We start from the raw sequence: 70,657 nt of genomic DNA on the forward strand, positions 1-70,657 counted from the left end.
AATCCTTCTAGCATCACCATTCTCTTCCATTGACCCCCGATTTTGCAGTGTTGGTCAGACACGGTTCCAAAAACAACAACACAGTCCCATTTGTTCATGCAGCCATCTATAAGAGACAATGCCGTTGTCTTTTTGTCCAAACACTGCTCACCAAAACCCTTGTAATCCAGCACCTAAGACAACAATGAGATAATCAATGAATATCAAGACATAAATAACGTTTAAAATACGCAAACAAAATCCTACTTACCACAAAACCAGAACTCGCGTCAAAAGATGTTAAATGCTTCTCATAAAATATTTCAAAATTATCAGGATTGTGACAGTAAGATAGATCGTAAGCAGAAGCTGGAAAACCATGATGGGTAAACTGAGGAAAGCCACTTTTCTCGACAACAAATCTCATGGGAGGGACAAAAATAGGAATGTTTATCTTTCTCTTGACTCTGGATCTTAGTTTTTTGATCTGAAACCTACCTAGGCCCATGAAAACTAAAGTAAACCATGCACCCAAGATGATGTCATAAAAATCTCGTAAAGCAGCCAATCCTTTGGTCAGAAATATACTCCCATTTATCCTCTCCACTCTGATTTCGAACTCGTTGTTATTCTTATCGGTCAACATAGCATATCGATCGATTTCATCGCCAAAATCAGACCCAAAACAATTGGGTATGATCACCGCGCCCTGCATCCATACAAAACAATATTATTATTCAAAAGACTAAGATAATACAAAATAATAAGACAACATATTATGGATAAACGATAAACTAACACAATTGACTTCAAATTCCACTATGTATGTCCCTATAATTCAACCGCAGGGAATTGATAATCTTGTCAACCTCCGTGACTGGGTTCCGGATCAATGGTGCTACGCGCAAACATTACAAATAATATGTTAGAAACCGTAAAAAAAAAAAAAAAGAATCAGGCTTAGATGCTATCTTGAATGATATATATGCCGGTTAGGCAGTGATAGTAGAGCAAGGCTTCTGCTGCACGATCATCCATGGGTGAATCAAATTTCAAGTATGCGACTACTGTGTGAAGGGGAAAAGCAAGCAAACAGAGACGTGCATTTATGTGAGTTTTAATTTGTATGGAGTCATAAAGAGTCACACTGGGAAATGGAACTGAGTGGGAGGCCAACATTAAACGGTTTAATGTTGATTTAAGAGGCACTATTGCTCTTAAATGAGAAGTTCACACGATTTCCTTTAAATGAGGAGGGAATTTTTGAATTTGAAATGATTGGCAAAGGAACATTTAATGTGTGACAAATGAGCATTTAAGAGATTGATCTTAAATGAGAAGGTCAAACAATTGCATTTAAATGAGGAGAGAATTTTAGAATTTGAAATGAATGACAAATGAGCATTTAATATGTACAGGGGTTGGGGTTCGAACCCCAAACACCCTAATTATTCATCTTAAAGGTGAATTTCTCTAGCCAGTAGGCTACTTACAAAAAAAACTTAAAAAAAAGAGAACTTAGTCTCAAATAATAACAAAAACTTAAATAAAAGAGAACTTGGCCTCAAATAATAACTTAAAGTCTTAACTTGAGTTTTCATAAATAAAAGAAAAATGGGTTAATATGATGAGTACATTTGAGTATTTATTGGTATGATAATGACAATTAAGGATGGTGCGGTGTGTCACTTTGTGGGTCGATATGAGGTATTGATATTTTATTTTATGGAAAATGCTAACCTATTATCTTGTAAAATTGTGTATTTAAAATTTTAAAAGTACTCTCTTCGTTTTAAGATGAGTGTTGTTTAAGATTTTTACATACAGATTAAGAAATATAATACGATGTCAAAAGATATGACAATTTTACTAAATTACCCTTATTTACTATTGATGTAATGTTTTGAAAGTAGTGCACACTCAATTAATTAGAGGGTATAATTAAAAGTAAAATAATTAATAATTCTACCTTAAAAAATGCAATTGACATTCATTTTAAAACAATTTTCTTTAACGACACCACTTGTTTTAAAATGGACGGAGTATAAAAATTGTTCTTTTAAATATAAAATATATACTTTTGAAGCTAGCGTATAAAAAAAATTGCTCTTTCTACTTTCGTGTCCATCCATCCCTCCAAACTCCGAAACCCTAGATTTATAAAAACACATCAAATTATAAAGAATGTTTTACTATAAACGTTAATGGAACACTACTACAATTTTCAATTTTGATAGCGTTACTTTGATATCGTTTCGTTTTAGACTAAATCGCTGTTAAAAAGGCAACACATAGACTAAAACACTAGAACAAAAGCCAGGGACTTTTATCAAAACAGTGAATCGAAATAAACTCTACTTCACAAAAGCATATGTCACTTTATTTGCTTCATGAGAAATCATGAAATCTTCCATAAGCGACAACCATATGAAAATATCTGATATGGTAGTAAAGACGAGCATGAGATTGAAGCTCCACGTTGAACATACTCAACGATCACCTTTGAATCGGATTCAATTTGTATCGCGTCCATTAACTAGTATTTTTGTTAATTTTTATTACTATGTTACAAAGATGAAGTTTTCACCATTGTCTTATATAAAAAAAAAAAAATCACCGTTGTTTAGTCACTAGTGGTGACTAATCTCCGTCGAGTAATATGTGGAACACACAATGTTGATTCTTCTCCAATTGAATTTTTCTTCCACATGCACAAGGTTGGAGATCAAACTCTTAACCACTTATTTATGGGCTCAAATTCCTTATCACTTAAACCAATTCAATTCATTTTGAATTTTGAAAAATTAAACAAGAAATTATATAAGACAAAATCAAGAGCATGGGACAATGGGGTCAGCTGCCCCTATTTGTTCATTATTTTTTTTGACCAAACTTAGTTTTTTTTTTAAGAACCAAACTTAGTTATTTATACATTATGAATCCACTTATATTGTATAATTGTCCTTACATAATTCATTCAGAATTCTCCTTACATAACTTAGACTAACATTTTACTCCATATTGTTGAAATGAACTATTTTTTCTCTCTCCAAGTTTTGTTACATTTTAACCCTTGTGCTCGTATTAGAGCAATTATAAACTACATTTATATAAATTTTTATCGCTTATTTATACATATTTTAACGTGAATTTTTATGGTATAACTTTGATCCCACTTAATAAAATTTCTTGATTCGCCCCTCTAATCTCAAATCTAATTATCCATGGAAAGCTCTAAGCGTGCATGCACATTGCAGACGATGGGAATTGAGACTCATCAGTTCTCAACAATAAAGGTATCTCATAATTGGCTTAATTTAAAGCTAACACCATTTCCAAAATATTAAAAAGAAAACCATTGATCTTCCTGTAATGAAGCTAGATACCTTTTGCAGTACTACTAACTTTTGAACTGCAAAGATTAACACAAAATCAAATTGGAGAATGAATCCCAAAATGGAAGAAAAATGGATAAAGCACTGCAGTAATCACCATAAGATACTACTTGTGGGAGAGGGTGATTTTTCTTTTGCACTATCTTTAGCAAATGCATTTGGTTCTGCTTCCAACATAGTAGCAACTTCTCGTGATTCCAAAGGTACACTGAGTTTGATTCTACAATGCAATAATACTATCTCTGATTTTCTTTAGGGCAATGTCATTATTATTTTTCTTTTATTTTTTCTTTGATTTTTTCTTAATGTTTATTAGGGTCATTGATAATGAAATATTCAAGAGCTTCAACAAATTTGGAAGAACTAGAGAAATTTGGTTGCAGCATTATACATGAAGTTGATGCCCATAGTGCCCACAAGCACCCAATGTTACAAAATAAAATTTTCGATCGTGTAGTCTATAATTTCCCTCACGCTGGATTTGATATGGCGGAGAATAACTTGAACCAAATCAGGTAAATTTAACTCTTTTAAGAATGAGCAATGCTATATATCAAGAAAGATTCAAGAATGACGTGACAAAATAATCACCCTTAGATTTTATCAAGAAATTGTTCCGAAATTAATGTTAGCTACTAAAATCTCAGCCTGGCCGGAAATTATGGGGTGGTGGGTGTTATGTATTTTTTTTTTATGAAAGGTTAATAAATAAGACTGAAATGGGTGATTATTCTGCCATGTCATTTTTGAATCTTTCTTGATAAAATCATTCTTGATATCTAGCGTTTTCCTTTAAAAATTATGTCTTAATTTGGTCTTAAAATTAGATAACACTGTTAGATTTGTACTTAAATACTATAAGAAATTAAAAAATGAAGTCTCTCAAAAATACTAGTAAATTGCTTATCATTTTAGTTTTTTTCAGGCTGAACATTTTAGTTTATACATTATTCAAAATTCACGATATCCATTTTTGCTTTTAAATAATTACTTTTACCTACTAATTTTACTACAAAATTTGTTATTAAGAAATAAAATTGGGTTTAAGCTGTCCATTTACGATTTTGATATACATATTTTTTAATATGACTTTTATTTGGGATTAATATGACATTCACTTACAATGTCAGAGACTATTTTAAGGATTTGTAAATGAAATTATTTAAATAAAATTTAAAATATCTTAGACTATATGTACATAATATATTAAGATGGTTGGCGTTTATGTTTTTATTTTCTGGTTTCATCAAGAAGTGGTGTGGGGGTTTCTGAAGCGTGCAAAGAAGATGCTAACAATTGAAGGTGAAATTCACATTACACACAAAAATAACAACCCTTTTAGTAAATGGGAAATAGTGAAGCTAGGAGAGAAAATTGGTTTGGTATTTGTTGAGAAGGTTCCATTTAATATAAGTGATTATCCAGGTTATGTAAATAAGAGAGGATCAGGAGACAATTGTGATGGAACTTTTATTGTAGGTGATTCAAGTACCTTCAAATTTTCAAAGCCAAAATATGTGAAATCACTTTCTTTGGGGCTATCAGTTTTGTTAGAAGACTCGGATTCAGTACAGTTGAAAAATTATGTGAGTAAAGTTATGCTGGCATCTCAAAACCAAAAGAGTCATAGGATTGATTCCAAAATGAAAGAAAGATGGATAAAACATTATAGTAGCTGCCATAATATTTTGTTGGTAGGAGAAGGAGATTTCTCTTTTGCACTATGTTTGGCTAGGGCATTCTGCTCTGCTTCCAACATGGTTGCAACTTCTCTAGATTCCAAAGGTACACAACTTCAAAAATTTGTTTTTGCTTTTATTATCAAAGCTGTTTATATCAATATTGTTAAATAGTGGCACTATAGCACTACACCTTAGCAAAATTTGATCAAATTGTTATTGAACAAAATATTGTCAAATTGTGGTTATAGTTGCTCCATAGCACCGTTGTGTAACGAAATTTGAACAAACTGTTATTTGTCGCAGTATACAAATTTTCAACATTGGTTTGGATGAGTCAGGTAGCCTCAATGTTAAAAAAATACTAATAGATATGAGATATATATGTACTTACATATCACTCATATCAACAATAAAGTTTCAACTCACGAACGTTATGAAACCATGAGAGATATGATGAGCTGAATATTTATCAATTGGACCAACTTGTTGTATATTACACGTGTATTTAACATATTTTGTCACATTATTTAATGAGTATGATATTTCATATTTATGTTTCATTTTATATGTATAGTGATTAAGTAAGTTGATTAATTTGATTAAAACTCTTTGCACATGCACGTGCAATGTTTATTACTTGATTTTGAACATTTTTGCAAATTTATTTTCACCATTTTTGTAATATGAACGTGGCGAATGTTTTTGAATCAGAGTCATGGAGGATGAACTACTCAAAGCAACAATAAATTTGATGGAACTAAAGAGGTTTGGTTGCAACATTTTGCATGGAGTGGATGCTCTTAGCATGTACCAGTACCAACACCCGTTGTTGCTTGACAAATTATTTGATCGCATAGTCTTTAATTTTCCTCAGGATAAGTACACACCGTACAAAATTCAGTAAGTTATTCTCTTCTTCTAATTCATTGTAATTTAGGTTTTGATCATAATTAATTAGGTGCTCTTGGATATCCTATCACTAATTCTAGGCTCTATGGAACAAGTTAATTATGGAACTAATGCTGCTTTGTGAGTTTGCATAATTAGAAATTTATTTACCGAATTTTAATGTGCAGGCATCACCCGAAGTTGGTGTTGGGTTTTCTACAGAGTGCAAGGAAGATGTTAAGTTGTAATGGTGAAGTTCATGTTCAGGGCCGTCTTAAACAATTTAGAGACCCCGTTATAATTTAAGATATTGGCCCCAAAAAAAAAACAAAAAAAATGATGGTCTAAAAAAAATTGGGGTACAAAAACAAAGGGTTTGGAATGGGTTAAATGTTGAAAATAAATAAATTTTTTAGCACAAACGACGACAGGCCTATATGGGAAAATATATAAAAACAAAAGACTAAATTTATTATAAAAAAGGTGCCTGCCAGGACTTGAACTCATGTCAAGAAGCTACAAATAAAAATTAATACCACTGGACCACCACGCATCCTATGATTTCACTCCGACACTGAACATATATAACTCATTTTTTATGGCCTTGTATATTGAAAAAAAAAAAAATTGGGCCCCAAAAAAATTGAGGCCCGGTGTTATAGCCCAGCCTCGACAGGCTATGGGCCGGCCCTGTTCATGTTACACTAAAGAGTGTCTACCCTTTTAATAAATGGGAAGTAGTGAAATTGGCAGAGAAAGCTGGTTTGATATTGGTTGAGAAGGTTCCATTTAAAATGCGAGAATATCCACGTTACGCAAAAAAAAGAGGATTCGGATCTAATTGGAACCAAAAATTTGAGAGTATTACTTTTTCCACCCTATGTCTTTCCTCGCGCGCCCTATTTTTTCCCAAAATACCCCTAATCCGGATTATGTAATCCGAACTGATTCCGGAAAATTTAATCCGGATTCTTTCGTGTATTTTGACACTCCATTCACCCTGATGGATGATGATACCAGTTATAAAAATATTGGTCCGGATTATATAATCCGAAAACGTAGAGATATTCCAAAATATATAATTCGAAATATGTAAATCACCCCGTTGAAAGTCAACAAAAGGGGGTGGTGAACGACAGTTTCGGATATAATCCGGAATGCGCTAAACATGTACGGATTATATAATCCGGAATGCATCAGTACAGAGGCAGAAGCCATCTGTTTTGGCTCATTTTGCTTGCTTCCAAACAGACATATCATGCCGGTCACATGCTCTAACAGTAAATCGAACTCATAACATTAAAATCATCAACACAACATAATTTTCAAACAAAACATTAATCAAATAACATTAAAAATTATCCAAGATTACATAACATTAAAAATTATCCAAGTGTTACATAATTCAAAATGTAACAAACATAAACATACAAAACAATACTATCAGCCCCTAATAACTACACCCGTACCACCGCCACCTCTGCCACCACCTCTGCCACCACCTCTGCCACCCTCAGTAGCTCTCCGACGACGGTAATCTTTTGCATCATGCACCTCTCTCAACGCATCCTCCAAATGTTGTCATTCCTCAGTCCCTTTCGGTACCATACCGCTTCTCATCACAGCATAGACGTGGTCTCTGATGCAGGTCATCCTTCCGCTAAGCTGTAAGTACGCAAGGTCTCCATCATCTTGAGCAGCTCGGGCTTCAAGGACCTCATGCTCTGGTGGCTGTGGCACCGGTACCGGCATGTCTGGAAGAATCATGCGTGGATGAGACACCTGGTAAAACCACTCGATGTATCCATGTGCTGCCTCCACACCATGAACTGCAATCTCTCCCAACTCCTGAGGTGTCAGCGTATAATCAAGTGCACGCTGAAAGCGGTTCGTGATCTCCGCCAAGTTAACATCAACAGGTGCACTCTGAACGGGATGTCTCGTTATGGTCTGAACCCACCCAAACTGGCGAAGCACCCTCTCCGGCAGATATCTCACCATGCGGTCTCCGCATCTCAGCCATCCAGAGTAAAGGCTGACCCGCTCAAACGGACGTGCTTGACGGTGTGCAGCATATGGGGCCAAGACAACCCTCGTCAAATCCAGCGCATCTAGATAGTTCCTGTAGTGGTCCACTGTGCCTAAACCATGCAGTGGCACAAAAAACACCGCGGGTGGATACTGATTCTCCACATATCCATCCCAGACATCCTTGCTTCCCATACCTATGAAGTGATGAAACACTCAAGCCTGCACCAAAGACAACCACATATAAATATACAAACCATATACACTTAAATTAAAAAAAATAAAACATAGTTCTTAATTTATACCTGCAACAAACTCAGGTATCCTGCCACCTGACTGGTGTTCCAACGTGCAGCATTGTTGAGCTCCTTATACAACTGAGTTAGTGCCGCAGCTCCCCATGAAAAACTAGCACAAATATCAAGGTCTCTGAAGTACTTCAGGTAGACAACATCCACAGCCCACTGGCTTTTGTCACTGAAGATCGTGATCCCCACCAAGTACAACAAATATATGCAGACAGCCTGGTCCCGCAACCTCTCCACCTCCTCAGTCACACCATACTCGTCTGCCAAATCCCTCTATTCCTTCAAACGCTCCTTGAATATCCTCTCCAAGTAGTTAAATCTGCAATGTGCATCTTTGGTCTTCTCGACCTCTTTGAGTGCATCACCCAAATTAGACCCCAAGTACTCCTACATCCATTCCACCGCCTCGTCCCGTGTTATGGACCCGTGGGACAGGAGCATGCCGTCAATGGGGATATGCAGCAAAGAGGCCACATCATCAAGTGTGACTGTCATCTCCCCAAACAGAAGGTGGAAGCTGGAAGTCTCCTCGTGCCACCTCTCCACGAACGCACAAATCAGCCCATGATCAATAATCGTGTAGCTCGTATCCTGGAGCCAACCAAGGCCTGTGCGACGCAATCTGCTCTCCCACCACCGTGCAGCCATGATAGATCTGGTGTCATCGTCATGCATCGCCTCTATCTTCTTTCCGTTGTTGATGCATTTTAATTTTCCACGCCACTGCAAATATTTAAAATTAATAAAGTGAGTTTAAACTCATGGCTTTACAAACATATTTAACAATAAATAAACCAGTCAGATATAAACAGTACATAACCAAGCAGTTTCAGATATAAAGTGAGCTTCAGATATAAAGTGAGTTTAACAGTACATACCACGCCATCAGCCGCCTTCCTGGCCACGTGCACATGGTACCTCCACAGCAGGTCAGTCTGGTGTGGGCCACCGGGATAGTCATCTAGTGGCTCAAGGTCCACCACCTTATCCTTCTTTTTTCGCCTTTGCTGTGGCTCGGCATCTTCCATGTCCTCGTACATACCCTGCAGCTCCTCCTCAAAGTCTTGCTCCTCCGTTTGCTGCAAATCCACATCAGTCTGCTCCTCCTCCATAGGCATATACTGTTGCTGCTCTGGCTGATCCTCGACATCAGGCTCAACATCAGCACGGCGTCCTCTAGCACCCCGACACCTCGGAGGAACAACACCTTCAGCCTCCATCTGTTGCCTACGCGCTCTCCTGCGGGAAGCATGCCCTGCCTTCCTTACGCGCTGAGTATTAGACGTTGAACCTTATGTAACATTCAAATTAAGGTAATCAAACATCACAATCAAACAGCACAATCAAACAGCACAAAACAGAAGCAAAACAACATTCTGGGTTTGTCCGGATTTCGAAATCCGGATGAGCAACAACCTAGTCCGGAAAACAAATTCCGGATTGCATTCGAACATAATTAAAAAAAAAACGAACTAATTGAACTTGCATGAGTACAGAAATCGAACTTACCTTCCATGATGTTTGACAAGGGTTGAAATGCCATGCTTTTGAGCAAGAAAACTCCAAATTTGGACAAGATTTGTGGTGTTCGGAATTTGGGATAATGTAGAGAGAGAGAGTGAATGGGGAAAGTGAAACTGTGAAACTGTAAAAATGGGGGGTGAAGTTCCTTTTATACTTCGCATTTGTCCGGATTCCATATTCCGAAAAATTTATAGATATTCCTGATTATATAATCCGGAGGGCATGTTGGTAATTTACATAGGGCGCACGAGAAGGCCATAGGGTGGGAAAAGTAATACTCAAAATTTGATGTTGGTTCTTGTAACACATTCAAATTCTCAAAAGGAAGAGATATTGTGGAATCTTTTGTGGGTCTATCAGATATATTAGTCGACCCAAACTCACTTCGGTTAAAAGATGCAAGTGATTGTGAATTGAAATCATTGAATGAAGATCTTATGGTTGACGTTTCGACTTCAACATATTTAGTTCAAAATACGATCCAAGACTCGGTTCATTCTTTGTTCAATTTGAACACTCCCAAAAATTCTATCGCAATGTGCACAATTTTATAAACTAAAGAATGCATATTTATCATTATGAGATCATGTGATGTTGATTATATGGAAATGTTTAAGCTTGTGAAAGAAGAAATTTTATATGGCTTAATTATTGGATGAGCCTTTTAAATATTTTCGTATTTCATAGCACAAAAGTAATGTGCCTTGCAATTGAGAAAACAAACTAGCTAAACGACTATTTCATTTCACATATAATTATCCAACCATTACTTTATGTATAGTATGATATATTTTGTCTCCAAAAAAAAAAGTGTAGTAATAGTGTGGCAATACTATTTTTTATTTTATGTATTTAAAGATTTCATATGCATAAGTACGACTTTAAGAACACAATTTATCGCAATAACAATTCAATGACCAGTGGAATAAAAAATACAAAAGAGGATTATTGTTTCTTTTTTCACCCAACTGGTTTCTCACGCATCGTATAGATTCCAAATTATATAATTTGAATAATGTAAAAATACGTTTAAAAAAGTCTCCAAAATCATCCATATTTTCAGAATCCAAAGTAGAGTGCGTGGGATGACTGGAGGGTGGGGAAAAGAAACACTCAAAGAAGATCAGGTGGAGTGGGAGAATAAGATAGGCCAAAGAAGGAGCAAACATGTTTATGGGTCAAATCGCAACAGCCCTGTACCAATAATAAATTACTATTATCGCTATACAGACCCCCTAAATTGCTCAATCTATCAAAACATAAGTTTTGATAAGTGTTTTCATCAAATTTTAAGCAATGCAGGGAGTCTCTTCATCAATTTCAACAAATTTAATGGGATCGTGCCTGCCATTCGTTATAGTAGTCCGAATGAGAAAAATAAGATTTTCGAAGAAAAGCAGACCAAGCTTGTACCATTGACAAAGGAAATATAAATTTTACTGTGAAAAAAAAAATGATGACCGTGGTGAGTAGCATCATATAGGCAGAAAGCTCGAGCTTTATTTGTGGTTTTAACCTTTTACATTGGTTATACCGCTTTTATTGAAATCTCATCTCTTTCGACCAAAAAAAAAGACATTGAAATATTGTTGTTTCTTGTTTTTTTAAGAAAAAATATTGTTTTTTTTTTAAGGAAGAAATTCATTGCATTTCATTAGCTAAAATATGCCAAATACATGTAGGTACATCATCAATAACATGGGGGCTAGGATTAGACAGGGCTGCCTGAGCTAACTCGTGAGCTACCCTATTTGTTTGCCTCATGCTGAACTCGACATGAGAGTTCTGAAATCTATCTACTAGCAGCTGTTTACAAGCAGTGATAATACATCCAAACTCGCTACTATCATCTAAACTAGAATTGACACACTCAACAACCCTTTTACAATCAAGAATAAAATCTACATTATCAAATTGTTGATTAGAGAGTCAATCCAAAGCTGTGTGTAGTCCAACAACCTCCCCCACATCTATATCACAAAGAGGGGCAAACCATTATGTTCTTGCAAGAACAAAAGCACCATCATCATCCCTAAGACACATGCCCAAACCAACCCTGTTCAGAGAAGTGGAAAAGGATGCATCAATGTTGCATTTATACCGGCCAGGTAACGGTTTCTTCCAAACATCTTCCTTTTGTCTCAAAGGTTGAACATGCGGAGTTATGGATTGAGTACTGCTGCTGGATCTAATTCTTTGGGTTGTTCGCCACTCTTCAAGTACATGAGTTGCACGTTGAAACATCTGCGAGTCGGTCTCGAGTTGTTGCTGCCAAAGTTTTATGTTTCTACATTTCCAAATGCTCCACATAATTGTTGCCATCAGCTCACATTGCCCTGAAGATAAATTTTGTAAAAGAGTGAAAATGAAAGCACTAATATTATAATCTTGATGGATCACCTTGTCAATTATGTCCCATAAATTCGCATTCCGCCATACTTGAACAGCTTTAGGACACTCAATAAGGATATGGATGCTATCTTCATAATTATGATTACAATGAACACAATCAAGTGGACAAGAGACTCCTTTACTATTTAACCGAGCACGTGTTGGAAAACAACCACGATACACACGCCAAAGAAAATTCTTGATTTTAGGAGGCACTTTTAGCTTCCAAATGAGGTTCCATCGGCCATTAACATGCATATGAGAGTTGTCTGCAATTTCAGTAACACAAAGTCTATATGCACTCTTGACAGAATACTCACCACTCCTTTCCCCTTTCCAAATCATTTTGTCCTCCAATACAAGTGGCTGCAACGGTGTGTTGAGGATGAGCTGCGCAGTTTGCGCATCAAACAAGCTATGAATGAGAGACGCCTTCAACATTTTTAAATCTTGATCAATGAAATCACATAATTTTACCTGCATCAAAGGCTCAAAAATATTGTTGTTTCTTAAACATCGCACTATTTAAAATTCATAATAGATCTTTATGCTTTTCGAACAATGACAGTCACATTAACATCAGTATCATCAAAACACATTTCTTATTTATAGCGCACCATATTATATTTCATAACACAGTTAAAACATGGACTATGATATTCTTATCAGCATCAATAATATTTCTCCGCAACCACTCCAAAAAAGATAAATACACTTATTACCATATAAAAATGCAAAATATCTTTTACTATAATTTTAATCAATAACAAAATAATTTCAATCAAAATTTCTTAAAAATCAATATTCATAATTCGTACGCATTAACTCAATAAATAATAAAAAAATAGACAACAAACATGTTAAAAGCTAGTTATAAAATACTAAAATATTAAATGCAAGGGCAATTTGGTCAATAAACAAATTAATAGTTTCTTCTCTGTTTGCATTTCCCTTCTCTCTGTTTTGTTTTCCCAGAAACACAAACACAGTTTTCTCATAAACCCTTCATTGAATCTTCATTCATCATTCTCATCAATTTTATCTTCAAAAATCATTATCAATGTTCTTCCATAAGCTTTTCTCCCGTTTTCCAGTTACCATTTCCCGAACCTCGCTTCTTTCTACTCAACGAATCCCTCAACAACACTTCCACAACTTCTCCAATCAATTACATTCCCTCATCATTCCTCATTCTACCAACAAGGTTCATTTCTACACTTGCTAATCAATTTCCATTTTTTTTCGCATTTTTTATGCTGTAAGATTTATATATGGCTATAGGTTTTTTTTACAAGTTTAGAAATTTATGATTAGAAATGACAAGAGTGTTGGGGTGGCACATATTGTAGAAAAGACGGTGGAAATTGCACTTATGTTGTTCAGGCATGTAGATAGAAGACCCACAGATTCTGTAGCAAGTAGTTGAGACCAAGGATAGTCAAATCGTCAGAGGCAGAGGAAGACCTAGAAAAAAATATTAAGAGAAATTATTAAGAAATATCTAAAATTAACGAGTTGGATAATACGGCTTCGTTTGATCAATGTATTTGACCCCACTTAGTGCGATAAGTCTTGGTTTGTTTGTTATTGTTGTAAGTTTTAAAATTTAGGGTTATGGTTGCTTCTGTTTTGGATATTCAATTATTCATATTGTTCAATGTTGCATTCTAGATTAGCTAACCTAATTATTGCCTTTATCACCTTTTTTCTGGGTTTTAAACTGTTTTAGAATTCCGTTTGAATTCTGATGTTTAGAAGGAATGAAAAATACTATCTGAATGTCATTTTAGGGTTTAGAAAAGCAGCTGTATAATCTCTCATTAATCCTTTTGCTGCTGTTGGTTTTGATTGTCCATTAAGCAAGTTTTTTTTTTCCGACAAGTAAAAGAATTTTATTAATAATAATAATGGCGTCCGGTGCAGTATGAATGTAGACACACTCCACCCACCTTCTAAGAAGGGTTGTAAAGGGCCTACATTATCATGTGCTAGACACCCAGACAATCAAAAGTTACTAAGGCGAAGCCACAAGACTCTATTCAATACAATATTCTTTTGACGCAACTCCTATAATACGCCCTGAAGTACACCTGTAATACACCACTTAGATGAGATAAATTGCTTCAGGTGATATGAATTAGACTGCCTGCACCTTACTGTAATTGTTGCACCAAGCCCTTTACACAATAACCACAACTACATAATATCTTTTCTTATTAATGACTGCACCAGTATATATGATTTAAATTACGTGGATTCTATACCTTTGCCTATCTATTATGTTCCTACCCTTGCTAAAAGATCAATCAAGATGTATTTCATTTGCTCCTTCTTTTGCTCAACTTAGCATCTTCTGGTCTGTAGCAGAACCCAGCATTTAAAGCTCCATTCCAGTAGTAACAGAACTCCAAACAATAAGCATTTCCTGCACAAGCCACTTGAGTCTGAATTCTGAAACCAACCAGTAAGCATGTTATTTGAGTAATTATGCAGGCTGGAAAATAGTCCTCAGCAGCTTATCCATTGTTGCCATTTCAATTACAAAGTACAACCTCCCTGGAAAAAAGACAGCTTGTTTTATCCTAATTTCGCCAAGTCACCCGCAACACTACTCGCCTCACGGTTACCATGTAATAAGGCAACCTTCAATACTATTTGCCAAGTCCTTCCATGTTTGGTCCTACTTTTGCCAAGTGACTCAATCAATATTATTCCAATCTGGCCGAAACACAGATTGCACAGACTGCATAATTTGCAGCAGTAGCACCCACATACATCAAGCAATAGACTAAAGCTAATATAGCCTCATCCTTGCTATAAAACCACACCTGACTGAACACACCAATCTTGGATACACTAAGGAATTCTCATATAGGCCAAATAAAAGCATAGTAACACATCAAACACAGGACATCCACTCCCACTTCATCATCAATACTTTGACTTCAGGGGCACTTCCAAAACTCCACAGTTCCATTTTCTGGCTAACACACTAACTCAGAATAATGAGCACATCAAGCTCCACCTACACCTCTTTAGCGAACTCCAGACATGTTTGCAACACAAATGCCCCTGAAGTCACATGCTCTTTCATAGCCACACACCATAATCAATCCTTCCCAGCAAATAACAGCATATATGATCGTCCTCTCTAAACCTTGAATTTACTTCATTTCACTAATCCTTTTATTTTCTTTAATACTTCCCATTTGCAAGTTGCAACAGACCGTAATTTCCAATGCCCCCCATTGAGTACTCCTAAATGTGCCATTGCTATTGCATCTACTACCGAAAGGCGAAAATAAATCGAATTTCCATCGAAAGTTGGTCCTTCTTTTGTTATCTCATCTGCTATGGAATTTCTTTCCACCAGTATGCTCGCGGCTGAGGCAGAAGAATCATACCGGTCTGGACATAACAGTACCCCTGTACTCCGACTTAGCCCAACAGGACATATAGATACACCAGATCCGATTTGCTCCCAAAAGATATTTCAATACAGAAAATGGGTAATTGCAGGGCCAGGGGCCAGCAAGAACCAAATAGCAGACATCCAAATTCACATCAATCCATAAATCACAGTTAAAAAACTATAAGCATCACCTCCATGTTAAGCTATAGCTGCTACTGCACAAGTCATTGTAGCCATCACAAACCATCCTCATCATCATCTGCAGACCTTCATCAATATCACACCTACCTCCATTAAGCAAAGGTTTTACAAGGGTGTCATGTGTTTTGGATGCGTTGATGAAGATTTTATTTTGTTTCCTAATATGTTTCAGATTGAGCTTGCTAATGTTAATGATGGCTTTATTCAAAAGGAAAAAGTTGTAAAATGTATATTCAATTTTTTTCTTCTGTAATTAAGTATCTATTGTTGGGGAAAAAATTCAAGGAGTTTTTTTGTTGACCTAAAAAGAAAAAAATGATTAACGAAGAATTTGTAGTCTGACACATATAACTTCTTTATTTCTTGATGAAGTGACAAACACTGTAGTTGAGCTTTCATCTTACGATGACCGATTTCCTCCCTCCCCCCATTTTCATGTATTATTTTAGGGTTTTGTGTTTAATGTTTATTACTTTTTGAGGGATAAACAGCTTCTAGGGCCTTTATATATATGAAGCCGTGATACTATGGAGATTATTTATAGGACTGTTACTACTGTTCTATACTTTTAGACCAATTATCTTAAAACTCTCTATTCAGTAAATTGCTGATGATATATTCTAAAATTCTCATTTAGTTCCATATATGCTTTTTAATATTCCAGCTAATTCCAGTTCAAGTCAATTTCTTATGTCCATCTATAAATTCATCAACTTCAAAATTTGGATTTTCTTCATCAGCCTCAGTTGAAACAGAAGGGAAAGAAGGGAATAATGTGCATAATGGCAATTCCACAAGTGCTGACCCTGCAAAAACAAATGAAGAAGCAGAGGAAATTGATCAGCCTGGACAAGCCAAGTCTGCAGATCAAACAGAAGAATCAGGTTCTATTTCAGCAGATTCACATTCTCAAACTGTCAAAAGGAGGAGGAGGAGTATTAAACAAACTGCTTTTTCTGATTCAGATTCAGACAGTGAATCGGATCTATCCAGGGATGATTTGATTAAGCTTGTAGCTGAGAAGGAAGAACTTTTGAAACTAAAGAAAAAAGAGATTGAGAAAATGCAGGATAAAGTTCTCCGTACTTACGCTGAAATGGAGAATGTCATGGACAGGACTAGACGTGAAGCAGAGAATTCAAGGAAATTCGCTATACAGGTCAAAGTTTGAACATTTTTGTCCCAAATAACTTACTCATAAATTTTTTACTGATTTATTTAAATGTGCTGTAGAATTTCGCAAAGAGTTTACTTGATGTTGCGGATAATTTGGGAAGAGCTTCATCAGTTGTAAAAGAAAGTTTTTCCAAAATTGATACATCAAGTGACTCCGCTGAAGCGGTGAAACTCCTGAAGACACTTCTGGAAGGTGTTGAAATGACTGAGAAACAACTTTCAGAGGTAGAGTGTTCTATATGTATAAATATAATCATCGTAGCCATTCTATCATATAGTCTTTATTTTACTCGTTATGCAGTTAAGGTTTTCGTTCACATTCTGCTTTCAGCTATTGCTACGATGTTTCTCATTTATGCTTTTGTTTGGTCACCGAAAGGGATCGAAGATTCATTGTGTGATTGTGGGGATAAGGGTTGTCGGGAACAGTGTTTTGATTTTGAAGCTCAGTTCATGGTTGGTTGGGTGCTATGGGATTAGGGGATTATACTCTTTTTTTTTCAAGAGCCAATTTCATTTTAAAACTTACAAACATATTAGAGATCTCTGTTGTTAATGTGGAAATGCGGCGCGGCCAACCCAAAAATTGGCACGGCGCGGAAGCGGGGCGCTATTTCGGTGGTGTGGCCGCTAATACCAATTATATACAACTAGTACAAGTTGTATACAACCTTAAACATTACTCAAAATTTCATGAAGTATTTATAATATGAAATAAAAGGGATAGCAAAATCGAAAATCGCTAATACCAATTATATACAACTAGTACAAGTTATTGTTTTACTATTTATGGGTCCGCTTTGACCGCTTTCCACTTATGACACACGCCGATGCAGTGGTCCTGATTTTTCCACTACGCTCCTCTATAGCGGCCGGCGCGGCCGCTTTTGACAACAGAGTTGGAGATGATCTTCTTATTCTGATATTTTTAACTATCTCCTATTGATGTTTTGAAAAAACTGGATGTTTTGTTGTTCTGAATTGCAGTGGAAAGGTTGTAAATATGATGATATGCTTACATTTGAATTTTGATTGGTTAGATGGGTTCTGTGTGAAATTTGCGTAAGGACCTTCGCATCTTCCTGTGCTGTCATATCAACAATATGTTTCAAAATTATAATCGTATCATGAAATTATTTATCCTGTATTTCAAAATATATCATCATCACATCATGTGCTTAAAAATGAAACTCTGGGGACAATATATTGCTTCAGGCTATTGTTTTGAAGGTAATGCTTATATTTACAGGTACTTAAAAAGTTTGGTGTAGAAAAATTTGACCCTACAAATGAACCCTTTGATCCACATAGGCATGACGCAGTCTTCGAAGTTCCTGATGGTTCCAAGCCCCCAGGCACTGTTGCAGCTGTGCTGAAGGTAATTTAGATCATTGCTTGTGGAAGGACATGTTCTTTTTCCTTCCAATTTGAAAACTTGTTTCAATCAATAAAATCTTGATGTGCTATTTTTGTCTATGTTGCATGAACATTCCAAAACTTACGGGCATCTGTCATGTTCATATTCAATACAACATTTTTATTCATACTTCTACCTTTTTCTCATTGTAGCTATACTTTTATCGCTTAGGAAATTCCTAGGTACAAATTCATCATCCATCACCTCCCTTTAAATCAGTCTTGCAATATTGACACCCTAAAAAACCACTGCAAAGGATATCATACTTTCATCCTCTTCAAATGAAATGAGTTAGTGCAGTCTAATTTGTTAATGGCTTGATGCCCTTTTAATTTGCAATGTGACGAGTTAAACAAGCTCTTAGTTTTATTATCTCAACCAATCATGCTGATGCTTCCCACTTATTGTTGTCTATAAAAGATCCTTTGGATCAGAAGGTTTTGCTTCATTGAATGTTAGGAGATTGAAAACATGAATAAAATGCTATCCAACTGTTATGTGTGCAGGTAGGATATTTGCTTCATGATCGTGTTATTCGGCCAGCGGAAGTTGGTGTAACCCAAGCAAAAGAAAATAACAATCCAGCTGAATGATGGAAAAGATAGTATAGCTGATAAGGATTCGTAGGATTAAGAAATTCCTGAGTGGCATTTGTTGGATATCATGCAACGTTTCCTTCAAGGTGTATCAGAAGCATTACGATCTTCCCTCCTTGGCATTAGTTCCATTTTCCATGCCTTTTACCAGCATGCAACATACTATTCTTTTTTACTAATCTCATGTCTATAGCAACATGATGACAGAAGATGGATTTAATTCCATCAGATTTTCATTGTTACCTTAATTGCATGTGAAATCCAATTCATTGTTGACTGTAATGGTATCAGAATTTTGATTCATCATTTGATTGTAAATTTGCATTTCTATCATAAAAGGTCTGTTTGGCAAGACAAATAAGTTAGCTTATGACTTATAGTTTATAAACTCATGACTAAAAAATACATGTTTGGTAACGGGCATTTCATAATTTTTCACTAGTTTATAGAGTTTTTTTGATAAGATACTTAAAGTAGTGTTTGAGTTTATAGCTTATCACGTCTTCAGTTGATTTTATCCTTGTTATTTTAACTAAAATCCTTGTTTACCCTTTACAACTTATTATAATTTAAAAAGAAATAGGTTTGTTTGTACCAAAAAAGGAAAGAAATAGGTATTTATAATTGTAAATAATTTTTGGACAAAATAATTGTGAATAATTGTACCACTTTAGATGGTTATGGAAAATAGTACTAGTGGTTAACGGAAATAGTACTAGTGGTTAACAAATGCCTATTTATCACAATATTTCACACTATTTTACCTGCACGTTTAAAATTTAAGTGACGGGTTTGGGGATAATAAACACTAGTTATATGTTTCTAGGACTTGTTTAAAAAAAAAAAGAGCAAAGTTGTGTTTCTGTAGTGTTTTGGTTGTGTTTTTCTTGTAGCTTCTACTCAATCGTTTACATTGTTCTGACGCAGAAACAAACATGTACTTAAAAGAAGGGTTAATTATGTTTCTAGTCCCTATAAAATAGCGACCTTGTAAGTTTAGTCCTTACTTAATTTTAATAGCATTTTTAGTCCCTAATTTTGTTTTTTTGCCCTGAGTATTAGTCCCTACTCAATTCAAATTTGTTTAATTTATGCTTAAACTCTTAAATTTTTGAACAATTTTTTGCAGACATGTTTAGAACATTACTAAAAGTTTCTCCGCAAAAAATTATCGCAAAATTTGATTTCTACATCCAGATTTTATTACTTTTTATCTTTAACTTTTATCGTTTTAAAAAATTCATATTTAATTCATTTCATGTCTGAAAATTCTAAATTTTAGTAAACGAACCTTTCATAGTGTTCTAATCTTGTCTCAAAAAAATCGTTCAAAAATTTAAGAGTTTAAGGATAATTAATCAAACTTTGTTTTAGCAGGGACTAAAATTATAAGTAATTTTTTTTTTATAGGGACTAAAAATGCTATTAAAATTAAGTAAGGACTAAACTTACAAGGTCGCTATTTTATAGGGACTAGAAACATAATTAACCCTTAAAAGAATATGTAAAAACTTATTTTGAAATATTGTCTTTTTACATATTCTTTTAAGTACATGTTTGTTTCTGCGTCAGAACAATGGATGTTTATTACTGAAATGCAAGCATGATATACATATTCAATTAGGAAAGACATTATTTTTTTTTGAAGAAATTAGGAAAGACATTATTATGAAGCAAACATTTAAACTACAGTTAAAACTCTATAAATTAATAATGTCAGGGCCGGAGAAATTTATTAATTTAGAGAGTAATTAATTTATCGATAAATTAATAATTATTAATTTAAAGAGTTTTTAAGTAATTATACTGTACATACCAAACAAAAAGGCAAATTAGTCTATGCCTCTTAGAATTACGTTGCAGCGAACCTTGGGACTCAACGTAAATTAGTAACTACTGTGTTTATATGCATTGGAAATCAATGATGACTTTTGAAGTACAGTAAATGTAAACAAGAGGAACAAATGTGTTCAATGTATTCTTAATATATTTTTTTTAGTTTCTATGAATTATTAATTTATGATTTTTTTGGGACCGAAAATTATAAAGGGATCTCGCGAAAAATTATTATCTTATTATTTTATCGAGTTTTTCAAATTTTTACATTGGCCCAAGTCGGGACCGGACAAATTTATTATTTTAAAGAGTTTATTAATTTACCGAGTATTAAATTAAAGAGTTTCTACTGTATTTTTATAAAGTTTAGCAAATACCATGACTTACTACTAACGTTTGATTAAACATTGAAAATGACATATAATTAAGAATAAAATTTGTCTACAAATGCGACAATTGAACAGGAATTGAGAGAGAATATTGATTATATTAAAATATGTTTCTAAGACACATTTGAATGGATGAATGAAGAAAATATGTTTCATGAAAATAGATCCAAAATAGTTAAACATTGAGAATCCAAAATGCAAGGGAAAACAACTCATTCTCACTATGTAGAAAAAGATAGAAGAAATAATACTAAAAATATTGAATAAATATTGAAATAAGAGAAAGTTTTGTATTGTCACAAGAAAATAATAATTAAAAAAATATGTTTTTTTTAACAATAATTAAATGATGCATACTTTTATAAGTGTGTGACCAAATACTCTTTAGTCACTACTCCTTCCGGTCACTATTATAAGCAAATTTTTACTTTTTAGGTTCATTCAATAAATGATGTATGTGGTCTACAATATAGACCATATACATCATTTATTGAATGAATCGAAAAAGTAGAAATTTGCTTATAATAGTGATCGGAGGGAGTACTCTCTTAAACTAGGAAAACAAATAAAACTGACACTTGGGTTGATATCAACAAATAAAAAAAGGGTCTTGTTATCTTGTGCCCTTAGGGCACAAGTTAAGGAATCCAAAATTAGAAATTTTTCATAGAAAAGAACAAAAGTTTGACTTTGAAAAGTTGAATGCGCAACTTTTAAGATAATTATTTCTATTTTAAATTTCCTAACATACTGTATGCCCTTAGGGCACATGTTAACATTGACCATAAAAAAAAAAAAATACCAAAATCAAAGACAATTTATTTTGCATAAGTTGTCAAATGTGTAAGTTTATTTATGGAGAATGCATAAAATAATGTGGCATTGGGAATATGAATAGTTACTAAATATCAAATCTCTTTCAAAAAAAAAAATCAAATCTCTTTCAAAAAGACAAAGTTGTATCGGGAATATGTTTTGCATTGGGAGCATGCACTGAGAGTACTATTCTTTTAATTGTTGTTTTATAGCTAATAAATTTGTTACTGTATTTTTTTATATATTTATTTGTCTTTTACCTATAACACTTATTTCAACCTGTTTGAAAGAACCCAAATTTAACTTGTGTGGAACAAATTATGGTCGGAGTATACTAACCGCATGATCGAAGTCTAGATTATCAGGGTTCTCTTCCCATTAAAAACCGAAGGGCTAACAAAAAATTATTATTCAAAAACACCGACATTTCAAAAAGGAAAGGAGGAGTGTTCAAAGAAAAACATAAATGAGGGAATATTGAAGAAGAAAAATAATACAAAAACTTAGACTTAGCTGAGGTGATAAATTTCATTTTTTTTCTATTTTTTTATTATTGATAAAAGGTTATAAATTATCTTTATATTGGTCAAAAAGTAAACAAACTTTCATGAAAAGTTAAACACTTCTCACGTCATGGTTATTCTATATAAACTGTTCTCTAGTGATGCAGTTGACATAAGTTAACAATCCTTCATCCTATTACTACATATTAAGAATTGATTGTTAATTTGAGAAAATACTAAGGTTTGTGATCATGACAACTAGATACTTAGGCTTTGCAGCAGTAGTGCTTACTGCAAGCATTTTAGTGATAGGAATTTATGCTCAAGTTGAATGTGGTGGTAATCTTCCTAGCATTATATCTCAATGTAAACGTTTCGTCGAAAAGGATGGGCCAAAGATTCCACCATCAAAACCTTGTTGTGCAGCATTGAAAGGTGCTAATGTCCCATGTTACTGTAAATATGTGAATCCTAGTATTGAGAGTATAATCAGCATAGACAAAGCTTTGTACGTAGCCAAAACTTGCCAATTGCAAAATATTCCTACAGACAAGTGTGGAAGTAAGTTAGCTTTTTATTTTATTTTCTTTCTACCCTTATGATTTTTATTAATCCTAAAAAAAATATTAATTTCAATTTTTTTGGGAATTTTTTTTTCCTATGTACAATTCTAATACTTTAAAGTATAAATGTGACTATTTTTGTTCAGGTTATGTTATTCCTCATCCTCCACCTTCAATGGCGTGATGACAACATTGAGCGCATGCAAATTCTTGACATCCATTTATGTACGTGGATCACATAAAATAAACACAACATGCGCCTTTTTAATTATTTATCTGTGTCTTCCCTTCCTTGTATTTGTATTAACATGAGTTCAATGACATGATCTTAGTGTTATTAATTTAAAAAAGTTACAAGGTTATATTTAGTAATCGCACTAATTTGTATTTTTTTTTCATACGCAAGAGTCATGAATTGAATCTTAAATCACATGCTAGTGGAGCTAAAATCTCGTACAACTTGAACCAATTAATTGTTATTATGTGAGACAATATGTTAATCTCGGACAAAAATTTAACATGAAAATTAAGATGAGGAACAAGAACACATGAAAAAGAGATATCCATGATGGTAATATTTTTATGAGTTTTTAATGCACTAAATGAAAAAAGATAACCCACTTGGGTTGGCCTAATGATGTTGGTTTGGGACCTTGGAGTGTGATCCTCTTCAAGGTCTCATATTCGATTCTTCTCGGTGCCAATTTGAAAGGAATAATTTAGCTTCTTAAAAAAATTAAATAAAAAAATATGGAAAATGAAGTAGAAAGGAAGATAAGGGAACCAAAAAGGTCCATTTACCATTGTTAGCTCATTCACATGTTTCATTGAAAATTATTATCGTACATGTCATGCATCTTCAATGGTATAATTTTAAGGAACTCATTTTATGTTTTTAAATGAAGCCGGATGAAAGGGGAGGGTAACCAAAAATGTCCATTTATCATTGTTAGTTCATTAACATGTTTCATTGAAAATTATCGCGGTACACGTCAAGCATCTTCAATTATATAATTTTAAGGAACTCATTTTATGTTTTTTAATGGTTCATGCATGCCAGCTCAATTTTATGATACTAATCTAATATTTACTTCAATGAAAGGTTTCATCCAAAGTTCTTTAACTCACTGATATAATTTCTCTCTCTTCCATATTTCATGTTCACACTCCCATTTTTATACTTTTTAAATGCATAAAATCAATATTTTAATTAACATTTTAAAATTCTTTAAATAAGCAATTTGACTAAATCTAATTCAAAAGAATAATGTTATATATAGCGAAAAAATCCTAACGAAATTATCACAAACGAGAGGAGAAGATAAGTTGTTAAAAGCCCCTACTAACCATTCACGCTAGCATGTGTTGAATACATACAATAATTATTTAAAGAGAAATGATATTTGTACAACCATTTTGGTACAATTTTTGTACAATTTTCTCTCTCATACTCACATTATGTTTTTATTTTCTCTCTTCCTTTTTTACTCTTTATTGTTTTTGACCAATGAGAAGAGAGAACAACAAAGTTGTCTCAAAGGTTGTACCAAAATGATTGTCAAAATATCACTACTCTTATTTAAATTATGCAAATCATTTCGCGACCGGTTCAGGATAAAATCCCTCGTGACAACAAACATTATCCATTAAGAAAAAGTCATGTTAAAGATTTGCACGAATAGTAGGTATTTGATTAGGAAAAATAATTTTTAAAGTTTTAAAAATAAATTGACATAATTTTCAATTCATAATTTCTATCTTAATTTAGTACTTTAATGACACATGGTTAGCATTTTTCTGTTAATTTTATATGAGAAAGATAAATTATGAATATTTCACAAAATAATTCATCATTAATGGCACGTAAAAATAAATTAAAATAAATGGAGGAACTTAAAGTAATAAATAATAAAAGTTATGAAAGAAAACAAAGTTAAATTTTTTTTTTTGTCAAGTAGCCTAGTGGTTAGAGAATTTCACCTTTAAATCGAATAAGTAGTGTATCCGGGGTTTAAATCCCGACCTCTGCATCCCTTACCAAGTGAGTTAAACTCATCGAGACACAAAGTTAATATTTTATTGGTATTGTAAACTGACATTGACTTTGTCACAATTTTTTTCCCTCAGTGAAATGTAATAAAATAAGGATGAAGTATTATATATACATAAAAATAAAATTCAGTCCTCATAAAAAAAATGTGGCATATTTTAGTCCATAAATAATTTTTCAGCAATCAATTTTAGTCCTTGTTAAATTTAAATTTGTTTAATTATCCTTAAAATTTTAAATTTTTGACTGACTTCTAGCATGCATGTTTAGAAACTTATAAAATGTTTTTCCACAAAAATTAAATTTTTTTAAGATGAAATAAATTAAATATGATTTTTTTTTAAACTTTCAAAAAATTCAAGATGAAAGTAATGAAAAATTGTGACTAGAACTTTTTTTTAGCTCATTTTTTACAAAGGAAATTCTTATAATGTTCTAAATATGTCTTGAAAAACCACTCAAACAAATTTGAATAATTAAATAAATTTAAATTTAACGAGGGTCTAAAATTTGAATTTAGCAAGAACTAAAACTTCGTACCGAAATATTTTATTGGAACTAAAACATACAACTTTTTTTATTAGGTCTAAAAACAATATTTAATATATTTATAAGGACTCAAAATTTATATACATGATTTTAGGCTGACTTTTTCACTTTCAATTATACCCTTAACTAAATTTGATTATAAGAATGATAGTTTTTGGTGTTATTCAAAGAGATAAGACTTTATAATATATTTGTTATATCGTTGATATCATTGAAAAAAATAAGTATAATTTGATATAATATAGAAGTACAAAAAATATATTATCTATACCAATAATTTTAATCAAAATTTTATAAAAAAATATTGTTCGTAATTTATACGTCGTGTTCATCTCAATGCTACTATGCTAATATGGATTTGGTGCTCTCTTTGTTTAGGTGAGATGTTGACCGTGATTTCATGTACGCAAGTTCTAAGTTTCTTTTTTGCATAGGTTTATTTTAGTTTTTCACTTTAATAAAACTGATAAAAATTAGGAAAGGAGTCGAAGCTGTATTTTCTTTTTTTAGGAATGAGTGCAAGCTATATGTTGTAACCAAAAGTATGAGAGGAAACAAACTTATAATCTAAAAAAGAGGTAAAACGGGACATGAAAAAAACAAAAGACAAAAACATGTTAAAGAACAAGTGATATAAATTTCAATGCACTCTAGTTTTATTTTTTACTTTTTTTTTTATTTCTTCTTTAATGAGATTCGTAATAAGCTTTACATCATATTAGACAAAAATATCATTTGTTGGAGATGTTCTAACAATCGTCAACCATTTACTCGCAATCAAGTTCGATAGACACCAAAGTTAAACTCATATTACCAAGTCATTTTATGGCCTCTTTTAAGCCCCACGCTTCCGCCTGATGAGGTTGTGGCACACCTTTGAACCATGTCATTTTAGCAGCTAAACACTCGCCTTTGTCGCTGCATAAACACATTCCTATACTAAAGCACTTTTGATCTTTGAAGATTGTTGCATCTACGTTGCATTTATTCAGCCGAACATCGGCTTGGACCATCTCATGACTCATTTTCATTTTTGAACATTTTTTTTAAGAATTTGAATTTCAACAAAAGACATTAATCGAGTAATTGAATGGAGATTTTTTAAAATAAATAAAATGTGGTGGTAAATGGCTAAATCCTTATAATACTTACAAATTCAAAATTAAAGGATTAAGGCAGTTTAACGAAATGAGCTTATTATGAAAAGTATATCAGTTTGATCTGATTATATTTTTTAGTTTAAAGATCTATTTAAAATTCTTAAATAGTTTGGATAATAAAACCTATAGAAAATTACTTTAGTATAGAAAAAATTGTATGAAGGTTACGTAAAAACTTATGATAAGTTGAACGTAAATAAATAATAACACGAAAGCTTTGTTTTCAAAAGAATTATTATACCTTCTAAAGAAAAAGAATTCGTCAATTCATATTTTAATACACATATAGGCATACATTATCTCCTTTTATACTCCTCATTGTGTGTGTATATATAGATATGCATTATCTCTTTCTATAACTTTTATAACAAAAATACTTCATATTAGCCAATAAAGATTGATCAACCCCTTTGTAAGGATTTTACCATATATAAGTACTACAATATGTTAGCTGTTTAAGCTTGCGGATTTTTTATGAATTTCATGATTTTGGGATTAACTAATTTGAGTTGTTATTTAAATAAAAACTTCATATTAGAGTAGAGGTATAAATGCATTTGCAGCACGTCTCCTGCGGAATCATATACTCATTTGGTAAATTATTGTTTTGATTTGAATTGCAATTTATAAACAATCTTTATAAAAAGTTATACACTTTTTCACGTCATCATTTTTCTATATAAACCGTTCTCTTGTGCTTTAGGTGTTATAACATTCATTACTTGTGACCAAATTTTGAATTTGAGAAAATACTAAGATTTGATCACGATGGCAACTCGATGCTTAAGCTTTGCAACATTAGTACTTACTACAGGCATCTTAGTGTTAGGAATTTCTGCTCAATTTGAATGTGGTGGTGACTTGAATGCAATTGTATACCATTGTAAACCTTTTGTCAAAAAGGAAGGGCCATATGTTCCACCATCAGATTTATGTTGTAGAGCATTGAATGGAGCTAATGCCTTATGTTACTGCCAATATGTGACTCCTAAACTTGAGCGTAATATCAGCATTGAAAAAGCTTTAAATATAGCTGGATATTGCCGTTGCCAAGATATTCCTACGGACAAGTGTGGAAGTAAGTTAAATTATTTTTAAGGAGCTTAGTAGCAAAATTTATACATATGAATTAATCGGTCTTTAAATTGATCATTAAAAATTAGTCGCTAAACTGAAATACGATTTATCAACGAAAAATATTTGTTCTTTAATTTGGTCGCTAAGGAGTTTAGCAACCAATTTTTATTATGCAGCTATCGAATTTGCAGTCTCTAAATGAATTTTGTTTTCCGTGGATCAGCATATGCAATGTTTCTGGCCCTTTTTTTACCATGAGTTGTACTTACAGGGTAAATTAATTTCTATTTATCATCCTTAAAACCACTATAATACTATAACTGTACGATTTTTAATAAAAAAAAAAAGAAAGACTAATTTACCTGTTTTACAAGAAATTATTATATATATATTTTTTGAGCAAATATATTAATTTTTTATGTACACCTGCTAATACTGTAGTATAAATGTGACTCTTTCAGGTTATATTATTCCTCATCCTCCTTCTCCAAAGGCTTGATGCAAACAATTGGGGGCGCATGCAACTTATATATTTTATGAATAAAATAAAGCATATGTGTCTTTATAATTACTTATTAATGTATTTTTATGAGTTCAATGATGTAATCTCAGTGCTACAGAATTGCTTTGATAAATAAATGATAAATGATTATAAGTTAATTTGTTAGCATTTATCATTATATCTTTATTCTGGTAAAAAAAAAATATAAATTTTAAATAATCTTTATAAAAAAGTTTGACACTTTTTAATGTAATCATGTCATTATTCTTCTATATAAGTTGTTCCCTAGTGATGCAATTTTTATAAGTTAAGTTAACATCCCTTATTGCCGTCCAAACTAAGTTGATTTTTATCACCATGACAAGTAGATGCATAGGCTTTGCAACCTTACTTCTCACCGCAAGCATCGTTCGTTTGATGGTCAGGATATGGAGACAGGATATGATACATTAATCATATCCTGCTTAAATCTCATGTTTGATGCACCAAAGGGATAAGATAAAATAGACCATTTTCCTATCATATCCTGACTTTCCTTTGTAATTTCTATCCTGGGTATAAGCTGGGTTAAAAATTATCTTGATGGGATTAGAAGATCATTCCTTATTTATTACCTTGATATTCTTCCATTTTTAAAATATTGTCATTTTTAAAATAATGATAGCATGTATTTTCTATTATAATTAATAACATGCCATTTTTACAATATTTAATTAATTATGAGAGCAATTTTTTCATTTAATTACAATGATATCTTGTTTGTTATCATGTGCGCATCAAACACATGATAAGATTAATGTTTATCATGTCTTTATCATATCCTATCTCTATCCAGCTTTATATCATATCCTGCCTCTCTCCTATCCTAACCATCAAACGGTTAATGTTATGAATTTCGCTCAATTTGAATGTGGTGGTAACTTGAATGGCATTGTATACCATTGTAGATCTTTTGTCCTGGGCCAACATTGCCACCATCATATAAATGTTGTACAACATTGAAAAGTGTTGATGTCTCATGTTACTTTTAATATGTGACTCCTCCTCTTCAGCATAATATCAACATAGACAAAACTTTAAATGTAGCTCAAAATTGTGAATTGCAAGATACGGACAAGTGTGGAAGTAAGTTAATTTTCTTAAAAAGCTTAGCAGCGAAAATCACACACAAACTAACTAATTAATGGGTTATCAAATTGGTCATTAAAAACTAGTCACTAAATCGGTCACTACTATTAGCAATAGTATTTTATCAACGAAAAACATTTGGTCAGTAATTAGGTCGCTAAAATGTTTAGCGACCGATTTTTATCACCAAAATTTGTATCTTTAAATAATATTTTCATGGCAGTGCGTAAATTTGAACCCCACCACATAATTTCCAATGTTGTTGTCGTCTTTTACCAATGAGTTGTACTTACGGGGTAAATTAATTTTCTATTATCACTGTATAATATCACAACCGGAAGAGAAAATTTTATCGGATAGCGGTAAGATCATTGATGTTGTATGTGATAAAGTGTTTTTTTTTTTTTTGAGGGAGTATGTGATAATGTGTTGAACACTAAAGAACCAACACAAATAAATTAAAAGCATTAGAGATGAGGATGTTGCGTTGAATGTGTGATAAGACTAGACATAATAGAATTAGAAATGACAATATTAAAGAGAGAATTGTCGTAGCACATATATAAAGAGAAGACATGTGGATATTGTAGTACGAAGAGTAAATGAGATAGAAGGGGTCAAATAACTAGACGTAGAGAAAGACCTTGAAAAACCATTAGAGAAACTATAAAGAATATCTAGAGATCAATGATTTTGAGAAAGACATGTTTATGATAGAACACTATCACATGTAGTTTTTTTTTTTTATATATATTTTTTTAATGATAAGTATGTTAATTGTTATATTAGTTTATTTTTTCTTTTTATAAAGACATGAATCTTCAACCTCCAACCTTTTAATCCTTAGTTCAAACCAGTTAAATCACACAACCTTTCAGTATGCTAATACGCAATGGCGGAGCCCTTCATGGGCTGGGGTGGACCACGGCCCACCCGGAAAAATTAAAAAGTCAACGATTATAGGTCTATTTTGCGAGATTTTATACAATTTTGTATCGGTTTTAGGTTTCGGTTGATCCAAATTCCCACAAAGTAGTGTCGTGGCCCACCCGAAAAATTTAAATAATTCAATTATATATCTATTTTGCGAGATTTTATATAATTTTATGTCGATTTTAGATTTCGGTTTATCCAAATTCCCGCAAAGTGGTGTTGCCCACCCGAAAAAATTAAATAATTCAATTATAGGTCTATTTTGCGAGACTTTAAACAATTTTTCAACGGTTAATTTTAGTGGCTCATCCGAACTTTTTTTCCTAGCTCCGCCACTGCTAATACGACTAATTTAACATCTTAATTTACTACTAAATACAATTAACTTAGTTGACACCACATAGTAGCAAAATGTGTAGTTGTTGTTGTAACATTAATCTAAAAATAGATTAATATATACACACACTAATTTTTGTGTACAATACTAATACCGTCTAGTATAAATGTGATTCTTTAAGGTTATAATCCTCCTCCTGCTTCTCCGAAGACTTGATGCAAAAACTTAGGCTGAGCGCATGCAACATACTGTATATCAAAACTTAATGATCTTTTTAACTGATGAGAAGAATAACCGTCTAGTGTGGTGAGTTTTAAGAGTCGTCAACCCACAATATTTTTCTCTTCCCTGTCACTCGCATAAGAATCTTTTTGAAGACAAACAATTTTAAGTTGTTACCAAAAGTTAATTGTATTTAGTAGTAAATTAAAATGTTAAGTTAGTCATGTGTTAGCATAATGAGAGGTTGCGTGGTTTAACTGGTTTGAGCTAAGGATTAAAAAGTTGGAGGTTGAAGATTCAAGTCTTTGTAAAAAGAAAAAAAAATAACATAACAATTAACATACTTACCATTAAAAAAAATCATATACTAACATACTGATAGTTGGAAATGAGATTATAGAAGTTGATTATGTTGTTAAATAAGTATGCGTACTTGAAGCTTTATATTAGAGAAAATACTACTATTTAGCATACTGGGGGGACAATGTGGCCTACTTGAGGTATTTCATGAGAAATTTAAATAGTACTCCTATATACTACATGTTTTAAACTAGAATGATACTTTACCTTGAACCCTAGGATAAATGAATTGCATTAAGTTTCAATGAAGGGCTGAAGTTAATGTCAAGTTTAAAAAAAATGAGACTTTTAATGTATAGTGTTTGAACATTTAAAAAAAAATGTATGAATTACCCCTCCATCTTAAATTATGTGTCCTTTTTCCTAATTTTTTATTTTAGTAAATGATACATTTTTTATCATTTAAATCAACATTAATCATTTCCTTAATAATCGTGTAAAACTCAAACGGAACACTTAATATGAGACGTAGGCATGACAATGGGCGGGGTGGGGACAAGTTATACATTCTCTGTCCGTCCCCGATTCTTATATACTTACATGTTACCCTACATATACCCAACAAGGATGACAAATTGAATCTCATCCCTATCTCCGACGGATTCAGGTATCTCTCCGCCTCATCTCCAAACCCGTAGTGAATCATTTTTTTAAATAAAAATACAAGTTTTTAAACAATGTTGTAATGGATTATCCATCAATATGTTCATTTTTAACATTTCCTTGACCGAATGATTTTGTCACTCCTTTAAATATCAATGACAATTATCAAACATTCGGGGACGGGTTTGGATATGAGTTCAGGATGGGTACTTATATCCTCGTTACCCGTCCCATATCCATGTTTTGAAATCGAGAAAAACCCAAACTCAGTTAAAGAAGGGAAACCCGTCAAATAGGGGTCGATTTAAGCAGATACCTTCGAGTGCAAGTTTTGCTGCCATGTCTAATGAGATGGATGGAGTATGTTTTATGAACATCCCGACAATTCTCTCTCCCTCCCTCCCTCCCTCCACACACACACACCCCCTGTAATTCGACTTCGTTATTATATTTATCGAGTGTCACATACTAAAATCATGTATAATAGTCTACAAAATTATATCAGGATGTTATAACAAATAAATATCAATGTAATACAAGTAGCATGTTTAGATATTTATGTAAAATAAACATTAAATTTCAAAATAAATAAAATTGTTAATTCAAAAATTAAATTTATTGAAAAAATATGTTAACATAAAATAGAGTTATGTTAGTGGATGTAATGAAAAATTAAACGTAGTTTATTAGATATTTATGCTGATGTTAGAGCTTTGAAGGTTGTTCTAATTTTGTTTGAAGTAATATCTGGGTTGAAGGTAAAATTTAAGAAAGTATGTTAGTTGGGATAAATGTAGCTGATTCTTGGTTGAATGAGGCTTAGTTGGTTATGAATTGTAAGACTGATCACCTTCCCTTTTTATATTTGGTGCTGCCTATAGGGGGTGATTCGCGAAAACTGAGCTTTAGGTTTCCTTTGCTTGATCAAATTGAGAGTAGGTTGTCGGATTGGAAGAGTCGTAACATTTCTTTAGAGGGTCACTTGGTACTTATGAAGGTTGTTTTGTCCTCTATATTGTCTATTTTCGTTCCTTCTTCAAGGCTCCCTTATGTATAATTTCTTCCCTTAAATCTATTTTTATTGGAAAAAAAATTTGGGGGGGAGGGATGGGGGAGGAATGTAGGAAATGTTTGTGGATTAAATAAGATACTATTTGTTTGACGAATGTGGTGCCTGATTCAAATTCTTTGGGTTTGTAGGTGAATTGTGATGCGTAAAAGTGGCGGATGTGACTGTTTTCCTAGGAGGAAGAGTAAATGAGGGAGCTTAGTGAGCTTGTAAATAATATTGTTTTGCAGGAGATTGTGGCGGATAGGTGGGTTTGAAAGTTATATATGACCAAACGGTACTCGGTGAGTAGTGTGAACGACTACTTGACTTCTAGATATATTAATGTTATATCTGAACACAATTATAATGTTTGGTTAAAAGCAGTTTCACTTAAACTTTCTATGTTTCCTTGACGAATGTTTCTTAGCCGCGTACTGACTAAATACAACTTGCTTAATAGGGGAGTTATTAATAACAACATATGTCTTTGCATTTAAGGGTGTGGAATATTTTTTTAAGCAAGGAAAAATACATAAAACAAAGAGACAATACAAAAAGCTGATGGGGCGTAAACCTAACCCAACAACCACAAAGCCATCTCATAAGAGGGTATTACAACGAATATAACCAAAGTGGTATAAAGAAACACTAATGTCATACAAACATATACACATCAGCATAATCAAGCAGACCCAACGCGGGGCACGAAACCAGATTGCAAAAGAAACAACGTGTAAAAGCCGCAAACATTTTAACGAAACAGAGACGCGCCTGAATAAATTCATACACATCTTTTTTGAATAGTGAATGAACCAACCACCAAATAGGGGTTCACGTACCATCAACCCCTGCAAAACACAGTAGACTTAACCGCCCTTTCGAGCCAAAATAAACCCATCATTCGAACCAACAACAATCTATTGGGGCAGATCAAAACTGAGTTGCAGAATCCACACACCATTGAACACGGTGTTCAAATTAGCCAACGCAGACCCAAACAAAGGGGTCGCATTTTTAGAACCTTACTATCCCTTCTTTCGGCGCGGAGGAGGATATCTGGAGCTAAGACCAGAGAGAGCACCAACCATCCAAAATTTGGATCCAACACCGCGACATGACCCTTTGCAGACCTTAAATATGTCACCGACCAAAAGACCGACGACGGGGGGAGGTTGGCAAAACGCGCAGAAGCTTGGACGGCAAAAAAGAAGGAATGACAACCAACATCAACGACGAAGGTGACCAAATCTTGTAACCCCCATCGTATCAAACACCGATCTATGAAGGGTCAACCCTCACAGATTTGCAATTGATCTACAAAACAAGAAAAGTACCAGAACTGTGGCGGCACCGATGGAATATCAACGTCGACGGTCAAGAGGCGGTGACTTCGTGAGAACCAATGCTCATACCACCGCCAAACAACTACATCGTGACTAAGGGGTTTGAATTGATAGGGAGAGAAGGTATTGTATGTGGTGGAAAGCTTTTACTTGTATTCAAATATTATGAACCACAAGAATTTTTTTTTTCCCATTTTACCTTCCTCTCATTAGAGGGTGTGGAATTAATGAAGATATGGACCAATTATTTGTCAATTGTGATTTTTTTTTGACAGGTTATGGTCTTTGGCGGCAAATTGATGGGGCTATGAATCAATATCACACCGTTTTCTTCATGAACACTATCTACATTTTGGTGCTTTAGGTGGATTTTCTAAAAGGGATGAGCTTTCATTGAATATTGTTTGACTTTCTATGGTATGGATAATTTGGAATTAACACAATGATCGTATTTTCCAGCATAAAAAGGAAAACTTGCAAACTTTATATGAAGATTAAGTTGCAATCTTATTGGTGGTTGAAATCAAAATATGTTACTTTTGATTTTGATTATCACTATTGACGTCTTCATCCTCAACAATGTTTATTGTTTGTATTTTATCTGATTTGCTTGTGCTTTTTTTTTTTGTTCCTTCAATTTTTTATGACTTGTTGTAACTCTTTGTAATCTCATCTAGCACAACTTGTGCCGAAAAATTTATCATTAAGACGGAAAATCAAAACAAACAGAGTTGTGTTCAGACAGCGAATTCACAAATCAAAATAAAGAAGATTGAAAATATATGGCAATTGGTTATTTAACTAAAAGAGAAAAATAAAACATATATGGCAATTAGTTATTTAACTAAAAGAGAAAGAAAAACAATTTAGATGGGTGATTTTGGGTTAAAACAAGTATAATAAAAAAGAGAGTAAATTACACTCCCCTCTCCTAAGAGAAGTTTGAATTACACTCCCCTCCCCTCTTATGTTAAAATATACATTCCCCTCCCTTGAAAAGTAAAATTTATATTCCTCTCCCCTATTAGATGCTTGAATTACAACTCCCACCCTTAATAATTAAATATGCACTACACTTTAATCTATTTTAACATAAATAAATATTTTTTATAATATATACTAATTTTGAATGACTATTTAAAATAAATAAATTTGTTTCTTTATGATTTAAATGTCAATGATAATTAAATTTAAATAGTTTGTTATTAATTTTATAATTTGAACTATAAAATTCACTTTTAAATAATCATACTTAATCGACTTTAGTAATTTTTCAATTACTTTAATTTTATTTTGGGTTGTTTAATATTTTATAATAAGGTTTAAAACTACATGTTAATGAAATCTTGAATAAAAAATAGCGAAAAATATATATGCATTCAAATTTTGATTATATGTTAAAATGGACCCGCAATACTATTTTTCTATGAAGTGTGTTAGATTTTTTTCTGCTAGATTATTAAAAATAAAAAAAAAATTATTGAGGGAGTAAAGGGTAGATTTTAACATAAGAGGGGAGGGGAATGTAATTCAAGCTTCTCTCAAGGGAGGGGAGTGCAATATTTTCTAATATGTTTTGAATAAGAGGGGAGGGAAGCGTATATTTTAACATAAGGAGGGATGGGAGTGTAATTCAAGCATCTTTGAGGGGAGGGGAGTGTAATTTACTCTAAAAAAACATAATTATATTTTTTTTAAAAACAAAAAAAATGAACCTAATTGGAACAAATTATGTTAAATTTTGTATGAAATATGTTTTTTTAAGAAGTTAAACCAACACATCGAAATTGACACCATGAAAAATCGAACTTGAAGCTTTAAGGAGTAGTAGCGCACTCCAAAGACCAAAGCCAAGGCCACAAAACCTCCCAAAATATGTTAGAACTAGGTTAGAGACCCGGCTTTGCCCGGGTTAGACATATTAAATAAGGTCGTTTCACAGACACATATATAAGCATATTTGATTTAGAATGATTTAAATTTAGGTTAAATTGCTGCTAACCTCATGCAGCATTTTAGAGTGAAATTATTAGGTTAAGTTGCTGCAGACCTAATAAAATTAATAAATAAGGATAAGTGTACAAAATATTGTCAAAAAAAGGCAACATGATAGGAATGAAATTGGTGCGATCATTTTTTTAGTATTAAATAATTGTACAAAATATTGTCAAAAAAAAAGGAATGAAATTGGTGCGATGTATTTTTTTAGTATTAAATATGAGTACAAAATATTGTCAAAAAAAATGCATGAAATTGTGCGATGCATTTTTTAAGTATCAAATAAGTCTACAAAATGCATTTTTTTAGTATTAAATAAGTGTACCAAATATTATAAAAAAAAAAGGAATGAAATTGGTGCGATGAATTTTTTTAGTATTAAATAAGTGTACAAAATATTGTAAAAAAAAAAAGGCATGAAATTGTGCGATGCATTTTTTTAGTATCAAATAAGTGTACAAAATATTGACAAAAAAAGAAGGCAAGAGGATAGACATGAAATTGTGCGATGCATTTTTTAGTGTCAAATAAGTGTACAAAATATTGACAAAAAAAAGCAAGAGGATATGAATGAAATTGGTGCGATGCATTTTTTTAGATGAAATTTGTTAGGTTAAATTACTGCTAACCTAATACAACAAATTGGAGGGAAAAAATTAGGTTAAGTTGCTGCAGACGTAACAAAATTAATAAATAAGGATTCATTTAGACATTAATTCTACCATAAAATAATTATACTTTAGACTAAGCATTAAATTGAATATTTATACGGTAGGATCAAAGTAACTTTTTTTGAAAGGGAAGGATCAAAGTTATATATTCAGGGGATAAGATCAAATTAATTAAGTTATTTATACGGTAGGATCAAAGTAACTTTTTTTGAAAGGGAAGGATCAAAGTTATATATTCAGGGGATAAGATCAAATTAATTAAGTATTTAAATAAATTATTCTACCATTTATTAATTCTATACTAAAATATTTTTTTTGTCCTCGTGAGGTTAGCTCATTTGGTAGAGACAATGCATATATGCAATGTATAGGTTCAAACCCCGACCACCAAAAAAAAAAATATTTTTTTCGCAAGTTATAAATTATCATATTCTTTACTAAAAAATAAATAAATTATATATATTTGGTCTAAAAATAAATCAATCATTATAAAAAAGTTATACACATTTTCATCATTCTTCTAAATAAATTGTTCTCTAGTGCTGCAATTAATATTAGTTATAACATTCCTTTATTATTTTGTCAAAAAAATTCCTTATTATAATTACTAAAAAAAAATTCCTTATTTATAAATAATTTTTTGGCAAGTTATAAATTATCAATATTTTGGTAAACAAATTAAAAATATTATAAAAAATAATTAAATATTTAAATAAATTATTGTGTTAATTAATTCTATTAATGAAATATATTATTTTGGCAAGTCAATTATAAATTATAAATATCCTGGTCAAAAAATACTCTTTATAAAAAATTATACACCTTTTCATCATTCTTTTATATAAATTGTTGTCTACTACTGCAATTAATATTAGTTATAACATTCCTTATTATAATTTTCTTTTGGCAAGTTATAAATGATATTTATTGTGGTAAAAAAAAACAATCTTTATAAAAAAATTATACACTTTTTCACACCATCATTCTTCTATATAAATGTTCTCTAGTGCTATAATTAATATAAGTTCGTCGACCAAACTAAGTTGATTTTGAATTTGAGAAAAGAGTAAGATTTTGATCATCATGGCAACCAGATGCTTACACTTTGCAACATTAGTTCTTACCGTAAGCATCTTAGTGGTAGGAATTTCTGCTCAATTTGAATGTGGTGGTGACTTGAATGGCATTGTATACCATTGCAAACCGTTTGTCTTAAAGGATGGGCCAACGTTGCCACCATCAGATTTATGTTGTAATGCATTGAATGGTGTTGATGTCTCATGTTACTGCCAATATGTGACTCCTCGTCTTATGCAAAATATCAGCATAGACAAAGCTTTGAATGTAGCTCGAAATTGCGAATTGCAAGATATACCTACAGGCAAATGTGGAAGTAAGTTAATTCTTTTTAAAGATCTTAACCGAGAAAATTATACACACACTAATTAGTATGTTGCGACTGAAATTTTAATATCTAAATAACATTTTTATGATTTGTACTCACGGGGCAAATTCATTTTCTATTATCACCGAATAATATTATAAACTGTATGATTTTTAATCCAAAAGAAAGATTAATTTATTAGTTTTACGATATATATTAATTTCTACGTACAGTGCTAATCATGTTTAGTATAAATGTGACTCTTTCAGGTTATAATCCTCCTCCTGCTTCTCCAAAGGCTTGATGCAAAAAATTGGGCTGGGCGCATGCAACTAATATACATGAATAAAATAAAAGAAAAAGCATGTCTTCTTAATTACTGATTTATGTTCTCTCTCCCTTTGATATGTATTTTTATTTTTATGAGTTCAATGATGTGATCTCTGTGCTATGAAATAGATTTGATAATAATACTCAAGTTATGGATCAATTGAACTCGGTTCGAGGGAATACAACCATTTTTTACAATATTATGAGTGGAAGAGTAAGAATATCAAAACTTATCTTTCAAACCATTAAAAAAGAAAAACAGTATTTAACATTATGTTAAATTTAACCAATTTCCCGACTCCTTAGTTATTAATATTTACCTCATTGACATCTACAACAGTATAAATAACAGACCCAACAGGGTGCATCAATTGCAAAGAATTTTTTTTTTTTTAAAGGGGACAATCCAGTCTTTCATTATAAGGTTGAGAACACGCGTTATATATTGTCACTTTTGCCGGATTGTGAACAACCATATTAGCTTCTCTTTTAAGAGAACTCAATATAAAAGTTATTAAAAAAGCGATAAAATGCTTTGACATTTAGATAAAGAGCAATGCTATACATCTAGAGTGAGAGCATGCATCAAGAATAAACAATCAACAATCACAATTCACAGTTGGGCGGAATACATGGGAGGATGGCGTAAAACATGGAAAATCAACAAATAACTGTGCAATGAAACAATGCCACATGTATCAGGAAATCTTCGCTATATGGAAATTCGCAGGCTTTAGCATTTCCGTTAGATAAAATAAAACCTAACTCATATTGATCATGCACACTGCTCAGTTGAAAGAGTCTACTACATTTTAGAGTAAAGAGTAGATATAATTTGTTTAAACCCCGAATCTTTCATCCATTTGATAGAAGCCAAAAATCCCACAACGTCGCCCACATTAATCTCCATTATTGGCCGAACCCACCACCTTTTTGCTCACATGAACATCCCAAACTCATCGCGAACACATATGCCACTTTGTTTTGAGGCTCAGAGAACGACGTGTCGATGTTGCATCTAACAAAGCTCGATGGAGGCCGCTGCCACCTCTTCAAAACCCGAGGTTGTTGCTAATGTTGAGTGTGCATGTGCATTGCCGATGTTAAGTTATTAGAATGAAGGGTATTTTGGGAGCTAGTTTTATATTAACACAACTGCAAATAAAATTATTTGGAACAATGAAAGAAATTAAAAAATAAATAAGTTAGTCATATCATCCAACATCATTAAATCATTTTCTCTTTAAAAAAACATTTGTGAGTGTGACCAATTTTTTTTTAATTTGGGTTTGTATGTATTTCTCATATTTTGGATAGTTAAGAGTGTTTATATGGGCACAAGTACAATCGTCGGGGTGCATAATTTAATTATAAATAAATATAGACCAACCCTTATATTTGTATATGCGTAATTTCTTTACACTCATTCAACTCTTCATTTTCTCTTTATATTTCACTTTCTATCAGATCACGTAATTCGTTTGAAGTGGTGAGGCTGCTGGTGGTTGAACCAGACAACATTGAAATGCCTTGAACTAATCATTATAATTTCTTTGGGAAATTATTAGTACATAGTTCTTTTATATTTTTGTTCTTCTGAAACCACATATAGCTCTATGTTTTGAATCTTAAAAGACAATGATTAGTAGCCGCATATGTGGTTCATTGTCTTTTATATTTGTGTTCTTCTGAAACCACATTATGAAATGCTTTGAACTAATCATTAATTCTCCCTATCAGTAATGATCCTTGGAATATCATGTTCTTGAATATTGATGGTATGCTGTTGTTGTTGTGTATTTGAGAAGTGTGTCATATATAGTGGTTGGAAAGTAAAACATGATATTGATGAGTAAGCAATGCATTGAGTATTTTGAGTGTATTCTTACATTATCACTCAGTTAAGGAAATTTTTTTTTTTTTTTTGAAAGACACTCAGTTAAGGAAATGACAGTCAAACAAAAGCTTCTCTACAACAACTCCTTAATAGCTAGCAATCTAGCATCTTGACTATATCAAATATGTGATGGACATTTAATGCTCCATGAACAAGACAAGAGAATACCATGATAATGGGTGAAGATCTTTGCATGGAGGATGCCATGCAAGCTGAGAGATAGAAACCATGAAAAACATGAAGGAAATTTCCAATATGATTCCAAGTAAGGCCCCATAAGCTCCCTAACCTAGAATTGGCGAGCACAATGTCATCCACATTAAGAGAAACTCATCATTATAAGCAAGAGTCTAGAGTTTAGTGTTTAAGCAATGTCATCCCCAAAATTGTCAACATTTTAAAATAGAGAGATCAAAATATGTAAAATGGTAAAAATGGGAGACCAATATTGCAATCAAGCATAATAATTAATTACCTTATGGATATGGTAGGTAATTACATGTTAATTCTTGGGGGTAAAAAGGGAAAATCTCACCTAAACTAACCTACCCCTTGTCTCTCATAAAAGAGACTCATCATGAGAAACACATACATTTTTGCAAATAAACCAAACAACCTTGTTTTGAAAAAATTGTTGAAAGAGAAGAGACTATAATCACTTTTTTCTTTTGTTTTTAAACCAAACACATTCTTCATCTTCATTGAACCCAAACGCTACAACCCATTTACAATTTTTCGCGTAAACTCATTTTTTTCCTACCAAAGTTCACATTTTTACGCCTAATCATGAACATTGAACCCAAAATCGAACATGGGTCATCTTCCACCAACTACGTGATTCTTGCTGAAGTTGTAACAGATATGATGGAACCTCATAACTTAGAAGAAATGACAATCTCTGATCTTGTTGAAGTGTTGCGTAGAGCTTACTTGACTGAAACTTTTGATAGAGTTGAAGCTGATTTGATGAGTAGAGATGTTGAACTCAGAAAACAGATTCAACACTTACAACACAACGTTGAAATGGAGAAACTTGCAAGGTTACATGCTGAGAAAGAGTTTCAGAAAAGAGAGGAACTTTGTCAGAAAGGGAAGAAAGTACAAGAATGTTATGAAGCTTTGTTGAAGAAATTGAAAACTGATTTAGCTGATAAAGACACTGTTGTAGTACTAAGAGAGAGGAACATTGAGTTGAGGAAACTGTTTGAGGAAGCTAAGACAAGTGCTTTAGCTGATAGAGTCACTATTGGAGAGATAAGAAAGAAGTACGTTGAGTTGGAGTGTGAGGTGAAGAAGTTGAAAGAAAAATGTGTGGAGGATGATAGGAATGAACTTGAAGTACTAAGAAAAAAGAATGGTGAGTTAGATAATGAAGTTTTGGAGTTGAAGCAAAAAAGGGTGGAGGATGGGAATGCTATTAATGATGTGATAAAAAGAAAGAACTGTGAGCTAGAAGCTAAAGTTTTGGAGTTGGAGATTTTGAATGAGAAATGGCTAAATGATAGAAATGCTCTTGACGAGCTTCGAAGTAAATTGAAGGAAATAGTGAACAAGAATTTTGCTACTATAAATGAGAAGCGTAAGGTTGAGATCTTATTCGAGTCTTTGAACACGGAGTTCAGAGGATTGCATGAAAGAAATGCAAGGTTGGAGGATGTTGAAGCAAGTCAGGTTGATCATGTTGCTAATGCACCGGTTGCAACACCTCATGTGTCTGATGGTACAAATGTAAGTATGTGAGCATTTGAATGTGTGAGTGAATTGTTACAACTAACTGATTGTTTAAGTTATATTTTACAGGAAAAAAAAAGAAACTCAAAACCATTACATGTTAAGGATGTCAAGAAAGCCAAAGTCAGGTCTAGTGTTAGACTTAGAACTTTGAAAAACAAGATGATTGATGGTCCAGGCAAAGATGCAAGCAGCCCACTTGTGATTGAAGATGGTGATGAGGTTGATGGTATTGATGATGGAACCAGAGAGTGACCCGAAGATTGGTCCATGTGTGCAGGCAATTAGGACACAATGATTTATGTCTTCTTGTTATTTTGTTTTTTTTTTTATGTAATTAGTAACTTTATTTTGGATATAATACACACAAAAGTGTTATGAACCATTCACTGTGGTATTGGTCTTTTGATATATTGTTAGTAATTTTATTTTGGATGTAAAAACAAAGGTGTTATGAAACACTTAGAGTGGTCTTGGTATGTCTTCTTGAATTGTTAGTAACTTTGTTTTGGCTGCTTCTTTGCAAAGAAATGAAGATGCTTACCAGGTATATGGAAGTTATGCATGCATTTCTTATGATGCATTTTTCGAATTCTACTTAATGCGTTAGATAAATGTTTGGTCAGATTGCTAAGGTAGCTTGGCTGGAACTGTGATTTTCCTGTTTTATTAAAGTCAAAGAGTAGAATACGATGAGGACACTGGTAATTGAAGCCGACCATATTGAAATACCTTAACTAGTTGTCATGATTTGCAAGTAGAGTCTGTCATAACTAAGATAAACACAATTGTCACTAGTATATTATTGTCCTCTGTTGATGGAAGTTGAATTGTGACCTTTGAAGCTTGTTCCTTCCTCTCTCGAGTCCACCCATATTCCATGTTACACAGCCCAGGCAAGCTATTGCCTCTATTAGATGAATTCAATTTTCCTATGGAAATGGGAGTAGCATAGCATTGACTGGAATCTCGGAACCTCAAACAAATCCTGGTTCTAGGGAGGTTTTTCCTTAGCCATAATTAAATGATAAGACAGATATTGAATCTGTTGCAGAACAGACATGCTGAGGAAGTTAGCAGCTTTGAAAGATGAATTCATGAGATGAAGCCCTAATTTCAGCCTCGAGGATAGGGGAGTGCCTCAGGAAGCCGAAAATATTGGTAAATAGATTAGGAGAGGGAGATAGATGATCCTAGAGACAGATTGTGGACCATTTGTGTCATGATCGAGGTTCAATGGTTGATAGGTATACGCAAGAAGGCCCAAGAAAGTTGTTGAGACGGAAGTGTCTAGTGGGAGTTAGTTATTCAGTAGGATCGAGTAGGAGTAGTGGAATGAGAGTGGTTATGTAGTGAAGATTACTTAGAACATAGATGGTGTGAGTGATGAATACATACTACACAGTAGTTCTTTTCTCTTCTGAAACCATTTATAGTTTTTACATTGAATCTTACTTAGAATACAATAGAATGTCCTTCTATTTATACTCATCGTTGTTGGGTTCCTATTGTGGAGGTATGATCCAACACTAGAAATGGGATGACTGAGTGATTCAAATCTGCATTTTTTGGAAGGTATACATAAGAAAGCCTAAGAAAACGGTTCAGATGGCAGGGTCTAGTGGAAGTAAGTTATTCAGTAGCATCTGGAAATCATAGTGGAATTAAAACAGTTGTTTAGGTCAGTCAGAGAAGAGAGGGTGTGAATGATTGTTATCTTGTTTAGCAGTTAATATGTATACGTTCCTAAACTTATCACCTGCAGAAATGGCATAATTTCTGCCAACGGTATTGGGTTGGTAGATGAGGTGGTGGATGAAATTAAACTCACATCATGGAGATGAATGTTAGAGAATGAAGATGTCCCTCATATTGTTCTATGAATGGTTGTAGGATCCCTTGTTGTGCCTGTCGCGTTGATTAGCCCCTTGTCTTTCGGTAGGCTGTTAATTTTTTCTGGTTTTGGTCGTGGTTGGTTCTGAGTTTCTCCTCCATTTCTGTTCCTGAGTTGCTGTCATTTTTTGGCATTCTTTGCTCTCTTTTCAAGTGCAGGGTGCGGTCATGTGTTTGTTGCCCATGTTGTGCGGCACTGCTGCCTATGGTTTGTGCATGTTTTTATTTATTTTTTTTCGCCTTGGTCTCGAATGCTCTCGTGGCCACAATTCAGTTTGCTTCCGCATTGCAGCTGCAGTTGCTTTGGAGTTAAGCTGACGTTTTTAGTTTATTGCTCTTGGTTCAACTTCTAGTCCTCACTATATAGGTGGTGTTGCTTTACATTTTTGGCTTTTTGCGTCTTACTTGCTTTTGCAGTGGTTCCCCTGTATTGTCTTGCCTCTTTTCCGGGTATGTTTTTTGTTCTGAGCTATGAAGTACGGACGCTCCTCGGATTAGGTGTGTCTTGGTATCAGACACGCGTCGGTGCCTAACACGACATCGACACATATGATTACATTGGATTATGTCATTTTCTCAAATTATTAGCGGTTTCGGTGTGTCAGTGTCCGTGTCAGTACTTCATAGGTTCCGAGTGTGTTAATGAAATCTTTTGCTGATTCATAAAAATGCATGTATGGGAGCCATGGTACGTTTGTATCTAGGCGGACTAAAAAAATTCAGTGTCATCTATCATGTTTGTTCAATATCTAATTGATAGAAAGTAAAATGAAAAAGTTTAGATTTTATAAATCAAAATTGAGTTTATTCTCAAAAGCAAGTTTGACTAGAAATGATATCTGGTTCACTCAAAATCAATTGATGAGTGTTTTATAAAGTTGATTTTGATTTGGCAAAAGTAACTTCTGTTAAAATCGAGTTTGAAGTGTGAAGTTTGATTTTGTTTTTCTATTTTAAAACAAGTTTATAGTCAAATTCGCGGTTAGGTTTTTTTAACTCGTACGAAATCTCTAGCATATTAATTTTTTTTTTTGAAAGATCTCTAGCATATTAATTACTTCTAATCAAATTTGCTATTGAGATAGTTTTTCATAAAAAACATAAAAAAAGAAATTGTCAATATTTTTGAGACACTTCAACTTATAATTGCAGCTAATGTATCAGTTCCAGCAACAAACTAGTATAATGAGTCTCATCAAATTGCAGTTATCACTTCGAATACCTTGGAATAAACTTAATTATATTATTAACCAAATTTTTAAAAAAAAAAATATTTAAAACAAATCTTAAATTTAGTAAACTTAAAACAAAAACTCCAATTATCCACCACTTGTTTAGGTAGTTGTGATAGCAACTAGTAAATCTATAATCTGTGGTTATTGTTATAAGATCTCGTCATCACTACATGATCGTTGCAACTTTGTCAACACTAAACTCACAGTGTGAATTGTTTGTTTAATAATCAACAATTTCTTAATATTGTGTTTTATGAACTGTGCAAAATTGTTCAATGAGACCTAAAAGGTTCAATTACACGATTTTTTTTATACCTTATATTTATGATTTTTTTTTTTTCAATTTAAATATTGTATTTATTATTGAAGAGCGCTGAAAACCTCCTTTTTCTATTGGTTGAAACTTATACGAGTCTCGCTATGTTTATTTGAGACATGCATAATTTGATATGACTCGTATGAATTTCAAAAATTAGAATAAATATGTTGGGTTGTATGTGTATTTAGTCTAATATTATCTTTGATAAAAAAAAATATATATATTATCTTTACCGGCAGAAAGACAAACATTTTATCTTTGATAAAAAAAAATATATATTATCTTTACCGGCAGAAAGACAAACATTTACTTGTCTATTTATAAAATAAAAAAAATGTAATTTAATTTGTTTGTTTCTGTCTTATGATATCTATCTCATCTAAATATATTTAAATTTTACTTTTAATATTCAATTTAAAATTTAATATAATTTAAATTGGAATATGGCAAAAACATTATGTATTATAAAGAAAAATTTGTAATAGAAAAGTGTTGAACTAAAATATAGTTAGTTTTTAAATTTCTTATAAATGTGAGTACAGTTGAAAAAAAGAAGAAGAAAAATAGTAAAAATGATTGAAAAGAAAGAAAGAAAATATCCATATATCTGGATTATATTTATTATCCGACCAAAGAGTGAGCAACTCTGTTTGATTGCTGCTGCCATGGAGCTCTGTACTCGAACTTTCACAACTACTTCTCTTCTTTTCAACCCTTCTTTCTCTCTTCCTTCTTCTTCTTCAAATTCTCTTCATCTTCATCTTCATTCCAAATTCAACTCCTTCAACCTCTCATCTTCTTCCATTCAACCTTCTCTTTTTCATCACACTTCTTCTCCCTTCACTGTCTCAGCTTCTCCATCTTCTTCTTCAGTTGAACTTTTCCCATGGGAAGACTTTTGTTAGAGTAGATAGATAGATTCTAAAATAAGCAAACTATTTTTCTTCAGTTTGATTTTTTTTAAGTTTATTATGTATTTCAATATATTTTATTTATTTATAGATTGAACATCTAGTGTAGCTAGTCCTGGAAGAATGTTATGAGTGTATTTTCTTGTATAACTTACTATATAGCCTGATGACAAAAATTGTTTAGTTCTTTTCGTTTTATTTCCTGATTTAGAGTTTAAGTTTTCAAAGTAATCTGGTATATTTGTATTTATTTATGAAAATATATAATAAAATAAACTATACAATCCATAGTGTATGGTATAATTGTTTCCATGGAAGAGTGTAGGTGCAAGCGTGCAAGTATCATTAATCAACTGCAAATGATATTCTTAAGAGAAGATAATGCTAAGGTATTCATATTACTGAATATATTTATGCTATCCTGCAGGTTAGATTGCATGTGGAGGTACCATCACTGGTATGCGAGGACTGTTACGAAAGGGTCCTAGTTGAGTTTACAAAGTTCGCCAAGGTATTATTGATTTATGCTTACATTATGTTTATAGAATTATATTATATATCTTTCTCGTATTCAATCCAAACAAAATTCATTCAGAAAATTGTTTTTGTCTGCGAATAGTTAATGACTAGTTTATGATTTCTGATATCTAAATTGGAGGCTATAACCACTCTACATTCTCTTCCATGCAAAATTTGAGGTTACTGAATTTTACAATTTTAAGATTTTTACCCTACCATATCATATACAAGTTTACTATTTCACCCTCTTTTAAGAAAACATGCTGCTTATAAGTTATAGTAGTATGAGCTAATTTAACAATGTTTTACTTCAACAGGTACCTGGATTTCGTCCTGGAAAAAAGGTCCCGGAAAGTATTCTTGTTGGTTATGTGGGGAGTAAAAATGTTCAAAAGGCTACGATCGAATCAATATTGAGGAGGACACTTTCACACGCTGTAACAGCGGTATGTTGTAATCTGGTTTTCTCATTTTTGATGTCCTTGCGTTCTTTCTTGATGTTAGCTTTTTAGACAATGTTGGGTTCACTCTGCTTATTTGCAATTATATCCATGAGTGATTCCTTGATCATGGCTAGTAAACAGCTCTCTACCAGTCATATTCATCATATTTACTGAAATCTAGTTTCGTACTATAAAGATGTTTGTTGGTCCATGCACATTGCACTAACACAAACTGATAATCAACCATTCCACATTATCGATGTCCATGATAGTAAAATTGTGTGAGATATATTTTCCAATGAAATGCCTTTGACATGAGGACTTGTTACTGCTAAAAAGATTTAATAATAATGATAATTATTTATTATAATTTTTCCAATCGTTTGTCCAAAGTTATTACTGAAAAATGTGGATTATTGGATCAAGTAATATTTTGATCTTTCACTTGAACATCTTATAATCAATTTTGTTTTATAGGTTACTGGAAGGGCTTTGCAGGATTCTATACGTATAGTTACTAAATTTTCTGATATGGAGGATACCTATTATTCTCTCGGATATCTTAGGTAATCAATACGTTACTGTTTGAAATTCATTTTCAGTGACGCTCATTTCTTCCTCCTTTTTTTGAGTCTGTTATACCAAAGTTATCTATACTCATAAAATAGAGAAAAGGAAGATCATAATGAAGAATGCTCACATTATCAGCCGATGACTTCCACACTGCAGATTGTATTACTATTAATTACTCTCGCTTATTTCACTTTTTCAGGTATGATGTGATTGTTGATGTTGCACCAGAAATTAAATGGATTTCTGATGATGCATACAAAAACTTGAAGGTTGTTGTTGAGATAGACAGTGAAATAGATGCTCACATAGCATCTGAAAAAGAATTTAGAAGGCGTTACAAGTCAGCTGGTGTACTGAAAGTTGTTACTGACAGAGGACTACAGGTGATTGAATTTAATTTGTACCAGTCAACTAACTGACACTTGTTTTCTTTTCCATTTTTAATGTGGTTTCTTAATAAAAATGATATTCATGTCAAACCTCTGCGAGTCGTTTTATAACGTTTTCAAGTTATACCAAACAAGTGTTCAGAATCTATCCATATTTCCTCATGAATGTTTTATTTAGTCGCAGGCTCGCAGCAAACTGTTTTCGTATGAATACCATTTCCTTTTATATGTATTTTATAATTTATACATCATCTTGATAATTATTGTGCGTATTTAATTTTACAGGTCGGTGATGTTGTTGTACTTGACATCTCAGCAACGACCGTTGATCAAGAATCAAATATCAAAAATATTCCTTCTGCTGAAAGTAAAGGTAGGTGATGTGCTTGCAAAATGGTATTTAACTGATTTGTGATAGCAGTTATTTTGGGGTGATATATCATGATCATTTTTTCATCAAACATCATACTATGTATGCAGGATTCAATTTTGATACAGAGGATGGTGAAATATTAGTACCAGGTTTCCTTGATTCTATAATTGGAATTGGTCGAGGCGAAACAAAGTCATTCCCCCTTGTTTTTCCTGAAACATGGAAGCAGGAAAATCTCCAAGGTGTTCATGCTCAGTTTACTGTAAGTTTCTAATGCTGAATCAAAAGATTAATTATTTTAAAAACACGAGCCAACATACAGCATAATAGTTTTTCTTTTGGTTTTATAAGATACCAACTTGTTCACATACATGTATAGTTTATGGATTTTTGCTTTCATATAATTTTCTTGTACCTTTGATCTGTGTTTGTGTATGCACACGAGCCCATTGAACTTTAACGGAAGCAACTAATTGAGCTTCTCTTTCATTTCTAACAGGTTGAGTGCAAAGAACTTTTTTACAGAGATTTACCAGAGCTGGATGATTCTATTGCTGATAAACTTATCCCTGGATGTACCACAGTGCAACAGGTGACTTTTTCTCCCTCAAGTGCAATTGTCATAGTAAAGTGTATACTGAAGAATTATTATATTTGTTGAATTGTGAGTAAAATTCTCCGGCATGAATTTCCAGGTCAAAGACTTATTGTTAGAAAGATTCCAAGAGATAGAGCAAACAGCTAGGGAACAAGCAACTGATAATGCTATATTAGATCAGATTTCTAAGGTAACATTACATCATTAGGTAACAGTATTAAATTGAATCTGTCTTGTCTTCCAGATTAGAATGTACCTCACAACATTTTTTCGATATGCATGCTTCTTTTACCTTGTGCATAATGATGTGTTTCTGACATGAACACGCTTGAGTATTTTTTTTTTCTTTCTTTTTCTGGTAGCTATATATTCATATAATCATTCTTCAATTTCTGAACTTTTTCGCTTAGTATTCATATTGTCATTTCAGATGGTAGAAGTTGATATACCTCAATCCTTGTTTGATGAACAAGGTAGACAGCTATATGGATCCAGCCTATTAGAAATGCAGGTATTGATTCAAGTAGGAACATTCTTTATCCAATCAGAAAACTTGGATTCCAACATTTAAAGGAAAAAAAAAATCTCTCTCAAGCGCACACATTTATTTATTTGTTCTTATTTGGCGCAATTGTGATGATGCAGACAAAAATAAAACTAACTGAAGAGCAGCTGGCTACTCTATCAAGTCCAAAGTCCGTGAATGAATATCTTGAGCATCATAAGGAAAATATTACAAATTTGATCAAACAGAACCTGGCAGTTGGTGACATATATAGGCGTGAAAATATGCAGGTATGCTTATCTGATTAAGATATGTATTCTATACAAATAGTTACTCAGGTCATACTGACAATAAATATTTCCCATTGCCAAAAGATGATATGAGTGTATAAGCGCCACTCAGTTTAATCTGATTGAGAAATAACATTTGTTTTACATATCACATTATTTATTATTAAACTGTCTAGTCTATTTAGTAAATTATTTGGCTTATTAGAATAATTCTTTCCTATATGTTGTTCTCTAGCTTCCTACTGAAGACATCATCAAAGAGGTTGAGAATTCCATTGCTGAATTCAAACGTCAAAAACAAGAATACGACGAGGAACGTGTAAAGGAACAGGTTTGCACCTTACTTTTGAATTTGCTTGCTGTTATTTTGTTTTAAATTTTTGTTTCAGCTGCTTAATCATTGCATTTATGCATATCCGAAATAAAAAATATTATGTACCGTTTTTAAAATGGACCGTGTAGGGATAAACACTTCCTACTTGCATAGTATTTTTTTTTTCCTTTTGAAACAGCAAAAAGAGATGTATATTCTAAATAATGGAATATAAAGGATACTAAAACCCAAATACAAACTAAGAACAATGGCTATCCGAAAGGATTACACGGTATCTTGATTAACAAAAGTCACTTCATTTTGTAGGCAATGGTAGTTTAGGTTGCATTTTTCAATTTTAAGGTTGAAATCTGTGTCTTGAATTTCTCTCTTTCCTAATTTAAAGATTGATTGATATGATCTATTTGAACTTTCTTGAAGGTTCAAGAAATACTAGAAGGAGCTAAGGTGCTAGAATGGTTGAGAGAACATGCAGAAGTTCAGTATATAACAAAATGAGAGACAAGCACCGGCCAAACAAATTAGGAAAGTGAGATTGCAGATCCATTTAAAGAGTTTTCTTTCGGCCAATGTAAGTTGTAAGAAAATAAACAATACTTGATTGAATTTTGTAGAAAGAAACATTAAGAATAGAAATATGTGTTACAAGTGATGATAAATCTTTTCTTGAAAGTAGATAGCGCTAACAAAAACAGTAGGAAATAGTACAGAAAATCCTGCAAAGAGTTCCATTTGCAGCCACCCATTCCATGCTAGAAAGAAGTTTCAGATTCTATTTAAAATCTCAAATCTTTCCAACAACTATGTATGCATGGAAAAACACCGATATATTTCTCGTTACACGCATGCTTAAAATGTCAATGTCAATCCCAAAAGGGAAATAAGCAATGTGATATTCAAGGATCTCTGTACTCACTTCTAAATATACTCAGCAGTTAAAAAAGAGTGGCCTCAAAAAGATTCTTTATCAATCTCCATCATTTGTAACACCAACTGAAGCATGCTTGATAGAATGTACACAGTGAACTTGTCATGTATGCATTAATTGCCTTTCATGTAATATCTGCCCAAGTCTTGTATAAAGAGCCAGCTGCTCCTCAAAACCAAGGTCCCTCATTATCTACACGATAAATATAAAACAAAATGATTCCCGACCTATGTAACACATACACTTATGATTTACATTCAATTTCCAGGGTGTGTTTGGTGTCCGAGACTGACACATATACATTTAATTTCTTCCATTTTTAAATTATTATCAGTGTCGACGTGTATGTGTTGGTCTTTCAGAGTTCACAACTTAACATTTGATTGTTTGGTCATGTCCAGGGTGAACGAAGAGTATCACGTGGAAACAAAATCCTTTAATTTTTACATGATTGAAAACTGTACAATAAATTGGTTAAACAAAAAAACTCACCTGGTCCAAAAGCACATCAATGGAATAGTCATGGGGGACAATAAATGACTGATGGTAAATGTAAACAAAAACTGCCATCACCATCTGAAAAATATGCATAACACGTTTCTTAATAAATACTATAAAAATATGAAAAGAACTGTGTCCTGATTTAAATCATTTCCTGTTAAGATACAGACCAAGGATTATTCTAGTGTAAAACAAATATATCTATGTGCAAACCTGGCAGTCCATTCTGTCAGTAAATCCGCCATGTCCGGGTATACTGTCACCAAAGTCCTGGATTCATTGTGAGAGATCAGTGCTATATTTTGGAGTTTTAAAGTGAAAGGTGAAAAGCATATGATTGCAAAATCAACCCTACTATGATCAAGAACATACCTTGATTTTAAAAGCTCTTTTGAAACCGCTAGCGAAAAATCCTCCAAATGGTGCTATTATGGATGCAAATAGTCCTAGCCACAAGGCATGCCACTGTACTGGCAAAACTGCTATCTCTTTCTCAGGAATCTACAAAATGTTGCACGATGAAAAAATTAATCTTGTCATAAGATTATCATAAACGTCAAAATATGAATGCTAATCGCATCAACAGAAAGATTCGTCACTTACCCAATGAGAAACAAATCCTGGCATTGGAATGTACTCTGGCTTAAAAATTGGGTCAGGGTCACACTCAAGCCAACCAGTTGATAAATCCTGAATTTATTGCACCATAGATTATCAACAAACATTAGGAGCAAAAATCGAATATGTCCTCTTAATCTTATGTGACTTCACTCAATCAAAATTGTTACCTTCCTTGGACATGTTAACCAATTGAAGCGTCCCAAAAAGTTTGCAAACTGCACAAATAATGGGAAATCAATTATTCTTCCAGTTTGTTATTCCAATATCTTATCAAATAGTTTGCTTTCATGGTGCATCATGTATCATTAATTGATTCTTACCGTAAATGCCGCAATCATAGTTGCAACAGATGCTCCAATAAAACCTTCCCATGTTTTCTTTGGAGATAACTTGATCAGAGGTGTTTTCCCAAAGAAGAAACCAAAGATATATGCAGCAACATCATTCATAGCAATTAGAGATGCAGGGAAAAGAAACCTTCAAAATAATGTTAACATGTTATTACATTATAATAATAATTGAATGCATGAAGAATATAATGGTTAGCAATGACAAAGAAATTAACAGTAATAGAATGAATTAATATGTATCAGAATTCATGTTACCAGAAAATTCCTTGAAATATATTAGCTACCGTGAATGCAGACTGTGTAAACACAACAATAAGTATCATATGTGTCCATGCATACTGGCCAAATTGATATTTGTAGTATCTCTTCTTTAATGAAAGAATAAACCATACAAAACCTGAAATCATACATGAAAAGATTTACTCAGAAATGAATTTATTATACTATAGGGAAAACCCTGAAATCATACAAGTAAAACACATTTAAAAGTACTAACCTGCAATATATAAGAAGTAACATATAACCATCTGATACTTGATGAGGTTGCTGACAAGTCTATAGAAAAATTTATCTGATGTCACTGTATTCACAAGGTGTTGACTGAGAATACGGCCGTATACGTATAGCATCGCCGTGAAGAAAAAATGCCTGGACATTGTTGTTTTCAAATCTTATCTTTTCTTTTGTGAACTAAACATCATGAATTGAATATTTAGAAATTGTATTATGATTAATAAATAATGATGCTTACCAATTCAAGAGCTTAAACTTAGGGAGACGTTTATCTTGACTAGCTATTCTCAATAGATTAAAGAGCTCACTAGCCATAAATATTTGGATCACAACCACCATGGCCCAGATGTAAAGATGACCCATATATATGATAAGTGAGACAAATGCTAGCATCCATAGAGATGAATATGCACGTATCCACATTGATCTGTATTTATATTTATCATTTACAAGTAAAATGGCTCCATTTGATTTGCTTATTTCAGGAGGAAACTGATACAGAAAAAAAAGTTAGAACCATCAAAATACCAAAATTAAACATCTTCACTTATGATATTCAATATATGAATCACCTCTCGTACATATGAATATATTTGGTAACACAGAAAGATACATGTTAACATTACCACACTAACCTCATTTGAGCGTCTTCTGTGCCGAAAATTTGGTGTTTTTGGTGAAATACAGCCATTATCCGCGTTCAAATCTCTCATTGTTGAATTGATGATATAAAGTTCAAATATTTGTTGAGGTGTTATACATGCATAGAGACTCAGAACTTCCCTGAGACTTCAAATGGAAAAAGATTATATATTGAATTACCTTCATTCATGTGAACTTAGTACTCCTAATGAATATTTCAATCACTTTGCTAAACTGAATTGATATCCAAAATACTTTTGAACATATATACTCAGAATTGCCTAATGCCTCCTGAAATTAGTATTTTAGACACTTAGATGTGAATATGTATATACATACACACACATTCAATTTTACTGTGAGATTGAGTATTCTAACTCATTACATCAAAATCAAATATGATCAAAGTTACCTAGTAACAAGTATTTGTGATGCAAAATGTTATGAAACTTTAAACACATCTGTGACTGTAAACAACATATAATTAAATCTACATTAGAATGTAACATTGAGAGTCACAAATGTACAAAATTAACCATAACATTTTTTCCCTTGTGTTAAAAAAACATATGTACTAAAAAATTAATGGAATCCGAATTAACCCTAAGAATGAAATGGTAGAAATGAAAAGAGTATACGTACTTGGAGAAATTCCTTGTTAGCTAGCACAGTGTAGAGATAGAAAATGAGAAAAAAGATGAAGGAACGTTGAAGATGAGGTTGTGTAATTGGATGTGGATTTGCTATGTTTGAGGAAAACTAAACAAGAATAACAGAAAACATGCAAGGACAAGAACAAGACATATGAGAGAGAGAACTTTAACTAACTACGAGAGATACGTGAAAGTCTTCATTGACCAATCAAGGTGATCCCTCACCTCACTCAAACTCTATTATATAAAGTTTTATTTTTCTTTCTCGTAGTATATAGTCCGTCTCATTTTAACTGTCTGTTTAGAGTTGCTCTACTTATTTTTTGGTCAAATAACCTAATTTTAGAATTTTTACCATTTTAAAGTGAATACGTGAAAAATCTAAAGTTTGAACACCGACTCCTGCATATATAATGCAATGTCTCTATGATGATAGAAAAAAATTGCAAAATTAGTACTTGTATACCATAAAATACTATCATATAATATCACCACAAAATACAATCATATCCATCTTATCATACTTATATCTAATCTTTGTTAACAATGCTAAATACCTTGCAAACCCTAAACCTAAGCATTTTGGGCGCCAATCAAGCAGGACCGTTTGATCAAATCAGCAAGCTAAGCATTAATCTCATCCTTTGATCTAATCTGATTGCATTTTACGTTAAATTCCCCATGCCTTTTACGTTCAACGCTTTTGGTTGTTGCTTTCCCCATTCCATGATTGCATTTAATGTTGTTATTGATTCCAAAGCCTTTGATATGATACCAATGTATAGGTATCATTTCCATGATACATGATGAATGAATCTGAACGTGTATATATACCATACCATGGAATCACATGAATCACATCTCATTCTTTTTCAAATTCAATCGAATCCCATGGCAAATAATGGAATCCAGGCGCTGCTTGCCTACCATGATTTGATAGGTATAAGTCTTCCATCCTTTGATATTGTTGTTTCCAGTTTTGTACAAATCATTTATGTTGCTTTTTTGTTGTTTTTTTTTTAACAGCACCTCTGATAGATGTCATACTTCTTGACTATAAACAAAACCGTTTGAGTCTTTCAAAATCTTCCTTCTTACTTTTCCAAAATCATCCTTCTTGACATTTTTATCTAATCTCTCTAAGGTGAGAGAGAGAGTAAGACGAGAGAGAGAGACTCAAAAGATGTCATCGCATGGGATAAATCCACGTCAGCCATCATCGGCGAAGCCGTACGTACCACCAGTGATAGCTCCACAAGATCTTCCGATCGATTACGCCAGTTTCATCGCTGTCTTATTCGGCGTTATGTTCAGGTATAAGCTGGGTTCGTGGTTGGCTCTCATATTTTGTGCTCAATCCATTATTAATATGAGGAATGTTGAAAATGATCTTAAACAAGTTATGATGGCTATGATGTTTTCTTTAATGGGATTGATGACAAACTACTTTGGGCCTCTAAGACGGCAAGCAAAGTTGAGATCTCAAGTTCTTGAGATGAAAAATTACCTTTTTTTGAGCCTTTTCAGGATTAGATCAACAAGCGCAAGATGGAATTTAGAGTAACTCAGTGTCTGTGATTTCTAATTCGTTGTATTAAATATGCTTCTGAAACTGCATATCTGTCAATTTGGACAATTTGTTTGATGTTATAAACTTTGAAATTTAGAGTAACTCGGTGTCTGTGATTTATAACATTTTGTTTGATGTTATAAACTTTGAAAGTATGTTATAAACTTTTCACAATGGTGTTTTGGATGATTTCAATTCTGTTTTGTCTGTTTTTATTTTGAGTTTGCGGACCAGCAAGTTTTTGTTTAAGAGATATGCCAGATTTTGTATTGATTGATATGTATGCACTTGATTATCTAAGTACCTCTCCCTTTATTTTCAATGAAATTTCTTTTTTGTGTCCCATTATTGTGTACAAGTATCCTTTACGATATATAATTCATCTGCGGTAGTGTTTAAGGAGGTAGTGTTTGGGCTTCTTTGGGTTGGTTGTGGCTGCTGCTACTGTCGGCAGCTGCTGATGTTACCTGCTGGTGCTGTGTTTCGGCTGCTGGTGCCGTGCCTGTTTGAGGAGTAGCTGAGTTTTCGATGCTGTTTTGGGCTAGCAGCTGTAGTTGTTATGCTGGCTTCATGTTTTTCTCTTTTCTGTTTGCTGTCATGCCTTTATCAAAACCAGCTAACATAACTATTACTTTTTTATTACTACTATATTCGAAAATGTAGTTTATTGGTTTATTATGCTTCAAATGTATCAGCACCACTTCAAATGTAGTTTATAAGGAGATATTCGAAAATGTGTGACCCAATATTTGTACGCCCTTAAATACTTTTTATGTTTATTTATTTTATTTTTTATGTAATGAATAATATCAGAACTTTTTTAGCTTCTCCATTTTTAATGTCCCGGGCGGTAGCACGGGGAAAAGATCTAATCTTACTTATCTTTATATCTAATCCTAGCTAGCACTCCACCCCTAATTCCAACCCTAAACCTAATTGATTTAGGCGCCAATTGATGTTGATCGTTGATTTCAATCAAAACATATTCAACCGTTGAATTTAAATTGTTGCCTCCCACTATATTGTTTGTTTCCAACGCAAATAATAGTTGGCCATTAACCATTAATGCTAAATGTATTTCCATTGCACCACTTCATTGTTAGGCAGTACATGATTCCAATGAACCAAAAAGGCTTCATCTCAATTAACTTTGTTCATTTTCCAATAAATAAATAAATAAATCAACATTTGCCGTCAAAATTTGAGACCCATTTCACCTCTTCCCCTCTCGACACCTTCAAACTTTTCATCCAAATTTGCTTCGGCGTCTTTCACTTCTCCTCCCCTGCACACTCGAAGAACCAAATAACCATCAAACGTAACACCCATCGTCGACCGTTCGTCCTTCTCAACGTCCTTTCATGCTTCGTTCATCTTCCCAAAATCCTCATGCATGTCACCCCATCGGATCATTCGCTCGCTTAGTTTTATTGCGTCACGCCGAATCATCATTTCCGGTCTCCACTCCGTCATCTGAAACTTGATGCTATCCGTCGACTTTTTTTGGTACGCCTGTTTTTTTATTTTGCTTTGTTTATGGTCCTTGATTTTGCTTTTATCATTTTGAGTAGCATAGTTTTAGTTTAATATCAAACTTATTCTTTCTACCTGCTTATGAAATAGTTTGAAGCTTTTTTTTAATAGTACTTTCAATTGCAAATGAGAGCTTCAAATTAATGTTAGTTTATGTGGGTTGTGGAGAATGCAGAATTAGAGGGTGATGTAGTATTTTTCTATCAATCAAAAGTAAGTATTGTATATCGTCTCCACAGGGACTAGCGCGATATTCAAGCCATTCAACAATCAATATTGTTCTAAGTGTACGGATTTAAAATGTTTGTTTGTGTAAACATATATAAACTATTTGACATAAAATAAATAGAGAAGAGATAGGGCCAATTCGCTTGGGGTCAGAGATACTCAACCAAGCGTAACAGCTGCAATCTCTCGATCAATTAACGGATTCTAGCTTTTTAAACGATATTATCACAATCACTCGACAATATCATTCGTGTCCAAATGACATCGTTAGTTCTAAGAGATCGTTTAAACATCGATTTCCCAAACATTTAAACGATCACAAAGTCGTTCGGAACTTCGGATAATCTAATCGACGATTTCCCAACCGATTAAATTACCCAAAAGCATCAAGTTCTAGATTAAAAGTGATTATCGAATATTAACATCTATGTCTAGAGTGATAACTTAAGATAGATTGTTATTCTATTTCTTGATTTAAAAGTATGTGTCCAAATCATCTTGAATCTCTTTGAAAGCATTAAAAGCAAGAATAACAACAATATTGAATCAATAAGCTAGAACCATATATTAAAATATCAAAAGAGTACATAATAGCTTGTTTGATTACCTCAATACTACAAGAGTAGATGATAGCTACATATGTCTATGAAAGCTATGCAAAGGATGAAGAAGAGATGAAGATTCATTGACAAGATCCATGATGTCTCAACAAATCTTGGCTTGAATCTACTCCTAACACACTTGCTGTGTGTTTCTCTCTTAAGAAATAGCTCTAACCTCTCTCTAGAATGCAGAAAATATCTAATAAAACAGTAAGTAAGTCTAAAGAGAGGTGAAAAATCTATTTAAATGGGCTGAGTTTGGCAAATTTTGCTAATAGCGAAATATGAAGCCAATTATTGTGTTTGTTTCAAGGTTACCATCAACATTCATGGGAAAACGAGGTTAGGAATTTAACATTATCATGTTTGATAAAAAATTGTTCTCAAATACTATTTATTTTTGGGATTAAAATGTTCGAGCAACTTCTAATTTTTTTCTTATTTCTATTATTTTTCCTATTTCTATTTTATATCTTCAACCAAATTAATTTTTTTAAAAATGTTCTTAAGAATATGAAAATTTTACCTAACAAATTTGTCGAAATAATATTCTTTGTAATAGAATTCTTAGGAAAGCGAATTTCATAAACAAATTTTTGGAAATTATTGATATGGAACAAAGCGGCAATGCGGTTCCAACACTTTTCGACAGAGTCGTCGATCACAAGTACGTAATTGAGGATATTTTGATAGATGGTTGTATACATCCATTGCAAAATGACAACGTCTAAACATTTCCAAAGTCGGATCACTAGCTTTGATGGCGGCAACCACTTGGATGGCTTGTTCTTTAAAAGGGTCACTCCTTAACGAGGGAGGACCATGAGAGATAGAGGTTAGAGTCGTTGTCTAACGTCGCCTGTATGATGGTTTTTATGTTGTTTACGATGAAATCGGAATGAAAGTTGGGTTTTGCCGCCGGAGTGGCTTGGCTGGAAGTTGATGAAATGTCAACAATGTTATATGTGAGGGAAATGGTTCCAGCCATGGAGATGACGATGAGGGGCGACAGTTTGTGGAATAGCACTTGCAGTGGCGGATCTTGAATAAATTTGTTAGGGGTGCCAAAAATGTATGTATTATACATTAAACTATTTCAAGTTAAAACAATGAGTAGATAACAAGTCAAGTGGTTAGTTTTGCTGGATCATAGTGAGGGGGAGCCAGTTCAAATCCTCGTAGGAACACTCTTTTTATATTAAAATAGTAAAATTACGAACCCGCGACATTTTTCTGAAAGACAAGCCACCTTTCCACTGCAACCAAGTGTAACATGTTGTACAAATAGGCCTAATATGATATATATATATATATATATATATATATATATATATATATATATATATATATATATATAGTAAAGTTAGGGGATACCATGGCATCTGGGGGTCTCTAAAGAGATCCGCCCCTGAGCACTTGTGTACCATTAAGGTACCAATGTTATATACCATTGGCCAATTAGGGTGTGCACACCATTTTAAAAAAGGGTCTTGTTAACGAGTGCCTGATGTAGTTTTTCTACATGTCATATAACTATGTACACGTGAGTATATATAGGATCGTTTCCACAGGGAGTTGCGTTATATCATAAGCGTTTTCACAATTTTTCACATTAAGGTATCATTTATAAAATGTTTGTTTGTAACACTATATCCATAGATGACAATAAAGTAAACATGAGAAGAGATCGAACTATTTCGCTTGCGGTATAAGATAACGAGCAAGCATAACAGCAGCAATCTCTCGATCGATTAACAGACTCTAGCTTTATAACCAATATTATTACAATCATTTCTACAACGTCCTTCGTGTCCAAAGCGACATCGTTATTTCTAAGTTAGCGTTTAAACATTCGTGTCCAAATCCCTTAAACGATAACAAAGTCGATCGGATAACTTAGTCGACCGTGTCCAGCCTGATTAAGTATCCGAAAGCATTAAAATCTTGATTAAAATTAATTATCAAAGGTTTACAAACTTGTCAAGAGTGATATAACATAAGATAGATTGTTATTCTAGTTCTAGATTCAAGAGTTCGTGTCCAAATCATCTTGAATCTCTTTGAAAGCATTAAAAGCAAGAATAACAACAATATTGAATCATTAAGCTAGAACCTTATGTATTAAAAGATCAAAAGATTACATAATAGCTTGATTGTTACCTCAACACTACAAAGAAGGTGATAGTTACACATAGACATGTAAACTAATGCAAGGAATGAAGGAAAGATGAAGATTCCATGCCAAGATCCTTGATGTCTCAATGAATCAAGGGTTGAATCTACTCCTTAATCACTTGCTTTGTGTTTCTCTCTTGGAAATAGCTCTGACCTCTCTCTTAGAATGTATAAAAATATCAATGGAATAGTCAATTACCTAAAAGAGAGGTAAGAATGCTATTTATATGGGCCTGTGTTTTTGTACCTACGCTAATAGCGCCTGCCACGCTAATAGCGTGGTAAGTCGGCCTATAATTTGGCCAATGGGCTGCTGCCACGTTGGCCTTGCCCTACTTCTACGCTCCAGCCACGCTAATGGCGTAGCTTTCTGGACTTATTATGCTAATAGCGTATCTCACGCTAATGGCGTGGTTCTTCATGGCCTGCTACGCTCCAGGTACGCTATTAGCGTACCTTTCTGGAGTGATTACGCTAATAGCGTAGCTTACGCTAATGGCGTGTTCTTCACAAGTGCTCCAGATTCACGCTCCAGGTGCGCCATTGGCGTACCCTTCTGACCTTGGGCTTTTCTTCCTCACGCTAATAGTGTAGGACACGCTAATGGCGTGGCTTCCTTGAATTTTGAATTTTCTTGCTCCTTGCTTGTATTTTCCTGCACAAAAAGGGTAGAATAAGGCTCAAAAGCATAAATGACATATTAACCCAATATTTGGAGTTTTCCATAGAGAATCTTGCAAAACAAGTCACTAAAATGCCTAAACTCCTATATGAAATATATCACCTTTAAACGCTTATCAAACTCTCCCCAACTTGGCTTTTTGTTTGTCCTCAAACAAATCAATTGAAAAGGAAACTAACAAGGCTTTGGACAAGGTTTTCAACATGGTGTCAAACAATTCAAAACAAAAATAAACAAATGGTGATTCAAATAAGATTGCGTGGACAAGCATGAAGTCCTCCGCTACTCTAGATTCAAACTAAGAATGCGAAAAATGTCCTAAGCACAAACTATACATCATAAACTTCAAAACATAAACATATCTATCTATGAACCACACCTAACACACTTCTTTAAAAGTAAATGCAATGATATGATAACAATAAGTGAGGTAATGAACACACATCCAACAATCATGTTAACATCCTATTTAAGTTAGGTGTCCATCCAAATATCGTCTCAAAAAGCATAAAAGCATGAATCAAAAGGTCTTGCAAGGGTTATAACTTGGCCGGGCTACAAAAGAAATGTCATATGTGGGGCAATTGATCAGAAAGCCTATCAAAGAGGAACATTTTTTTGTATCACAGCTTGAAATCCATATACTTCCCTACCAAGAATTACAACCTTTGGTGGTTAACAATCAAACTTATAACCTTGACAACTTATTCTATTTTTGATTTTTCTCTATCTTTTTCTTTTCTTTTTCAAATGTACAATTTTTTCTTTGATTCAATGTTGTCAGGTTATTTTAACAATTTCACCATAAACTTGGCATATAATGCCTCCTTTTGTCCCCAACTTGAATACAACAAAAACTCTAATTGAATGTTCCCCTATTCTAAGGCAAGGGACAAAGTACAAAGAGGTTAAGGGTTCAACAAATTAAAAATTATCAAAGTCCTTTCAGAGAAAAGCATGAACTGGATTTATGAAAAATTTCAGACAAATTCACTAAGCATTGTGCTTATGAATATTGACAGTTCATGTTTGAGGACTTGATTCATTAGGCTCAGATTGGGGTATCAAATACTCGCTCTTCTCACAGGTAGGCTTTATTTGGTCAAGTAGGTTACTCTCAATTCAAAAAGTGCCTTGATCCTTTCCATGCTTTCAAACAATTCAAAATGATTATCAGATTTAACATAACTAAAACAAGTTAGACGGTGATTATCGGTCTCCAGCATATATACAACAGATTGAAGCTACCTCACATTTATGTTAAGTACTAAGTGGTTCAAAAATATTTATGTTTATGAAAAGAATTAAATGATATATGTTTTGTGCAAAGTACAAGTTTCAAATTCTTATTAAAAACCTAGAATAACAGGAAACCAATACCTTGGCCTTACGCTTTCTCACAAGTAATATCATTATCACTCACCTGCTTTTGCTCAAACATGGCTCCATGGAGCACTTTAAAATTTATTGTTCATGAGCAATTTTCTTTTGAGAGACACAAGCAAGATGTAAACAAAAATTTCATCCAAAACATAAGTTAAAATCCACAAGCTAAGTTATTAAACCATAATAATATAAAGTACTAAAGTATCAGGTCGAGCACTAAAAACCACAGTGCTCGAAGAGTACAAAATATAACCAAAGTGCAAAATACAACCAATTAAATAAGTTCCAACATGAAATAAGGAAAGCAAAAGTTCGAAAGCGAAAAGAAAAAACATCACTAAAAAGCCATGATCACATCACTGATCATCATCGGCATCAGCATCATCCATCTCTAGATCCTCCTCCACATCATCATCTTCACCTCCAGCATTTTCAGGCTCAGGTGTAGCCTCATCATCAACAGCATCTGCCACCCCCACATAAGGACCTGGCCTGCCCTCAGGCCAATGAACATAGCTCTGGTACTGGTCAGGTGTCATGACCGGGTAATCAGCATTTCCCGGATACATGTGAGCATTGTAGAGGTCCTGGTGTATGCCCATGTTGCTCCTCCAAATTGCCTCATTCTGATCCATTAAGAAGCTATTCTGGTCCCTCACGTACTGGTTATGCATCTGCTGCTCCAGCATGAAAGTCTGCAAACATGAAAAATCAAAGGAACCAGGGCCCTCAGATGGGCCACCCTCATCATCAGAAAAGTGGCTTTGGGAACACCGCTGCTCTCTCTTCTCCCAGGTGCGGATAGAAGTATCATTAATGGTCCCCTCAATGTCTTCATCATAGGGTCCAGCAATGGCTACTCCATGGGCCTTAAGCAAGGCCATGATAAGTCCGGGATAGAATAGTGCAACCTTCTTAGCACCGGTGGCAACCTTCAACGCCACAGCCTTCAGCTCATTGGCTATTATGCGAGCAATATCAACCTTGACTTTCTTCATAATACACCAGATGAGTGGTAGAACAGCTTTTGGGGCATCGGATGTATGGGCTCGGGGTAAAGCATTGTGGACAAGAAATTGGAACACTAAGCAGGCCTTAGCATTCATCTCTTTTGTGAGAGCATGTCTGATCTCTCCCCTATCATTCTTCACAAAGAACCTACCCTTGTTCATGATGTCCCGCTCAATTTGCTCATAGGTCCAGTTTCCTTGAGCATTTCTCCTAGCATAAGTACACAAAGGAGGGTCAGTTGGATCTTCTGAAGGTGGAAGGACTAAGGGATTGCCTAGGAATTCATTGATTGAATCCCTATCAAAAGGGATTTGCTTTCCTCTCACATATGAAGTCCAAGAAAAGGCATCAGCCAGGGTAGTGGGTGAGGCATCAGGTGTAGCATTGCAATAGAACTCCTTTACTAAATCAGTGTTAATCTCAGTTGTAGGATAAAGGAGTTTATGCCACTTACGATCAGTGAAAATGTAGAGGAGGTCACAATGTTCACCATCGGGGTGAATGTCAAAAGTTTTCTCGTGCCAGGTTTTGTATTGAGCCATCTTCTTAAACCTGGCAGAGTGGACAGGGGTGGGAAAACAGTTTGGGGTTACAGGTGTGGCTGAGGTCGAGGCAGCTTTGCCTCTTGGACGTTTGGTCCCGGTAGTTTTCTCAACATTTTTAGGTGTCATCTGCAACAAAACCAGGAAAAACCAACATATTGCATAGAAAATATTAGCACAAACTAGAATTGGTCATTTAAAAACATCAAAAATTTTGAAAATCTGGGCAAGTAGGAAGAACCACGCTAATAGCGCCTGCCACGCTAATAGCGAAATTTTCTGGAAAAATTTCGCTATTAGCGTAAATTTCGCTATTAGCGTATTTCTTCGTACCTGCAATTTTCAAATTTTCAAAATTCTTGTTCCTGCAATTTCACAGCACAAACCAGCAATTTTCAGCCCTAGGTTTCATCCTATGTCTCTAAAACACAATATAATCTTGAAAAGGAATCAGAATCACAACATTGGCACACAAATCATTCAAAACCCTTATTTTTCAATTTTTACAAAATGGGTCAAAATCAAAAGATGAATGTTTGTTGCATGTGGGTTATGATTCTTGTTCCTTTTCAAACTATAATCAATGAATAACAGTCTCTAATCACAAAGCAAAATTCTAACCCTAACCCTAACCATTGCTAATCATGTCATAACATGTATTTCTCAATTCAAAAACAAGGAAAGGAAGGAGAATCAAACCTGTTAGTGTAATGATTGGATGCAAGCAAGAATGAATGATGCAAGTATGAATGCTTGGAACCAATTGAACCACAAGAAAAGGGTTTTGATTTTTTTTAGGGTTAGTGTGTGAGTGAGAGAAGTTTTTGTGTGTGAGAGTGAAAAAAGAAAGAATGAAACCGTAAAAAGGGAAGAGGAGTGGGTTGTGGGAAGTTAAGGGGAGTTAATCCCCTGGGCCCACCAAAAAATTTTCTCCTACGCCAAACCTACGCTATTAGCGTAGCTCTCTGTAGCTCCCACGCTAATAGCGAAATTTACGCTATTAGCGTGATGCTTCAGGATCAGTTTTTTTTCTTTGTTGTTTCAATTCAGCTTTCAATGCTTATGTACTACTACTATATGCAATAAACATAAAAAATACTTACAAAACTGGGTGTGCCTCCCAGCAAGAGCTTGTTTTACGTCCTGAGCTTGACGCATTTTGAAGAAATCAAGGCTCGATTAGTGAAATCGTCGACAAACACCGATCAATTTCACCACCGAAGTAGGGCTTAAGTCTCTGCCCATTCACAGTCCAATTGGCTTTTGTGACTAGATCCTCAAGTTCAACAGCTCCATATGGTTTGACCTCTTTAACCATGAAAGGTCCGGACCACTTAGACTTCAATTTGCCCGGAAACAGTCTTAGTCTTGAATTGAAAAGTAACACCATTTGCCCCGGCATGAATTGTCTCAGAATGATCTTCTTGTCATGATACTTCTTGGTCCTTTCTTTGTAGAGCTTTGAAGATTCATAAGCTTGATTTCTCAATTCTTCAAGCTCATGCATTTGAACTTTTCTTCTTTCACCGGCCTTCTCTTGATCAAAGTTTAGGAACTTCAATGCCCAAAATGCTTTATGTTCGAGCTCGACCGGTAAGTGACAAGATTTGCCATAGACCATTTGGAAAGGAGTGAGGCCTATAGGAGATTTGTATGCAGTCATATATGCCCACAAAGCTTCATCAAGTTTAGCCGACCAATCCTTCCGAGATGTAGAGACCGTCTTCTCAAGTATTCGTTTGACCTCCTGGTTGGAAACTTCGGCTTGTCCATTTGTTTGCGGATGATACGGTGATGCTACTTTGTGCTTGACTCCATAATGATCTAGGGCCTTGGCAAGTTGTGTGTTGCAAAAGTGTGACCCTCCATCACTAATAAGAACTCTTGGTGTACCAAACCGGGTGAAAATATTCTTCTTTAGGAACTTCACTACCGTCTTGCTATCGGCTTTAGGCGATGCCACGGCTTCCACCCACTTTGAAACATAATCAACAGCTACTAAGATGTACTCATTTGAAAATGATGAAGGAAAAGGGCCAACAAAATCTATACCCCAACAATCAAACACTTCCACTTCAAGGATGAGTTGTAGAGGCATCTCATTTCTCTTTGACATTGATCCGGTTCTTTGGCATTCATCATAATGCTTGCAATGTAAATTGGCATGTTTGAAAAGAGTTGGCCAATAGAACCCGGATTGAAGTACCTTTGCGGCTGTTCTCTCCCCGTTGAAGTGACCTCCATAGGGCGAATTATGACATTGCCATAGGATCTCCTTTGCCTCTTCATCATCCACACACCTACGCAAGAGATTGTCCGCTCCAATTATGAACAAATAAGGCTCATCCCATACATAGTGGTTAGCATCATGAAGGAACTTCTTGCGTTGTTGCCATTCAAAATCTTCCGGAATGAACCCGGTTACTTTGTAGTTCACCATGTCGGCAAACCACGGTCTCACATTGATTGCAAGCAACCTTTCGTCGGGAAATTCTTCACGAACTTCCGGTTCATTCTTGGTTACCTCATTGTTTGTCAACCTTGAAACGTGATCAGCTACAAGATTCTCCGTGCCTTTCTTATCTTTGATCTCTAAGTCAAACTCTTGAAGCAACAACATCCAACGGATGAGCCTTGGCTTTGAGTCGGACTTAGTAAGGAGATACTTGATAGCTGCATGGTCAGTATAAACAACAATTTTGGAACCTACAAGGTAAGAACGAAATTTCTCCATTGCATAAACTATTGCAAGTAACTCTTTTTCAGTTGTGGCATAATTAATTTGTGCCTCATCTAAAACCTTACTTGCATAGTGAATAGCATGAAAAATTTTGTCCTTACGTTGACCCAAGACCGCACCAACAGCATAATCACTTGCATCACACATTAATTCTAAATTTAAATTCCAATTAGGAGCAATGATTATTGGTGCAGTGGTCAATCTTTCTTTCAAAGTTTCAAATGCTAAAAGACATTCATTATTAAAAATAAAAGACTTATCTTTGTTGAGCAAGTTGCTCATAGGCTTTGCTATCTTTGAGAAGTCTTTAATGAATCTCCGGTAAAATCCGGCATGACCAAGAAAACTCCGAACACCTTTGACATTCACCGGTGGTGGAAGCTTTCCAATAACATCGACCTTTGCTTGGTCTACCTCAATACCCTTAGCAGAAATCTTATGACCAAGGACAATACCCTCGGTAACCATGAAGTGACATTTCTCCCAATTGAGCACCAAGCTAGTTTCAATACACCGCTTCAGCACGGTATCCAAGCTATTCAAACACATATCAAATGACGAACCGAAAACTGAGAAATCATCCATGAACACTTCCATGCATTTACCAATAAAGTTGGAGAAGATTGCTTGAACACACCGTTGAAAAGTTGCGGGTGCATTACACAAGCCAAATGGCATTCTTCGATAAGCAAAAATACCAAAGGGGCAAGTGAAAGCCGTCTTCTCGTGATCATCTGGGTTCATGGCGATTTGATTGTAACCGGAGTAACCATCTAGGAAGCAATAAAAGGATTGACCGGAGAGTCTTTCAAGCATTTGATCCATGAAGGGCAAGGGGAAGTGATCCTTCCTTGTTGCTTGATTGAGTCTTCTATAATCTATACACATCCTCCATCCGGTGACGGTTCTAGTTGGGATCAACTCATCTTTATCATTAGTGATCACCGTCATTCCTCCTTTCTTGGGAACTACTTGAACCGGGCTTACCCAAGCACTATCCGAGATAGGATAGATCATGCCGGCTTCAAGCAACTTCACTACTTCCTTTCGCACCACCTCTTTCATGTTTGGATTCAAGTGGCGTTGTGGTTGTGCTACCGGCTTATAGTTTTCTTCCATCATAATCTTGTGCATACAATAAGATGGACTTATCCCTTTCAAGTCGGATAATTTCCACCCTATCGCTTCCTTGTTGGCCTTGAGGACCTTTACCAACTTTGTTTCTTCATCGATGGACAAGGAGCTACTAATGATCACCGATTTTGTACCATCTTTCTCAAGAAAAACATATTTCAAATTAGATGGTAAAACATTTAATTCTACCTTGGTGTCATCAACTTTTGCTTCTTCCTTGGATTCTTCTTTCAAATCTTCAAGTATGGCTTGATTAGGAAGAATCTCCTTCGAGGAATCTAGCTCCTTCAAACACTCTTCAATGGCACTTGCTTCGTCTTCATCAATAGCATTGAGTGCGTCCACCAAAGCACTCTCAAGGGGTGTTCTATTGTGCAATTGCTTCCGAGTCGTCAAGATGACTTCTTCGGTTGCATCCATTTTGAAACATGCACCCTTGTCTTTCGAGTACTTCAAGGCTTCTCGGATGTTGAAAGTAACCTCTTCATCATTTACCTTGACCTTCATGATATTATCATCAAGATCAATCATCATCCGAGCCGTTTGCATGAAATTCCTTCCCATTAAGATAGGCACATCCTCATCTTCTTCGACATCCATAACCACAAAGTCAGCCGGAAAAATAAATTTGTCCACTTTTACAAGAACATCTTCGGCCATACCTAGTGGTTTTGCAAAGGATTTGTCGGCCAATTGCAACATCATCCTAGTCCGCTTTATACAAAGGTCACCAACTCTTTTGGCAACGGACAAAGGCATGAGATTTATGCTTGATCCAAGATCAAGTAGTGCTTTACCTACATGTGTTGTGCCAATAACTAGCAGTAGAGTGACTCTTCCTGGATCTTGCTCTTTCTTAGGCAACGTTCTTTGAATAATAGCACTACAATTGGCATCAATTTGGATTGTCTCTTCATCGTTGACTCTTCTTTTCTTGGAAAGGATATCTTTCATGAATTTTGCATAGACCGGCATTTGCTCCAAGGCTTCTGAGAATGGTATATCAATTTGCAACTTCTTGAAGAGTTCAAGAAACCTTGCGTATTGCCGCTCTTTGTCTTTCTTCGATGTAGCATGTGGGTATGGTAAGCGTTGAGCCACCACTTGCTTCTCAACTTCTTGTTTCTTCCCTTTATCTTTCCCCACATCTTTCATCTTCCTCTCCATCTCCTCTTGTTCCACTAGTTCTCTTTTTTGATTTTTTTCTTTTTCAACTAATTCTTCTTTATTCTTTATATACACTTCCTTCTCTATCTCTACAACATCCTCCTCGAACTTCTCTTTATCCTCCTCATTGACAACTTCATCATCCTTCTCTTCAACAACAACATCTTCACCTACCCCTTTACCTACTACTCTACCACTCCTTGTAGCAATAGCTTTTGACTGCTATGCTTTGTGATGCTCCTTAGGATTTGTTTGAGTGTTAGCGGTGAAAGTTCCCACTTGCGGAGGACCTTGAGCCATTTGTTGTGCTAACTGACCAACTTGCGTTTCAAGGCCTTTGATGGACGCGTCGATATTTTTCTGGTTAGCCATGGACATTTGCATGAATTGCTTCAAGGTTTCTTCGGTGCTTTGGGAATTGTTAGGTTGTTGGGGGTTATTTGGTGGTGGAAATTGGTATTGATTATTGAATGGTTGTTGGAATTGAGGGTAAGGTTGTTGGTAGAAGTTTGATTGTGGATATTGGTAGTTATTGTTGTAAGGTGCTCTCCATGGTCTTTGAAAGTTTTGATTGGCCGGATATCTTCCTTGAAAGTTGGAAGTACCCGGATTTTGGGATTGTTGTGAAGTTCCGGCTTGTTGTGGTTGGTTAGGTCTTTGTTGGTTTTCCACATAGTTGACCTCTTCCTCTTCAAAAGAACCGGGTGCGGGACAATAGCCGGTGGGATGATCCCCCGTACAAAGTCCACAAGTATTGACTTGAGCGGTTCCTCCTTCTTTCTTGAGAGATTCAAGAATTTGTTTTGGCATAGCTCTCATCTCCTTTTGCATAGCTTCTATTTGTTGAGTGAGAAGCTTATTTTGAGC

General features: G+C 33.9%; 8 protein-coding genes and 1 pseudogene across 11 annotated transcripts; 8 read left to right on the forward strand and 1 right to left on the reverse strand.

Moving 5' to 3' along the window:
- Positions 1-3,355: 3,355 nt before the first annotated feature.
- LOC146925054 (heavy metal-associated isoprenylated plant protein 41-like) lies at positions 3,356-10,475 on the forward strand. The gene is made up of 7 exons (XM_085710021.1): positions 3,356-3,577; positions 3,691-3,889; positions 5,005-5,159; positions 5,770-5,956; positions 6,133-6,199; positions 6,637-6,790; positions 10,081-10,475. Exons 1-7 carry the CDS (start codon positions 3,424-3,426, stop codon positions 10,356-10,358), a joined length of 1,194 nt encoding a protein of 397 aa, XP_085566147.1. The 5' UTR covers positions 3,356-3,423; the 3' UTR covers positions 10,359-10,475.
- Positions 10,476-13,098: 2,623 nt separating this feature from the next.
- Positions 13,099-19,355, forward strand: LOC146925055 (grpE protein homolog 2, mitochondrial-like). 3 transcript variants are annotated; one of them, XM_085710023.1, is made up of 6 exons: positions 13,128-13,399; positions 16,473-16,692; positions 16,774-16,967; positions 17,042-17,209; positions 18,234-18,362; positions 18,908-19,355. In XM_085710023.1, exons 1-6 carry the CDS (start codon positions 13,256-13,258, stop codon positions 18,992-18,994), a joined length of 942 nt encoding a protein of 313 aa, XP_085566149.1. In that variant the 5' UTR covers positions 13,128-13,255; the 3' UTR covers positions 18,995-19,355. The 3 variants fall into 3 exon arrangements, with proteins under 3 accessions (XP_085566148.1, XP_085566149.1, XP_085566150.1); XM_085710022.1 differs by having other exon boundaries at positions 13,099-13,399; positions 16,473-16,967; XM_085710024.1 differs by lacking the exon at positions 13,128-13,399 and adding an exon at positions 15,534-15,623 and having other exon boundaries at positions 16,473-16,967.
- A 3,374-nt stretch (positions 19,356-22,729) lies between these two features.
- LOC146925056 (uncharacterized) lies at positions 22,730-23,474 on the forward strand. The gene is made up of 2 exons (XM_085710025.1): positions 22,730-23,102; positions 23,251-23,474. The coding sequence occupies exons 1-2, from the start codon at positions 22,793-22,795 to the stop codon at positions 23,286-23,288; spliced, it is 348 nt and encodes a 115-aa protein (XP_085566151.1). The 5' UTR covers positions 22,730-22,792; the 3' UTR covers positions 23,289-23,474.
- A 4,103-nt stretch (positions 23,475-27,577) lies between these two features.
- LOC146925057 (uncharacterized) lies at positions 27,578-28,607 on the forward strand. Its single transcript, XM_085710027.1, has 2 exons — positions 27,578-27,941; positions 28,402-28,607. The coding sequence occupies exons 1-2, from the start codon at positions 27,632-27,634 to the stop codon at positions 28,437-28,439; spliced, it is 348 nt and encodes a 115-aa protein (XP_085566153.1). The 5' UTR covers positions 27,578-27,631; the 3' UTR covers positions 28,440-28,607.
- Positions 28,608-38,171: 9,564 nt separating this feature from the next.
- Positions 38,172-38,776, forward strand: LOC146925058 (putative lipid-transfer protein DIR1). The gene is made up of 2 exons (XM_085711927.1): positions 38,172-38,481; positions 38,742-38,776. The coding sequence occupies exons 1-2, from the start codon at positions 38,172-38,174 to the stop codon at positions 38,774-38,776; spliced, it is 345 nt and encodes a 114-aa protein (XP_085568053.1).
- Positions 38,777-41,195: 2,419 nt separating this feature from the next.
- On the forward strand, positions 41,196-43,022 carry LOC146925059 (uncharacterized). The gene is made up of 2 exons (XM_085710028.1): positions 41,196-42,427; positions 42,500-43,022. The coding sequence occupies exons 1-2, from the start codon at positions 41,486-41,488 to the stop codon at positions 42,683-42,685; spliced, it is 1,128 nt and encodes a 375-aa protein (XP_085566154.1). The 5' UTR covers positions 41,196-41,485; the 3' UTR covers positions 42,686-43,022.
- Positions 43,023-46,519: 3,497 nt separating this feature from the next.
- LOC146925060 (trigger factor type chaperone family protein) lies at positions 46,520-51,471 on the forward strand. The gene is made up of 13 exons (XM_085710030.1): positions 46,520-46,763; positions 47,143-47,299; positions 47,625-47,753; positions 48,228-48,316; positions 48,523-48,706; positions 48,998-49,085; positions 49,193-49,347; positions 49,585-49,677; positions 49,781-49,873; positions 50,114-50,194; positions 50,329-50,478; positions 50,714-50,809; positions 51,233-51,471. Exons 4-13 carry the CDS (start codon positions 48,282-48,284, stop codon positions 51,308-51,310), a joined length of 1,053 nt encoding a protein of 350 aa, XP_085566156.1. The 5' UTR covers positions 46,520-46,763; positions 47,143-47,299; positions 47,625-47,753; positions 48,228-48,281; the 3' UTR covers positions 51,311-51,471.
- Positions 51,389-55,142, reverse strand: LOC146925061 (phosphatidate cytidylyltransferase 1-like). The gene is made up of 12 exons (XM_085710029.1): positions 55,010-55,142; positions 54,361-54,514; positions 53,964-54,217; positions 53,709-53,860; positions 53,468-53,609; positions 53,183-53,339; positions 53,030-53,077; positions 52,845-52,931; positions 52,614-52,742; positions 52,455-52,511; positions 52,233-52,316; positions 51,389-51,932 (listed from the first exon to the last, which is right to left on the reverse strand). The coding sequence occupies exons 2-12, from the start codon at positions 54,436-54,438 to the stop codon at positions 51,843-51,845; spliced, it is 1,278 nt and encodes a 425-aa protein (XP_085566155.1). The 5' UTR covers positions 54,439-54,514; positions 55,010-55,142; the 3' UTR covers positions 51,389-51,842.
- Positions 55,143-55,816: 674 nt separating this feature from the next.
- On the forward strand, positions 55,817-56,785 carry LOC146925062 (protein Asterix pseudogene; annotated as a pseudogene). The gene is made up of 2 exons (XR_015010348.1): positions 55,817-55,960; positions 56,047-56,785. The product of XR_015010348.1 is annotated as a protein Asterix pseudogene (transcript).
- The last annotated feature ends 13,872 nt before the right edge of the window (positions 56,786-70,657 follow it).

Source organism: Medicago sativa, chromosome 5 (genome assembly GCF_051527215.1).
Source record: "Medicago sativa cultivar Bolivia chromosome 5, Bolivia_mono, whole genome shotgun sequence".
NCBI classification, from domain to species: domain Eukaryota; kingdom Viridiplantae; phylum Streptophyta; class Magnoliopsida; order Fabales; family Fabaceae; genus Medicago; species Medicago sativa.

Excerpts from the sequence above, each read along its gene's own strand:
- LOC146925054 (XM_085710021.1), top strand. The coding sequence starts at position 3,424 with ATGAATCCCAAAATGGAAGAAAAATGGATAAAGCACTGCAGTAATCAC. Across the intron at positions 3,890-5,004 it reads AATAACTTGAACCAAATCAG|GATTGATTCCAAAATGAAAG; the intron begins GTAAATTTAACT and ends AAAGAGTCATAG. Across the intron at positions 6,791-10,080 it reads AGGATTCGGATCTAATTGGA|ACTCAAAATTTGATGTTGGT; the intron begins ACCAAAAATTTG and ends GGGAAAAGTAAT.
- LOC146925055 (XM_085710022.1), top strand. The coding sequence starts at position 13,256 with ATGTTCTTCCATAAGCTTTTCTCCCGTTTTCCAGTTACCATTTCCCGA. Across the intron at positions 16,968-17,041 it reads CAAGGAAATTCGCTATACAG|AATTTCGCAAAGAGTTTACT; the intron begins GTCAAAGTTTGA and ends AATGTGCTGTAG. Across the intron at positions 17,210-18,233 it reads CTGAGAAACAACTTTCAGAG|GTACTTAAAAAGTTTGGTGT; the intron begins GTAGAGTGTTCT and ends TTATATTTACAG.
- LOC146925056 (XM_085710025.1), top strand. The coding sequence starts at position 22,793 with ATGACAACTAGATACTTAGGCTTTGCAGCAGTAGTGCTTACTGCAAGC. Across the intron at positions 23,103-23,250 it reads TCCTACAGACAAGTGTGGAA|GTTATGTTATTCCTCATCCT; the intron begins GTAAGTTAGCTT and ends ATTTTTGTTCAG.
- LOC146925057 (XM_085710027.1), top strand. The coding sequence starts at position 27,632 with ATGGCAACTCGATGCTTAAGCTTTGCAACATTAGTACTTACTACAGGC. Across the intron at positions 27,942-28,401 it reads TCCTACGGACAAGTGTGGAA|GTTATATTATTCCTCATCCT; the intron begins GTAAGTTAAATT and ends TGACTCTTTCAG.
- LOC146925058 (XM_085711927.1), top strand. The coding sequence starts at position 38,172 with ATGGCAACCAGATGCTTACACTTTGCAACATTAGTTCTTACCGTAAGC. Across the intron at positions 38,482-38,741 it reads ACCTACAGGCAAATGTGGAA|GTTATAATCCTCCTCCTGCT; the intron begins GTAAGTTAATTC and ends TGACTCTTTCAG.
- LOC146925059 (XM_085710028.1), top strand. The coding sequence starts at position 41,486 with ATGAACATTGAACCCAAAATCGAACATGGGTCATCTTCCACCAACTAC. Across the intron at positions 42,428-42,499 it reads ATGTGTCTGATGGTACAAAT|GAAAAAAAAAGAAACTCAAA; the intron begins GTAAGTATGTGA and ends TATATTTTACAG.
- LOC146925060 (XM_085710030.1), top strand. The coding sequence starts at position 48,282 with ATGGAGGATACCTATTATTCTCTCGGATATCTTAG. Across the intron at positions 49,678-49,780 it reads GATGTACCACAGTGCAACAG|GTCAAAGACTTATTGTTAGA; the intron begins GTGACTTTTTCT and ends ATGAATTTCCAG. Across the intron at positions 50,810-51,232 it reads AGGAACGTGTAAAGGAACAG|GTTCAAGAAATACTAGAAGG; the intron begins GTTTGCACCTTA and ends ACTTTCTTGAAG.
- LOC146925061 (XM_085710029.1), bottom strand. The coding sequence starts at position 54,438 with ATGAGAGATTTGAACGCGGATAATGGCTGTATTTCACCAAAAACACCA. Across the intron at positions 53,078-53,182 it reads CTATGATTGCGGCATTTACG|TTTGCAAACTTTTTGGGACG; the intron begins GTAAGAATCAAT and ends TTATTTGTGCAG. Across the intron at positions 52,743-52,844 it reads CAGGATTTGTTTCTCATTGG|ATTCCTGAGAAAGAGATAGC; the intron begins GTAAGTGACGAA and ends AACATTTTGTAG.